The 72,089-nt window shown below is 33.9% G+C and overlaps 5 protein-coding genes across 5 annotated transcripts; 1 reads left to right on the top strand and 4 right to left on the bottom strand.

The window, feature by feature from the left end:
• The first annotated feature begins 1,518 nt into the window (after nt 1-1,518).
• LOC140809434 (probable protein phosphatase 2C 63) lies at nt 1,519-4,096 on the top strand. Its single transcript, XM_073167055.1, has 4 exons — nt 1,519-1,853; nt 2,212-2,585; nt 3,131-3,367; nt 3,564-4,096. The coding sequence occupies exons 1-4, from the start codon at nt 1,607-1,609 to the stop codon at nt 3,861-3,863; spliced, it is 1,158 nt and encodes a 385-aa protein (XP_073023156.1). The 5' UTR covers nt 1,519-1,606; the 3' UTR covers nt 3,864-4,096.
• Nucleotides 4,097-21,760: 17,664 nt separating this feature from the next.
• On the bottom strand, nt 21,761-24,343 carry LOC140809116 (uncharacterized). The gene is made up of 3 exons (XM_073166601.1): nt 23,522-24,343; nt 22,619-22,966; nt 21,761-22,516 (listed from the first exon to the last, which is right to left on the bottom strand). Exons 1-3 carry the CDS (start codon nt 23,972-23,974, stop codon nt 21,893-21,895), a joined length of 1,425 nt encoding a protein of 474 aa, XP_073022702.1. The 5' UTR covers nt 23,975-24,343; the 3' UTR covers nt 21,761-21,892.
• Nucleotides 24,344-39,762: 15,419 nt separating this feature from the next.
• LOC140810711 (pumilio domain-containing protein C6G9.14-like) lies at nt 39,763-42,195 on the bottom strand. The gene is made up of 5 exons (XM_073168591.1): nt 40,951-42,195; nt 40,689-40,851; nt 40,442-40,608; nt 40,098-40,356; nt 39,763-39,997 (listed from the first exon to the last, which is right to left on the bottom strand). Exons 1-5 carry the CDS (start codon nt 42,192-42,194, stop codon nt 39,881-39,883), a joined length of 1,950 nt encoding a protein of 649 aa, XP_073024692.1. The 5' UTR covers nt 42,195; the 3' UTR covers nt 39,763-39,880.
• A 13,498-nt stretch (nt 42,196-55,693) lies between these two features.
• On the bottom strand, nt 55,694-58,031 carry LOC140810158 (probable indole-3-acetic acid-amido synthetase GH3.1). Its single transcript, XM_073168004.1, has 3 exons — nt 57,585-58,031; nt 57,382-57,483; nt 55,694-57,270 (listed from the first exon to the last, which is right to left on the bottom strand). The coding sequence occupies exons 1-3, from the start codon at nt 57,902-57,904 to the stop codon at nt 55,872-55,874; spliced, it is 1,821 nt and encodes a 606-aa protein (XP_073024105.1). The 5' UTR covers nt 57,905-58,031; the 3' UTR covers nt 55,694-55,871.
• Nucleotides 58,032-69,521: 11,490 nt separating this feature from the next.
• Nucleotides 69,522-70,074, bottom strand: LOC140809149 (uncharacterized). The gene is made up of 2 exons (XM_073166643.1): nt 69,723-70,074; nt 69,522-69,607 (listed from the first exon to the last, which is right to left on the bottom strand). Exons 1-2 carry the CDS (start codon nt 70,072-70,074, stop codon nt 69,522-69,524), a joined length of 438 nt encoding a protein of 145 aa, XP_073022744.1.
• Between the last annotated feature and the right edge of the window lie 2,015 nt (nt 70,075-72,089).

Genomic DNA, 72,089 nt, shown 5'->3' with positions numbered 1-72,089 from the left:
CATACAATAAACGTTAATTCAAAATTTTCTACGGTTGTTTCTCCTTTAAACGGTGAAATTTTAATTTACGGTTGTTTTTTTCTGAACAGTGAAATTTTAATCTTTGAATAATGAACATATAATATCAATTTTCATTAATATACGAGAGACTCACGTGATCTAACGACGTATGAACATAATTGTTCCTTATCCATTTATACACATCATAGTTATTATCAATACTCTTTTATGTTCAAGTCAAGATTCAGCAAGTCTCAATATGAATTATGAACCAATTCGTTCCTTTTTCCAAAACGTGTTTTGAGGGTTATCGTGAAAAATGCACTTTTACCATCTTTATTGGTGACGTTGACCAGATATTAATATTAATATTAATATTAAATTAAAAAAAATCGATAAATAATTTCATATTCTTTTAGATAGAGATTGCAATAGAGCGGGACGACGCGGAAAGGCGGGATTTGCCATCCTCGCCCCTAAACCTACCTCAAAAATGATAATGGGGCTGGGCTTGCGACGGGGATGGAAATTCTCCGAACCCGAATTTATTATTACAATTATTATTATTATTATTTGGGCATGTTCAAGGGTGAATAATATCTATATTCACATCCCGAATTGTTTCGGAGATTCAAAAAAATCATGGAACCCAAAATTTAGTATTCAAACATGTCCCGTTTCGAACTTTCACCGCAAGGTCTCGAACTCGCGAGGAAAATTGCCAATCCCTACCTTTAAAGTATTCATAATATATACGTAGTGATGGAATTCAAACTTTTTGATTCTTTGGAAAATTCGCATTAATCCACACTTTCGGCAAGAATATGGATATTGTGTTGTAAGTAATATACTAATATCTACAAGAAATCAACCTTTGTAAGAAAGCTTCAACATTATGTAAAAAGCTTTAAAAAAAAATTGCAGCATATAATAATTTTATATCCATAATTTATAAATAAGAACTTTATGATAAGATTGAAAGCTATAATCATAACTTTAAAAGCCTTTCACTTTAATGCATATTTCAATTATTTTTGACATATAATTTAATCATTTTTATAAGAATTTCTAACAAGACAAAAACTTGTGTGAGACGATCTCACGTGTCGTATTTTGTGAGACAGATCTCTTATTTGGGTCATCCATGAAAAAGTATTATTTTTTATTATGAATATCAGTAGGGTTGACCGTCTCACAAATAAAGATTCGTGAGACCGTCTTACAAGAGACATACTTTTCTAATGATTAATTAGAATAATTTATTACACATGACATTCTTTGTTATTTAAAAATTTATGATACGATCTTCATATATAAATATAGATATAAATTATAAAAAAAATTATACAAACACGCAACCGGGTCAAAAAGTGACTTATATAGACATAAAGAGACTATATTGGTAAAAATAAAGAATACAGAGGATTATAAAGAGAGCTCAAAGAGAAATCGCGTAGCGCAAGATTTTTTTCTCCCTTGTTCTTTACGCGGTTCCCACCCCTTTATATACCCACCATCGAAACAATTTCCAGCCCCACAAGTTAACTCAAGAAGTGTACAATTCTTTAACTCGTACGCATCGAATTCTTCGCGAACCTTAAAAGGAATGTTGCGATCCTGCTGTTTCCGGTGTTTGGGGTGGCGAAACACCGATGGTTTGATGTGGCATCTGGACCTGAAGCCGCACGCCTCTGGCGACTTCTCGATTGCCGTGGTGCAGGCGAATTCGAGTCTGGAGGATCAGAGCCAGGTGTTTACGTCGCCGTCCGCCACCTACGTCGGAGTCTACGATGGCCATGGTGGGCCGGAGGCTTCCCGCTTCGTCAATCGCCACCTCTTCCCTTATCTCCACAGTAAATTCTTTATCTGAATTCTGTTTTGTTATTGTTGTTTTTGTTGATTTAAGATATGGGTTTTTGTTTCTTTCTTTCCTTGTTATTGCATGTCAACATTCTGGTTCAATGAGGATTTATTTTTATTTTTTTTAAAATGCTTTATTGTAAATTTACTTGACTTCGATTTTTTCTAGAGTGTGTGTTTATTTTTTATTTTTTGGTTCTTATTGTTTTGATGGAAAATTATGTTGGTATTTGATTGTATTGTGTATAAAAGGTTTTGGACTTGTGATTGAATTTGCCGTGCAAGATGATAAGTTGAAAACGAAGTTGTTTATTTTACTCTCCGTTCTGTTTGTTTTTGGATATTTTGTAGAATTTGCCTCGGAGCAAGGGGGATTGTCAGCAGATGTAATAAAGAAGGCTTTTAACGCAACCGAGGAAGATTTTACTCGCTTAGTTAAGCGATCATTGCCACTCAAGCCGCAGATTGCTTCGGTGGGATCTTGTTGCCTTGTTGGTGCCATTTCAGATGGTGAATTATATGTTGCAAACTTGGGAGATTCAAGAGCTGTTCTTGGTAGGAGGGGATTCGATGGAGAGCATAATTCGGTTGTTGCAGAACGATTGTCGACCGATCATAATGTGTCTTGTGAGAATGTGAGAAGAGAGGTCGAAGCTTCTCATCCCGATGATTCATCTATTGTTGTTTATTACCGAGGAGTTTGGAGAATCAAGGGTATAATTCAGGTAATCCTTACATCTACTGATATCATTGAAGTTGCCCTTAAAAATGGTATCGTGTCTATCAAATCGTTAGGATGCACCAGTGGCAGGTCGGCTTCATATAGACTATCCCGAGTTCTTGGACTCTCCTGATGTACACCCTAACAGCAGCCGCCTTCTCGTAGCCTACAGGGAGTATAAAGGATTAATTGTTGGAATGTAGAATCTGGATTTGACCAAGTCTTTAATGTGTTCAATGATAGCTTTGGACTTTCTCATCACATTGTTCGAGTCAAATCCCTTTCGAGAAAATCTAAAACAAGCTTTAGTTATATTAAGTGGATGAAAAATCTCAACCGAGCCGATATCGTGCCAATGGTTTTTGAGAATCCGCATCGACCCAAAATTGCTCGTGTTTAAAGGGATTTGTCTTGGCTACTCTTCCAAGAATCAAATACACTGTCTTGTTAGATGTACTTCATTTAATATTATTTCATATTTGATCTCATTTTTAGCACACTGTCTCATAAAAGCTAAAATGTTCCTATTGATTTTTATCCGTTCTCCAGGTGTCGAGATCTATTGGCGACATTTATTTGAAGAAACCGGAGTTTCACAGAGATCCAATTTTCCAACAATGTGGAACTCTTGTTCCCATGAAACGACCACTGTTGACTGCTGTACCTTCCATCTTGACGAGGAAGCTCAAACCACAAGATTTGTTCTTAATATTCGCCTCCGATGGTCTCTGGGAACATCTCACTGACGACGCGGCAGTTCAGTTAGTATCAAAATACCCAAGAACGGTAAGTATCACTCCAAACCATCGCATGGACACGTTTGATAGCTTTTTCCTTTCCGGTGGAATTCAATCAATTCATATTGAACATGAAATCTGAAATCTTCCATTCATTTTTTGCCATTGCTTTTTAAGTTTGTCATTGCATTGGATAAATGGAAAAACACTAAACGAGCGTGACTTGCTTTCACTTTATATCACAGGGCATCGCGAGAAGATTAGTGGCAGCTGCTATTGGAGAAGCCGCTAAGAAGAGAGAAATGAGATACAAAGATATCAAGAAAATCGAGAAAGGGGTCCGAAGGTATTTTCATGATGACATAACCGTTATCGTTATTTATCTCGATAATCACAAACCGTCCAATTCCAAGAACAAACGTAGTACCATCGACTGCACCACTGCCCCTGTCGATATCTTTTCTTACAATTCAGACGAAGCCAAGGAAAGTTCCGGTGACAAGTTTATTTCCAGCGAGGAGGCGCCATTGAGCATAACATATTGACAGTTTTACAAAAGAATTAGTTGATATTTGTATACAGGTTTGGTGTAGATAAAGTCATGAAGGCTAGGTAACCTTCGGAAAGAATGAATTTTGTAAAGTAGGTTCTAACTGAAGGTCAATTCTAGTTTTGTTCTTTGATTGACATTTATTGGCTTAGTTTTTGTTATCGGAGTGTTTCCGATTGTTTCAAATATTTGGTAAATCTCCTTATAAATCGTTTACTACTTTTCATATGTTCACAGTACATAGGCCTGGTCGCAGTCGATTTTGGTTCGAACTCGAGGTCGATCCTCGAGTTCGGCTTGAAAGATTTGAATATTTACAAAATAATATGAGTTTGAATTCGATTCGAATTTAATAAGTTCAAATACGAATTATTTACAAAATAATATGAGTTTGAATTCGATTCGAATTTAATAAGTTCAAATATGAATCAACTATTTTTCAACCCAAATCGAAAAGCCGGTGAATCGACTCGATTCGTTTACATCCCTAGACTGCAACCAATGTGGTACAAGAGATTTTGGGACTTGAGTCAAATTTTAAAAATTGAGTCTTCTGAATAATAAGCATGTTTTTTTATTAAGACAAACTCGTGTGAGACGGTTTCACGGGTCGTATTTTGTGAGACGGATCTTTTATTTTAGTCATCCAGAAAAAAATATTATTTTTTATGATAAGAGTATTATTTTTTATTGTGAATGTCGGTAGGGTTGACCCGTCTCATAGATAAAGATTCGTGAGACCGTCTCACAAGATACCTATTCTTTTATTAAAAGAAAAAAAAAAGCATGTTTTTTTTATTAATAATATTTTTTCAAAACATAACAACATACATCATCTTTATTCATATCGATAATAAGAAGTCAGTTAATATTTTTATCAAATTTCTCTTCGTTCTTGGATCATCAACAATCACAATAAACAAATTATCTTGATTCATTTATACATGTTAATTAGTTTCAATAATATTAACAATTTTTTTCCCATTCAATTTGTCCAATATTGGAGCTGGAATAATTTTATCATTTATTATTATTATTGCTATGATCATCCATTATAAGAACCGAAACCGTAACTATTAGTTCCAAAAAAAAAAAAGCATCCCATCGGGTCATGGGTTTATTCCGAGACACTGCCTGCACAAGTAAGATCGAATAAACTCGGGTCATGGTCGATGATTGGAATATCCCGAACAGTGACTGGATCTATATTAACCATTCTCTTCCTACCTGATCCGGCTCATTCGAGCTCGTATTCAGTTCCAGCTTTTGGGCTAGACCCGAACGGTAAAGACAAAAATTTTTGTGCGACGGTCTCACGGGTCATATTTTGTGAGATGAATATCTTATTTGGGTCATCCATGAAAAAATATCACTTTTTATGTTAATAATATTATTTTTAATTGTGAATATCGGTAAGGTTGACCCGTCTCACAGATAAATATTCGCGAGACCGTATCATAATAGACCTACTCAACTGTAAAAGGGATCGTGAAAGGCATTGTGCTTTTATTTTATTTTATTTATTTTCATTTAAACAAATAAAAGTTTCTATTTTCATAAATATATAGATATTTATATTTTCTCGATTAATTTTATTAAATATTGCTCAAAATTAAGTATTATCAAAAAACTAAATCAGTCTGTTGTACGAATCTGGAACAAGACAATTGATATTGGTAGGGTTTAGGGATGGCAATGGGTCGGGGCGGGGCGGGTTTGCCATTACCATCTCCATCCTCGAATTCCATCTCCACATCCATACCCGCCCCGATCCTCGCTTTTTCGGGTTCGGGGAATCCTCAAACCTGAAATTTCGGAGATCAACTTCCCATCTCCGTCTCCATCCCCGTTTCAAAAATATTAATATGACAAAACGACGACAAATTCGGAGATTTTCTCAAATCAAAAGTTATTATTATATATTATTATTAGAGACGATATTAATATTAATATCAATATCAATATTAATAATAATAAGATTATTAATATTTTAAAAAAATAATATGATTATTATATTATTAATATTAATAATACTATTATTTTATTATTGATATTATTTTCGAGGCGGGTTCGAGGATTTTGGGAATGAGGATAGTAATCCCATACTCACCCCGAATTACATCGGGGATTTAAAAAAATCCACTAAACCGAACCCAAACCCGAAAAAATCAGGGATCCCCATCCCCCTTTCGGGTTTTCCTCGTGGGCTCCAAACCCGTGGGGAAAGTTGCCATCCCTAGTAGGGTTTACCAATACATGTGGGCCCTTCAGTTGCAAATAATGCCCAATGTCGGACCAAGATTGTCACCATAGAGCTGTTGGGCTTGGGCTTCTTGTACATATCATGAAAAATAATGGCCCAAATTAATACTATGATCCAACTCTTTTTTCTTTTCCTTTTTTTATTAAAAAAATCTTAGTACTTTTAGTAGAGTGAAATCATATTTATATGTAACATACGAATTTACCCATAATTTTTTCACTATAATTTAACTTCCTTAAATATAGAGTGAACCGTCTTACAACATACATGCATGATCACACACACATCATTATAAAGATCAATCGTGGCTCCGAGGAGAGCGCCTCGATCGTTCGAATATAAGATGTTATTGTTGGTTCGAGCTACTCATATGCACACAAACAAGAAGCATACATGTCTTTCTTCGTCGAGACTAGGTTAGTGTTTCGTGTCTTGAATCAAGTGAAGCCCCTAGACCTGCATATTTTCCTAGGGAACACTCCATGTATTGGAGATCCAATGTTCTTCCTTCGTCCACCCTCGTATTATAAAAAAGTTGTGCATAAGATATAATATGTTTTGAAATGGGACACATACCCATGCCTTCATTCATGAATGGACATAAATACAGTCCTTGTTTGCCCCACCTTTTTTCCACAATTATTAAATATAAAGTCCCGACCCCTCAATATTTTGTCTTTTTTACAATAATATATCATCTTTACTATTTTATAAAGAGTGAGATATCTATAGCAACTGTTTTGATATGTTAAAATAAATTTACAACTTGGTTGTATGGCTGATGATTATAGGGATGAGCATTCGGTTAATTCGGTTATCGACCGAACCGAATTAGCTATAATCGAACCCAACCAAAATATTTAGTCATAACCGAACCGACCGAATTAATTTTCATAATCGATGAAAACCGAACCGAATTAAAATCGGTTAATTCGGTCACCAATCGGTTAATTCGATCGGTGACCAAATTAACCGATTAGTTTTAAAAAAATTGTGATTTAACTTTAATTATATATGTAATTTTTTTTAACACCACACTTTATACAAATGCATAAAAACATAAAGTCACACACATCACAAATGTATAGGTTTTATTTGAACACAATTAATACATAATATATCGATTTTAAAATTTAAAATTAAAATATTTATAAAAATTGATAAATAAAAAAATTTATTAAATAATAATATTTATTAGATCGGTTAATTCGGTTAACCGATTTCAAAATCTTGAAAACCGTAACCGAATCGATTTAACCGATATAACCGATTTTTTTAAATTTGAAAACCGAATTTCCGAAATAACCTAACCGAATTTCCGAATTGACTCGGTTCGATCGATTAATTCGGTTTTACCGAAATCTTACTCACCCCTACTGATGAAATGAGTTCGTTTACATCATATAATTAATGGTAAAAACTTATGTGAAACAGTCTCATGGGTCATATTTTGTGAGACAGATCTTGTGGGGACCCGGACGCTAATTCATTCCTTAATTGTCTTTAGGAATAAATAATCACGTGTAATAAACATGGTCTAATTTTTTTTTTTAAATACACAGCGGAAACATGATGTAATTAAATTCAAATTACATATTAAACATAACGTACAATTATTGTATAATCTACAATAATCCGACTAGGTTCAACTACAAGTCAGTGCTGAATTCTAAGTTGCTTCAAAGCCCGGATCTCCACGCTATCTAGTCCAGCCTCGTTCTCTTCTTGACCCTGATCCTAGCCCACCTGTTGCCATGCACACATACAAACAAGACAACAGCCGGATAACTCCGGTGAGATATAAATATCCCAGTATAAATCATGTATACATGGAATCATATAAACAATATAAAAGCATATAACAGAAAATCATATCATATATCAAAATCATGACATGAATCAATAACAAGAATAAATCATATTCTAAACATGTACCAATATCAGGAACATAATTCAACATCCATCAATACCAATCGATATAACTGTCACTCCAACTCGTGACTCTACGTTTTAGACTAGACTCAATCCTAGCCTAGGGATCCCGGTTTCCAAATGTGGTGTTCCTATATCGAATTCCGTAATAGAAGAAATTCCAATTCTATTTACTCGATATAACCAAACATCCGGTGTCCTGACCTAACCGTCATGGACTATAGCTCCATCGCTAACCTCCGTTCTTGAGACATCGTGCAATGTGCCCGTGGCGATACCACCACTATCAGGCACTTCTGTCACAAGATTACTCGTCTAACATCTGTCATATATAATTCAAGAGAACAAGTATATCAATCAACTCAATGCAAATATCAATGCAATAAAGTAAAGTATGTGATTTAGGAAAACTCGAGTCAAACCTCACTCGAGTTGTGCAATCCCAACTCAACATTAATTTATACCTTTATCTTCTCGTTCAGAAGAAGAAGAAGAAGAAGAAGAAGAAGATATCCCGACTCTATCCCGGTCCATTCCCAATCTGGTAATAACAATACCGAACAGATATAATATCAATATTCAACTCAATTCAATACCTGTTCTGATTAATACTCAAATCAGTATATAATCTGATCCATATCTGAACAAGGTACAATCTAATCCATATTAACGATATCACGTTACAATCGAGATCATTACTGAATCTAATCAATCTAAATCAACTGATGTTTTGACGGCATAACAATACAATCTGAATAACCTCGTCAATCTGAACATCACAGATATAATACCTCAACTCATAATCGATATCAGTATTATTCATAATCTGAATAACAATACAACTCTGATATCAAATCTTAATCAATTTAACTCTAAAAATCATAACAATTGTATAACCAGTCTATTCTTTAATCTGACTTCAATTATACAATGTCTCTGTAGCAGAAACATCATATCTGATTCATATTCAATTCTGACAATATCATAATTTCAAATCATGTCTAAACGTAACAAAACTTACATCCAGTTGTAGTTGTCGTCGCTAGAAACACGATATCGAAGTCGGATTCAAAATCAGATGAACGGATCGTTCACAATCTCCAACTCTTCCCTCGGTTTCCTTTTTCCTTTCTCCTTCTTATTTCTTTCTCATTCTTGCTGATTAACGTCTGTATATACATATACATATATATATACTTCATGCATGGCTAGAAACGTGGCTTCTCCAAAATTTGCCACAAAACCACTCGCGCATATGCGCGCTTCATCTCGCGCATATGCGCCAAAGATTCTGGAGGTGTCGCGCATATGCGCGCCTTTTCTCGCGCATATGCGCGAGGGCTTCTGGACCCCTCGCGCATATGCGTGTGTTTTTTCGCGCATGTGCGCCGGTCGTTTCTTTTGAGATGTTCGGTTGAACATCTTGGCTTATAATGTAACGATGCCCGAATTCTTCATTCAAGTTCGTATAACCTCAATCATGTCAATTAATCAACGTATGATTACAGTAATTAAATCTCGGGCATTACAGATCTCTTACTTGAGTCATCAATAAAAAAAATATTACTTTCTATGCTAAAAGAATTACTTGTTATTGTGAATATCGGTAGGGTTGATGTGTATCACAGATAAAGATTCGTGAGACCATCTCACAAGAGACCAATTCATAATTAATAAGCAATTCAACAAGAATAATTTCCGTAGTTCGGTATTGAATTGCCTACCACGGAGAAACAACCACCTTTTATTTATCTCAAATAATCATATATTTGAAGAGGTCGTTTTCTTAAAAAATAAATTACTCGACCACGTTTATTCTACAATACAAGCTAATGCAAGACTCGAGAAATTACCACTAAGTTTCATCCCTTGATCTCTACTTTCTCTCTTGATCTCCATGTATATCTTGTTCTGTCTTTCTCTGGTGTGTGATATTATTATGAGGGGGAAAAAAAGTGTTCTCCAGGACCCCTTTCGGCATATATATGCAGCACCGATAGAACCAGTCGTCTTCTCTTCTAGCCAATATACCAACCACTGCCAACTATATCCAACCAATTCTTGATACACATCCAGCCAAGGGCGGAGCTAGGATCTTTTAATTTTTTAAAATTGAACAACTCAAGCTAATATCAAATTAATATGAAAGTATCCAAAAATTACGAATGAAAAGTTTAAAAAAATTGGGTAATCCGAGCTAAAGCGCGCCCGGGTCACAATGAAAGTGGCTCTACCACTGCTCGCTAGAAAGCCAACATTTGAGACACCCTTGCAACATATACGACTCATGAAGAAATCGTGTCTTGTATCAATCATGTCTTCTAACCGTCTGGATCAGAGGTGGGAATAAAATCGTTTGTTCGACTTTGTATAACATTATTTTCTATACAAATATGTATGTATGGGTACCACGATTTCAAATTTGGTTCGGATTAAAGCTCGAGGCCGAGTTCGACTCGAAAGCTTCGAACGAACTATTCGAGCTTTTTCTCAAAATAAGTATTCTAAAGGCTCAATATATATTTATTTAATATATAATACTATTATATTATATTAATAAAATATTAAAGATCGCGAGCATTCTCGAAAAAAATAATTTGAACTCAAATTCGGCTTGAAAAAAGTTCGAACATTTTTCGAATTGACTCGATTTGTTTAGACTACTAACTTGGAGGGCCCCAAATTAAAAGTCTTTGAAACATATATTTTAAAATAACAAGTCTTTTGTGAGACGATCTCACATTTTTTTTATTTCTGAAACGAGTTAACTATACTTATATTTACAATAAAAAGTAATATTTTTTTCATAGGTAACCCAAACAGAATATTTGTCACACAAAATTAACCTGTAAGATCATGAGTTTTTGTGATTTTGAAATCATTGATCACCATTAGTTGTTAAGAAATCTCATGGAAGATCCAAAATTATATTAAAATATAATTTTTTTGGAAGACAAAGTCCTTAACATTTGAAACTTTTTCGACAGCTGCCACTTCCTTCCGCTGGATTCTCAGATCTCTACCCTTTTATATATATATGTCTGTCACATGTTTTAAGTTATTATTTAATAACATGGAAACATAAATGCAATGTTTTTTTCACAATTGAAAATGAAGACATGGTAAATAATTTAAGGTAAGAGCGGAAGCTTAAATAAACACTTAAAAAAATGGGAATAACAATAAAAAAAAATTACAGATTTTTTAAACTGAAAATTTTGTATAAAATTATAATGGTGTTTTCAAGCATTAGTGGATCGGTTAGTTGACCAACGATGAAACATTGCATTCTAAAAGAGAAATGATTATAATACGTCACTCATGGTATTAGTGTTTGTTTGAGTTTAGTTAGGAGTTTTTTATCCTGAAAACTAAAATAACTAAACGAGATATATATATTATACAAAGTTTTTTTTTGATTAATTTTTAAAAATGTCGGTGCACTGTCATTAATGAAGAATTATAATTTGAGATAATATGTTTGGCACATGGTTCTAACCTTGGTTATTAATAGAATTAGGACGATGGTTTTATTGAGAAATATAGATTAGGGAGGATAATTGAAAATTACAGCAATAAGTCGACATAGAATCAAACACATAGCCAACCTAATTCCTAAGCAACGAGGTTGCAGATGACATTAATTATTATTTTACAAAGGAGCTAGTGACATTATATATTTTTTCCATAAATCTGTGGCTTTCCTAATTATAAATAAACTGGTATTTAAATTAAATTTATTTTCTAATTAAAATATAAATTTTTCTTTCTAAATTTTATACCACATTTTAAATTTATAATATGTAGATGAGAAATGTAGAGTTAATATATATATATATATATATATATATATATATATATATATATATATATACATATATATATATATATATATATTATTTATAATATGTAGATGAGGATCTGGATATGGTTGCTTGTTTCTTGCTTTTCTAAGAGAAGGGTTTTTCCAAGAAAGACAAAATATAAGTCACTGATCGACATGTCGTAACATCTACAGCCCAATCCGCATAATAAATGTTGGAAATTTGAATAAAAATTACATATCTTGAATGTGGGAGTGCTTTGAGTTGGTTGTGGCTCATTATTGTGGAGTATCTTTTGACTTTCCACATTCTTGAGTTACTTGAAAACTTGTGGCTCTTCATATTCTTGAGTTAATGGGAAGATTAATTGAGTTAATTAATCTTGCATGACTCTTGGTATGTTTTTTGGGGGTTTATAAATAGTGTGCTCATTTCCCCATTTCAAAGTGCACGAAAATCTTTTCTCTTTCAAGTATTCTCTTGCATTTCATATTGTTAGCTTTTCTTTTGGCCTCCGTTAAATCTCGGTGATAAAGTAAAGGTACGCTTTCAGTTCGTCGTAGTAGTGTCTCGTGCTAAGTCAATGCTGGTTGTTCCGTTGTATCCTGGGAAACAGACGTCCAAGTTCATCCTCGAAGCACATCCCGGAGGGGACGAATCTGTTTTAAGGACACTGTATTTTCATACAGGCCTCGGTTTGTTTTATTTTAAGCATTGTGCTACTGTTTTGTTCATACTACTAGTTCGTTGGTTTTAGTATACCTTTCTGTTTATTCCATACATTTTGTATAACAATCTTAAAACATATTACTCATTACGTGTTGTTTCAGATATGGCTACTGAAACCAACGTGCAAAGGGAAACTGGTCATGTTGTCCCTCCTCAAGTTGTCCCTCATGGTACCCCACGTGCTGCTGCGGTTACTGTTCCAGCAAGTCACGGTGAAAAACCTGAGAAGTTTACTGGTGTGGACTTCAAAAGGTGGCAGCAGAAGATGCTGTTTTACTTGACGATGCTGAACCTGGCTAGATTCCTCACAGAGGATACTCCTAAACTCAACGAGGGTGAGGGAGATGTTGAATCTGTTAGTGCGGTTGAGGCATGGAATCATTCTGATTTCTTGTGCCGAAACTATGTACTAAACGGATTGGCAGATTCGCTCTACAACGTGTTTTGCGAAAAGAAAACGGCTAAAGAGCTGTGGGAATCCCTTGACAGAAAGTACAAAACCGAGGATGCCGGGGCCAAGAAGTTTCTTGTTGGTCGCTTTCTGGACTTTAAAATGGTGGATTCAAAGCCGGTTATAAGCCAAGTTCAAGAACTCCAAGTGATTCTTCACGAGATTCACGGTGAGGGGATGACTTTGAGCGAATCATTCCAAGTGGCTGCTATTGTTGAGAAGCTACCACCAGCTTGGAAGGATTTCAAGAACTACTTGAAGCACAAGCGAAAGGAGATGAATGTTGAAGAGCTCATTGTTCGACTTCGCATCGAGGAAGACAACAAGAGTTCGGAAAGACGATTATTTTCTCCTGTTGCCGCTAAGGCAAATGTTGTCGAGCATGGCCAAAGCTCGAAAAAGAGAACATTTTCCTCCTCCAGCAAAAGGTTGAACATGGGACCCAAAGGAGGCGTGTCAAAGAAAAAGTTCTCCGGAAAATGCTACAACTGTGATGGTATGGGTCACAAGGCATCTGAATGTAAGAAGCCGTAGAGAAACCGAGAGGCGAATGTGGTAGAGAACATTGCTCATGAGGTTTCCAACATGAATCTCTGTGCTGTAATATCAGAGGTTAATCTGGTGGGTTCGAACACCAGGGAGTGGTGGATCGACACTGGTGCCACTCGCCATGTTTGCTCCGATAAGGAGATGTTTGCTACTCTTGAGGAATCTGAGAATGGGGAAAAGATGTTCATGGGAAATTCCGCCACTTCTGAAATCAAGGGTCAAGGGAAAGTTGTTCTGAAGATGACATCTGGAAAAGAACTGACTCTAAACAATGTGCTGTATGTACCGGACATTCGCAAGAACTTGGTGTCCGGGTCGCTTCTTAACAAGCATGGTTTCCGCATTGTCTTTGAGTCAGATAAGGTGGTTTTGTCAAAGAGTAGAATGTTTGTTGGCAAAGGTTATGTTTGTAATGGTTTATTCAAACTAAATGTAATGGCTATTAAGCCCGTGATGAATAAAGTTAACACTTTTGCTTACTTGCTTGAGTCTTCTTGTTTATGGCATGGTAGACTTGGACACGTTAATTATGATATAATTCGTAGATTAATTAACATGAAAAGCATTCCTGCATTCCAAATTGACAAACAACACAAATGTGAAACTTGTGTTGAGGCAAAACTAACGAGATCATCTTTTCGAACTATTGAAAGAAATAGTGAACCACTTGATCTAATTCATAGTGATGTATGTGATTTAAAAGGTGTACAAACTCGTGGTGGAAATAAATACTTCATCAATTTTGTTGACGATAGCACAAAATTTTGTTATGTATATCTCCTCAAAAGTAAGGATGAAGCTATTGACAAATTTGTCCAATATAAGAGTGAAGTTGAAAACCAACTTAGCAAGAAAATTAAGGTGCTAAGAAGTGATCGTGGAGGTGAATATGAATCACCATTTGCTGAGTTTTGTGCTCAACACGGTATTAAACACGAAAGAACTGCACCTTATTCTCCTCAGCAAAATGGCATTGCAGAGAGAAAGAATCGCACATTGAAAGAAATGATGAATGCGTTGCTATTAAGTTCTGGTTTACCACAGAACATGTGGGGGGAAGCTGTTCTAACAGCAAATTATCTTTTAAATAAGGTGCCCCGAAAGAAGCTAGATAAAAGCCCATACGAGTTATGGAAAGGTAGAAGTCCTTCTTACCAATACTTGCGAGTGTGGGGGTGTCTTGCCAAGGTAGCAGTACCCACTCCAAAGAAGGTAAAGATAGGACCGAAAACTGTTGATTGCATTTTCATTGGATATGCTCAAAACAGTAGCACTTATCGTTTTCTTGTACACGAATCTCAAATACCTGATATTCACAAGAATACGATAATGGAATCAAGAAATGCTTCGTTCTTTGAACACATGTTTCCATGCAAATCTAAGGAAGAACCAAGTTCATCCAAAAGATTATATGAAACAATTGATGAAGAACAAGAGCTTCATCAAGACATTGAACCTAGACGTAGCAAGAGAGCTGGGACTGAGAAATCCTTTGGTCCGGACTTCATCACTTTCATGATGGAAAGTGAACCTCAAAGCTTCAAGGAAGCAATTAGTTCATCTGAGGGACCTCTATGGAAAGAGGCTATCAATTCCGAAATGGAATCCATTTTACAAAACCATACGTGTGAATTAGTAAATCTTCCTCCGGGAAGCAAACCACTAGGCTGTAAATGGGTTTTCAAAAAGAAAATGAAATCAGATGGAACCATAGATAAGTATAAAGCCAGATTGGTAATTAAAGGTTACCATCAACGTGAAGGGCTTGATTACTTTGACACATATTCTCCTGTATCGAGAATTACCTCTATTCGTGTGATACTTGCGATTGCCGCCTTGCAGAATCTTGAAGTACACCAAATGGACGTAAAGACTGCTTTTCTAAATGGAGATTTAGAAGAGGAAATTTACATAGAACAACCTGAGGGATTTTCTGCGACCGTGCAAGAAAATAAGGTATGTAAACTGGTGAAGTCTCTGTATGGCTTAAAACAAGCACCAAAGCAATGGCACGAAAAATTTGATAAAGCCATGATGGAAAGTGGATTTAAATTCAGTGAATGTGACAAATGTGTATACATAAAAAACACTGAAAATGGATATATCATTTTATGTCTTTACGTAGATGACATACTTATCATTGGTAGTAATGATAAGATGATTAAATCCACAAAGAAATTATTGAACTCAAGATTTGACATGAAAGATTTGGGCTTAGCCGATGTAATCCTTGGAATTAAAATCCATAGAACATCAGAAGGGATAGTCCTAAGTCAGTCATATTATGTTGACAAAATACTTGAGAAATTCAATAACGATGACTCTGCATTGGCTAGAACCCCGATAGATACCAGTCAGCATCTATCAAAGAATCGAGGTGAGAATATGTCTCAATTAGAATACTCTCGAGTCATTGGAAGTCTGATGTACTTGATGAGTTGTACAAGACCAGACATAGCCTATGCAGTGAGCAAATTGAGTAGATTCACGAGTAATCCAGGAGTTGAACACTGGAAAGCAATTATCAGATTGCTAAGATACTTAAGGTACATTCGTGATCATGGGCTGCACTATACCAGATATCCTGCTGTTATCGAAGGATACAGTGATGCAAATTGGATATCTGATATGAAAGACTCAAAATCTACAAGTGGATTTGTATTCACTTTAGGAGGTGCAGCAATTGCGTGGAAATCTTCTAAACAAACTGTAATAGCCAGATCCACGATGGAATCTGAGTTTATAGCTCTTGACAAGTGTGGTGAAGAGGCTGAATGGCTGCGTCATTTTTTAGAAGATGTTCCAGAATGGGAAAAACCAGTACCGGCTATATGCATACATTGTGATAGCCAATCTGCAATAGGAAGGGCACAAAATACAATGTATTATGGTAAGTCTAGGCATATACGTCGTAGACACAATACCATTAGACAACTACTCTCAACTGGAGTTATCTCTATTGACTACATAAAGTCAAAGGATAATATAGCGGATCCGCTAACCAAAGGGTTAAACAGAGAGTTAGTTGCGAAAATGTCAAGGGGAATGGGGCTCAAGCCTATAGAATAAATTGGTGCGAAGGAAAACCCAACCTACGCTGGCTGGAGATCCCAAGAACTAGGTTCAATGGGACAACCTAATCGCATTAATTTGGAGAATCACTGTGGGTCCCTAGTCCATTCCTATTATGAAACAGTGAATGTTGAGGATAAGCTTACGGCTTTTAATGATTCTGATGAGAAGAATATAGAATCACCTATGTGAGAGAGAAGTGGGGCCGCTTCGAAGGAATTGCAAGGCTCAATTCTAGACCCTCTCGCAGAACCAGGCGTGTGTTCATGGCCAAAACGAACACAATCATGAGAACTGAATAGTATCAGGGAGAGTCTAGTGTGAAATATATCTTAATTTACGTAAACGGCAGAACAGTTCAAGGACATCATGTCTACTGGTCAGCTAGTAAAGCAAATATATTTCATGAGGGAAGGTTCAAAGGAAAACACCTACCTATCCTATGCAGGATTCAACTGTAGAACTTTGTCACCGAGATGTATATCAATTTTCATTCATGTGGGGGATTGTTGGAAATTTGAATAAAAATTACATGTCTTGAATGTGGGAGTGCCTTGAGTTGGTTGTGGCTCATTATTGTGGAGTGTCTTTTGACTTTCCACATTCTTGAGTTACTTGAAAACTTGTGGCTCTTCATATTCTTGAGTTAATGGGAAGATTAATTGAGTTAATTAATCTTGCATGACTCTTGGTATGTTTTTTGGGGGTTTATAAATAGTGTGCTCATTTCTCCATTTCAAAGTGCATGAAAATCTTTTCTCTTTTAAGTATTCTCTTGCATTTCATATTGTTAGCTTTTCTTTTGGCCTCCGTTAAATCTCGGTGATAAAGTAAAGATACGCTTTCAGTTCGTCGTAGTAGTATCTCGTGCTAAGTCACTGCTGATTGTTCCGTTGTATCCTGGGAAACAGACGTCCAAGTTCATCCTCGAAGCACATCCCGGAGGGGACGAATCTATTTTAAGGACACTGTATTTTCATACAGGCCTCGGTTTGTTTTATTTTAAGCATTGTGCTACTGTTTTGTTCATACTACTAGTTCGTTGGTTTTAGTATACCTTTCTGTTTATTCCATACATTTTGTATAACAATAAAAACCAACCAAATTCAAATCATTTTTAGAAGGAAAAAAGAGTCATTGTCCACGTTAATTCTTCAAGAATCCGAGTAAAAGATTAATTAAATCAAGATGAGGCCACTAGGCTGTTGCATAAATTGGCTTAAGTGTATTAATTGTAAAACAAATTGATGTCCTTGCGATTGTTAGGTAAACCAACTTCCCTACTAGTCGTCGATAATGTGTCGCGTTTTTTAGTAAATCTCCCTTGTTAAAGGTAATCTTCAAGGATTGTTCCATAGGAAGTTTTTTGGTTTTGCGCCAAGTAACCCAGCTTTTTGAATCATCGACATATAACAAAATCACTGTGAAGGAGTTTCCATGCATCTTGGTAAAAAGAGAATGATCAGCCTACGATTGTTGGAAGCCCAATTTATGACGTCAGACAGAAACTTATGAATATAAGAATCTATGAAGTCGACATACAAGTGACTCCCCCTGTCGACGAAAACCTAGATAAGAGTGCATGTACACTTCCTCGGTGAGATCTCCATGTAAAAAGGCATTTTGAACTATGTTTAGGTATTATATATGTTATATGTATGATTTTCAGCTATGTTCCGTTTTCTGCCTATTTCTTGTCGCGACCCTTGTTACGACATGTTTTTGTGACATGGTTACTTCGAATCTTCATAATAATGTGTGTGTGTATTATAAATTATGTTGTTTCTGTGTTCAGTTAGTCCTCACCTATAAATTATGTTGTTTCTGTGTTCAGTTAGTCCTCACTTGTTGAGTATTTTCAAAATATTCAACTCTTACACTCCTTCTCCAGATGAGAATGAAGAACAAGTCGAACACGAAAAACTAGAGCAATTTTGGAGATGGTGATGTAACCTCGTTCAATGAATAATTTTTTTCCTTTATGCAATTTTTTTATTATCATTGTACGCTTTTGTGTTTGTTTTAATCGTTTGTAAAGACGGTATTCTATTTTGTGAAGTAGACTGATTATTTGATTTACTACGAGATTTATTGGTTTATGATTATGTAATTGTGAAACAATGTCGGATGTCTCTCGGTCCAGTTCACAGAGCTTGACATGTTTAACACGATCGACAATGGCTTTTGACTGTTTTTTCGTAGAGTTTTATCAGCACTTTACGTTTAATCTCGTTTTTAAACAACTGCTAAAATGCAAATTGGAATTTGCTAATTGGAATTTGCTAATTGGACATTGAGTTTGGTAGCGTGAACGACCCCTACACATTGAATGATTCAAGAAAATTGTAGTAACTTCATATTTTGGTCCAAACAGAGGAGGTCGTCTCATTTCCGAGGCACAATTTGTAAGTGTGTGATTTTCCCACCAAATCATATGCTCCAATTAAGTCCCCCTATTCGATTTATTTTCTTGAGGACAGGACCACCTTTTGATTGAATTATATGCATTAATGCACTAGAATTGAGTGAGGTTCAACTTCTTTTGCAGAGGCCATTTATTGAGAGGATGTCAATCCATCGAGATTTCTCGTTAGATTGAGCCGTATCTTTCCAAGCCAATTCCCATTGTTATTTCCACAATAAGGAAGTAAAATCGGGCACGAGTCGTACTTGTATTGGTTATGGTCAACTGCCAAGAGAAAGTAATGACCAACAAGATTTTGTATCAAGCTAGTTGGAATTTAGTAAAAGTTGATCAGTCTCACAGTATTCCAAACGAAAAGAACGAGCAATACTCGTGTAAGATTAAGTGCGAAACACGAGTAAAACACAACAGTTTGATCAAATGCATCGAAACGTCTCGATGTCTACACTGAATAATTTCGTATAGCCTAGGAGGAAAATTTAATTGGGCAAGGTTCACTTATTGGATCAAAAACGTAGGGGAGGAAGAATATTCATGAATAATGTTCCAAGGTTAAATAATATAAGTGGTACCAAAGATGGCTAATGCCAATGTGTTTGGTTATTTAATTTTTTTTTATTATTTTATGACAATTAATGGTTTTGAAGGTTGGTCTCCTCATTTACTCACCAGTCAATCAATGCTCTAGCATCTTTACTAACACACAAATTAGTGTACCTTACCCTAAAAAGAATAATAAAGACTGCCCCTCTCAATGGGGAATTTTGACTTTTCAAGCCACCCTTCGTTACGTGGAAGCTTCCCTGTTACACATTCCATCAAATCAATTCATCACATATATTTTTTTTTAAAAAAAATATTTATAAGTTAAATTTATCATATATTTGAATAGGTATATTGTGAGAAGGTTTCAAGAATATTTATCTGTGATACGGATCAACTCTATAGATATTTACAATAAAAAGTAATACTCTTAGCATAAAAGTAATACTTTTTCATGAATGATCCAAATAAAATATCTGTATCATAAAATACGACCTGTTAGATCATCTCACACAAATTTTTGCATATATATTTATATTAACATCGATGAACTGATATATATTTATTTGATGTATGTTTTTTTTTTATTTTTGTCACATTTAATAATTGAATATCACATCATTGATACTGACATAAATTTGTATGATAAATAAATGTTTAACATATCAAAACTATATATATATTTTAAAAAACATGCTTACCACACCCACGTCATTTTTTAATTAAGTATGTCTCTTACAAATGATTTCACGAATCTTTATCTGTGAGACGGATCAACTCTACCGATATTCACGATAAAAATTAATACTCTTAATATAAAAAATAATATTTTTTCATAGATAACCAAAATAAATGATCTGTCTCACAAAATACGACATATAAAACCATCTCACACTCTTGCTCAATTTCATTTGGTTCAACATTTATTTTTATTTTTCACAAATTTTTAAATTTTTCTGTATTCTCGTTTCCAATTAATAGGTATGCCAACGTAATCGAATGCTGTAGTTTTCGATAATATTAAAAAAGATAATATCAGATTGAAAAATATACATAGTAAAGTTAGCAAACTGACCTAAGAAGAATATTATATAAAGCAAAAAAAGTGGGAATGACTCAGAGAAAACACATGGGGTTTGAACAAACTTTTACTAGCAACTCGTGCTTTGATGTAATGATCAAATTCTCAAAAACACGCTTTTGCCCGAAAATCGAGGCTAACCCGGCCGGATCCATATTCCCTTGCTTTCATCCAGCTGCATACAACCAACAGTTTCCTAAGGGACTTTCACCGGTTCATTCCACAGTACATTAGGAAATAAAGTTGCAAATCACCACATAGAAGAGATGTTGCCCACTCCACTAAAGCACCCAACTCGGAGTTTACATTTACAAGCAGGAACTTCCTGCCTGCCATAGGTATTTACCAAGAACTCGGAGCTTACAATAACTAGCAGGAACTTCCAGCCTGCATTAGAATTGATGCGGAACGGGCACGACCCGCTTCACCAAGAACTCGAAACCACAATTCTAGGAATTATCAGATTCGGAAAATATGAACCGTGGACCAAGGAAAATTAAATAATATTACAGAAACCAAATTCAAAAAAATGGGACACAATTTCCAGTTTACAATATCCTTTTCTCCAGCAAGCCAAAACAAGCAGAAGAAAATAGTAGTCAAGAAACAAGACTAGAGGGAATTTCATCCTCTTTCTCGTCAACAACCCACCCACTGTCAAATAGTAAACACACAATAACATACTACAAATTATAAAACAAAGGCACGAGAATTCAAATGAACCAGCGGTATTCCCTTCTAACCCTGCTAAGCCTTGTGCTTTTAGACAGACAAAAAAGTTAGTAAATGAACCATGAAGAAGGTCAACGGTATTGCCGAAACTAATATTAAAGCTTCACCACCTTCTTCCAACCTTAACTGAGAGGTAAAGTGAAAAAAAAAAAAAAATAACCCCCATTTGCTCCATCTGTTACCAGGAAGAATGAAATCCAGACCCTTCAGTCGGATTCCGATCAAAGTGTAAAGATTCATATTTGGCGTGTTAGAAACCTATGAATGATTAACCACTATCATGCAGACTAATGGAGGAAAAACGACTTCCATTAATATTACTTGAGAAAGTAAACCTAACTCGTTGCTTCTATTGTGTTATTGAGACTCGAAACTGCCTACTAACCAGTATGAACATTTGCCACAAATTGGACTTCCTATAGGTCAGATTTCCAATTTCCAGACTAAGTTATCCACACTGCTATCTCGAGCATTCTCCAGGGCAGCAACTTTTGCTCTGTGTGATGCGAGGTTGATAGTCGACTTACCCCTTTCTTCTTGAGGCAGTTCACAATCTTCATTAATAGAACCTGATCTCAAATCAGCTGGAGGAATGAAACAGTCTACTGACAGACCCGGAACGTTAAAGGCAACCTCTTCAATTGTCCATGCTTCTTCCATCCTGGTTTTTGTATGGCTCATTGCCAGCTCTCCAAATCGAAAAAGGGTAACAACAGAGCGTCCAGAATGAGCTATCATGATCCCTTCAACAGGTCGATAATCATCTAGAAATGAATTAATGGTTGTCTCCCAGTATACAACATCACCTCCATTAGATTGGATTCGTGTGAGATGTGAATCCTCCATGTGAACAAGAAGCCCCGTCTTTTGGCTGAAGTATCCAAATAGGACATGCCGTATGATTTCTGCAGGCCCTTCACTCCTCGCCCTCAATGTCAGAGGATCAGCAGAAAGCTTTAGAATGAAACAATCTTCCCCGTTGATGTTCTTCTCCCCAATGCAAATGGCATCGGCAAACATACTTGCAGTAGTTCCTGGATCGAGACCCTGAATAGTTGAATGAGAAAAAAACACGAAACATCAGATGCCTGATCCATATAAAAACCCATTAAAACCGGGCAATATAAGAAAGCCTGCTTCTAATTTAACCTGAAGAGCGCGTCGCAAGGGCCGAACTGGACCCTTGGCTGTGTGTGCACCAAGCCATGGTGTATGCCTCCACACTAGCTTCCCATTGCAGCCGGCGTGAACTTTACTTCCCCCAACCGCAAGCTCTACATACCACATGTCTGGATTCATCTGCCACAGGACAAAACCACCAGACTCGGCAGCTCTTGCAGCATTTCTGTTCTTCACTACCTTTGTAGCGGTTTCAAATTCTGAAGCTACCATCTTCAGTTTTCCCATGGCATACGCATTCTTGATGGAATTCTGCACTTTTAGCCCCCCAGATGCAGCAGTATACTGTTGTAAAATGTATTGAGCAGATGACGTTTCCTACAAAATTCAAAAGAACGGTTGAGACAAAGTACAAAGCACTTATCCTAAAAATACAAGATAAAGATGAAGTCAAAGACTGGTTCATTGAGCAAAGAAAATGACACACAAGGGCATCCCAAATTTTCTATGCTTAGCAGAGTCAAGATTTTGGCTCCATTTTAATAGTCCAATAAAACACTCACCGTCAATAAATCTACATCTCAAATTCGAAAACAAGAAAAAATAGTACCGAATACATATAAGTATTTTCAACCCAGAAACAGAGATCAGAAAATCTACAAAATATTTCACCAAATCCCAACTCTAAATCAGTTCTTTGACCAAACAAAGGAAAGCACCTAAAAAAGATGCATACCCCGCACTCTTAGACTAGCCTTTATGCATGTATGCAGAAAATACTTTCACTAATTTCTAATCTGAGATCCACCAAAATCAATTTCTAAAAGCAAAATGCAAATATTTGAGGAACCGAGAATCGAGCAAAGGCAAAATAGCAATAAACTAATACTACTAAGTATATATATGAATGTATGTATAGATGGGAATACATACAATGGGAGTGTCCTTAATACTGAGAAGAGGAAAAGGGTCACTGGTGCTAACGTGCACCGGCGCGAGTGGTGCCCCCATCACTCCAAGCAGAAGCCTTAGATCGGACCTTTTGCTCCCATACCCATTCTCATTCACGGCCATTGACGGGGTCCGAGTCAGCTGCCCGCGGACCCATTGCCCGAGACCCGACCCAACCCTCTTCGACTCCCCGACTTCCCCTTCCTCCGCAAGCGGGCCCTCCATCAATGGAGTCAGCGTCTCTCCGACCGGCCTCAGGCTACACGATCTCGAAATCCACGGATCAGAGTTGCTCGTACTCACCTTCTTTCTCCGGAGAAAACCGGAAATCGGTGACGCGCTCCTGGAAGGGCTCTTCGAGCGAGACCTCGCCGGAGACAACCCGCGTACGACCTCCTCCTTCAACGCCGAGAAAAACCCTTGTTTCCTGTCCATTGTAGAGCCAAATACTGCAACCCAAACTCGCTCACAACTTCCCAAAACGCCCAACGGTTTACACCCCTCCCCAACCCTACAAAACGAAACAAGGATTACATGACAGACCCACCATTTGCACAAGAATATATCTTTTTTTTCCCGTAAAAATACGAGGAAATCTTGGGTGCTGCAGAACGACAGAGCGTGAGTATATTTTCAGTTAGATAAATGGGGAGGCGATGAGTCAAGCTGCGAGGAAAATAAGGAGAAGGAAGTGGCGGTGCTTAAGAAAGAGAGGGAGAGTGGTGAGAGCAGCAGCTTAACAGTGTGAAAGCGACCGATGGGGATAGAGAATGAGAGAGAAGAGTGCTGCTGCTTTGTGATAGTGGGGAGTGTGAATATCACGCGCAAGGTGAAAAGCAACATTGTAACGTGCCCAATTGTTTATCTTTCATGCACTAGTACAACATTGATTGTGCGTACATAATATATATATATATATATATATATTTATTTATTTATAAAAATTTTTACAATTAATTTGATTAGTATTTCAATAAAAATCAAAATATAATTATGAAAAATAGTGAATGATTATACTGTAATTTTGATATATAAATTAAAAAAATAAAAAAAAATATCTTTAAGATTTATCTAATAAATTTTCCTTTCACATTTGGTGTGTTGATTTTAGATTAGATGTTCATTTAGTTTGTTGATTCGAGAGAGTTTTGTAAATGTTAGAGGCAAAAACTTGTGTTACACGGTCTCACGGATCGTATTTGTGAGACGGATCTCTTATTTGGGTTATCCATGAAAAAGTATTAATTTTTATGCTAAGAGTATTACTTTTTATTGTGAATATCGGTAGGGTTGACCCATCTCACATATTAAGATCCGTGAAACGGTTTCACATGAGACTCACTCAATGCTAAAAATCGAAGAAAGTGGTGGGAAGGTTGAGAATTGTGAGCGAAATCATTTGTTAAAAAATATCAGATGTAGAGGGATATTTTTAAGGGTATAAAAGGAAAATTTTGGTTGAAATTCACCATGACACTAAAAACAATTTATATATGTTTTTTTAGACTTAATAAATTAGTAAAAGATAATTATACAAATATGAATTTTTAAAATATATCGATAAATCTCTTGTTACGTAATATTTTTGTCGTTTTAATAAAAATTATTATTTAAACTAATAAAATAACATGATTTTTTCGAACTGTTTAACACCCCAAAAAACCATTTTGTCAATTCATCCATGTGATATTGGTTATAGTATATCGTTTACGATAATTGTACAATTCCAAAATTTTAATTATATAAAATAAATGATTATATTTCAATTAAATGTGAAAGATAACATAATTTGATATAATACTCGTTATTTCGATTCTGTTTGTGGTTTGAACAGATTTGAATTTAAATTCGTTTTTTAAAACTTTTTGGTTAAGAAAACATAATGATGTAACTTTTGGGGTAATTAAACTAATAAAGTAAATTTTTGATAGATTATATGACATGTATTTATGAATATTTACTCTCTTTTTGGGTAATATTAGTATTTTTAGACTTGTCTGTTATTTTAGTATTTGAAAATTAGTTTTATCTTATCAACTAAATTTAGATTAATTTGTTATAACAACTTATTCTCGTTCCTATATTTATGTCTTCCATATACTTGTAATTCATATATAAAGTGTACACATGAGATGAAATAAAATTTAATTCCATTTTGCTCTCATCGTTTTCACATGGCATCGGAGCAAATTAACCATATCTCATATAATTCCTTTATTCAATTCCATACTTTTCCATTGTTTCTTCACTATGGCTAGCAAAGATACATCTCCAAACTCTTCAGCACTTATCAAAACCGATCTTTACGCTATTCATCACTCTGACAGCCCTTCAACTGTTCTTGTTACTCTTTTATTGACTGGAGACAATTATGGTTCATGGAGTCGTGCGGTAACGATGGCACTTCGTGTAAAAACAAGTTTGGCTTTGTTGATAGATCTCTTACAGTGCCACAAGAAAGGATGATTTTTCCAACTGGGAACGGTGTAACGACTAAGTTGGGAGTTGGATTCTTAACTCCGTTTCACCATAGATACGTCCAAGTATCTTGTATGCTGAAACTGCAGCTCAGATTTGGATGGATCTCAAGGATCGTTTTTCTCAATCAAATTCTCCTAAGATCAATCAATTGAAACAATTAATCTCCAATCTCAAACAAGATGGTATATATGTTTCCTTACGTCTCACACAACTCAAATCTATGTGAGATGAACTTAGTTCCATTATTTCTATTACTCCATGTATTTGAGGCAATACTAAAAATATCCTTGATCAACAAAATCAAGATCGTGCCATAGAGTTTCTTCAAGGCATGCATGATCGTTTTTCAGCTATTCGGAGTCAATTCTTCTAATGGAGCCTTTCCCTTCAATTCTGCATATCTATAATTTGATCTGTCAAGAACAAAAACAACAAGAGATTAATATACGAACTACTCCTAATGTTGATTCAGCAGCACTTCAAGCGTATAAGTCGCTTTCTCGATCTTCGATAAAACGCCAACGCCCTTTTTGTGAGCATTGCAACAAGTATGGTCATACTCTTGCCACATGCTATCAGATTCATGGCTTTCCCAATACACAAGTTAAGAAATCAGCAACCTCCGCTGGCTTTGCAGATACGCAGATGAAGAAGACATAGCCATGTTCCGCTAATTTTGCTAGCCAACTAACGTCTGAACAATACAATAAACTTCTTGCACTTCTCGCCAAGGACGAATCCGGTGGTTCATCAATACATATATGTACATCTCTTTCTTTTTTTTCTTCATATCATAAGGTCAACAACAGTTTATCGGTTCAATTACCCGATGGTTTTCAAGCGCATGTGACACACATAGACATGGTTACTTGTTTGTCATCACTAACTCTCATCAATGTTTTCCACGTTCCATCATTTACATTCAATTTACTCTCTATCTCACAATTAACCAAGTCCACAAATTGTGATGTAATTTTTTCTTCTTCTGCATGTATATTTCAGGACCGAGCAACGGAGAAGACGATTGGTCGAGGTAGTGCTCGTAATGGCCTTTTCTATTTAGATACAGACTTAACTTTAAATTATGCCTTTTCTTTCAAGCAATTTAATAAATTCTACCCATGGCATTCTCGCCTGGGTCATCCATCTAGGTCTCATTTTGATTTTATTGTTAAGAATTCTCCAAGTATTTTTGCTAATAAATAACTTATTTGTGATGTTTGTCTGCGTGCTAAACAGTCACAACTCCTTTTTTCTCGAAGTACGTCTCGTTCTTCTCATTGTTTTGAATTAATTCGTGTTGACATTTGGGGTCCTCTTTCTATACCTTCTCATAATGGATCTCGTTTTATTATTACTGTCGACTATGAACTTGGATTTATTTATTAAAGCATAAATCTGAAACTTTTAATATGTTAATTCATTTTTTAAATCAAATTAATTGTCAATTCGATAAGAAACTTTCTCGCATGAATTTTCTGACAATGGGGGAATTTTCCTTCCTCAACTTCAAACTATTCGCTCAGACAATGGTTCTGAATTTTTTTTCTAAACAAATGCTCACTTGGTTTCTTGACAATGGTATTATTCACCGACATAGTTGTGTTGGAACCCCCAACATAATGACATTGTAGAACGTAAACATTGACATTTACTTGATGTTGCCCGCACTTAACGATTTCAAGTGAACTTGCCTATTTCTTCTTGGGTTGACTGTATTCTCACAGCTGCTTTCCTCATTAACAAACTTCCAATTCCAGTCCTTCAATATAATCACCTCATTAAGTCTTACTTGGGGACTGTTCCGCCATACTCATTTCTTCGTGTTTCTAGATGTTTATGTTATGCAAAAAAATATGAATATTTGCCATAAATTTGATGAGCGGGACAGGCCTGGAATCTTTGTTGGCTGCCCATATGGTCAAACTAGGTATCGCATATATGATTTCAAGCTCGTCAAATTTACGTTTCTCGTGATGTCGTATTCCTTTAATCAACTTTCATGTATCACGATCTCCCATCTCCTTCATCAAAAAATTCAATCTCCATCACCACAATCAATGATAATGAATCCTTTGATTATAACATATTTTCGATTAATACATCTCTTAATGTTTCTTCTAGTTATCCAATCCATCATAATGTAGTTGATCACTCTAATGTTTCTTCAATGGACATTCCAACATCTTCTCCGGTTGATAGCTCTAACAATTCCCTTCTGAAGGATTCTTCTCCTATAACCAATAACCATCATCATAGAATCCGACGCCCCTCACCCATTTGAAAGATTACATTTGCAATCATATTTCTATCTCAACCGATTTCCCGCTTGCAAATTATTTTTCCTCAACTCATATCTTTCATCTTACTTTTCCAAAGTTGATAATTAGAGTCATTAAGGCTAATCATATTGCTTGTGCATACCTCCATCTTTTGTGAATGCTATCAACGAATAATCGTCAAAGCCTGAACACAAAAGAACCAATTCCCTAATACTGTCTAGAAATCATTTTTTGATGTGGAAGTTCAGACTAAGCTGCAACTCCAGAGCATACGAGGACTTCCTATAGTATTTGAGAACCTCACTCTGATGCCAATTGTTGAAATATTAGGGAAATAAATGAGGTAACATCGCAACAGAATATCATAAGTGATATCAACAATAAATAAGAAGAATACAATATTTATAGTGGTTCACCCCAATATTGGGCTACGTCCACTTTGAACCTCTCAAGGAGATCACTTATTTATTAATAACAAAGAAGACAAGAGAATTGAAAATACAAAGTATTTTACTCAGTACACTCTGATTTTAACAATCACTTTCTCTCCACAAATCATATTCTTTACAAGGATAAACATTCCTTAAGAAATCTCATATTAAACCATTTATCTCACTTCTACACTTATGATTGTAGATGAGAAGATTTTGTGTTTTGGAGTGAAATTTTAAAAATAAATTTTTTGTTTACATAATCAAACCTAATAATTTTTTACTAATCAACACACGTGTTTATAATTCAAAAATTGTATTCTTTGAATTCAAATTTAGGTTTCTTTGAATTCAAAATTTTCATGCTTCATTACTTAGCACAAATAACACGCTTATATATATATATATATATATATATATATATATATATATATATATATATATATATTTTACGCATGTATATATGAGCGAAAAATATTAAACAAAGTGTAGCGAATAACTTTGTCCCATGAAAAAAAAAAAGCTAAGAACACAAACAAAAACATAATTTTCAACAAACATCATTTTCTAGTTGCAAATGAAAAAGGACAAGTTTTGGTTAGGCAACTTCTTGATTTCATTGAGTGGACAACGAAAGATGGATTTTTTTAGTAAACAATTTGATTTGCTTCTTCCAAGGGTTTCGGTTATGTAAAGACTACACACCATGTGAAGAAAGAATATGATAACGCTCATTTCTTTGTTTTACCGTTCTCCCGACACATGAACTCTCAGCACATGTCAAAACAAATTAACCAACTTACAACTCATAAGAATCATATTATATATTATTTTTGTAACAACATGTGTATGTAGGACCGAACGCTTGTCGTTTTACCAAAAACTATATATGGTGATAATTGTGCAACTCAAATCTTTTAAATCACACATCAGCTCAAGCACCATGGTTTGATCGCTCTACCAAACAAGGACAATTATTGCACCCAACAATCTTCCTCCCAATAATTGAACTCCTTGCAATCAATGGTAATCGAACCCATGACCTTGGCTCTGATCCCAATTGTTGGACCGAGCGTTTGTCGCTTTACCAAAAGCTATAGCCGGTGGTAATGTTGCAACTCAAATCTTTTAAACCACACATCATATCAAGCATCATGGTTTGATCGCTCTACCAAACAATGACAATTATTGCACCCAATAGTATAGCAGTTCAAAAACCAAATTTCAATTATTTTTTGATAATGTTCGTAATATTTTCCTCCGTGTTTTTTTTTTATCAAAAGTAAAATTATTCTAAAAGTACTTTTATACAAGAAATGTCCCTATTCACCAAATTTGATGGAAGTGAAATTGCCAAAACTTTAGTTAGTTAAAAGAGAACAAAAGACTAGACGAGTCATGCTTTTATTTTGTGTGGGTAATTTGGTTCAATAATTCAAACATAATAATGGGCGTAGTACATTATTAGAACATGTTCCACCGTTTGTATTTTTGTTGTTGTCTGAAATGTTAGAAGATGAGCTTTTTTCGGTGCAATTTGCATATAAATATTTAAAATAAATTAATATATACATATATATTTTAATTTTTTTTATCTGTTTTTATAACACATTATACAAAATATTCAGAGTGATACAGATTAAAATCACGAGTTTAACACCTTGGGCTTGTAGTATGCATAACATAAACTAATTAATTTAAATTAATTTTTTTATGATCATAATATTTTGTAATATATATTTTATATATATTTAATTTTAATTAGTTCGACTTATTGAGTAGGTCTTTTGTGAGACAGTCTTACGAATCTTTATCTGTGAGACGAGTCAACCCTACCGATATTCACAAAAAAAAGTAATACTCTTAGCATAAAAAGTAATACTTTTTCATGGATGACCAAATAAGATATTCGTCTCACAAAATAAGACCTATGAGACCGTATTACACAAGTTTTTGCCTGAATTATTTATGATAAACTGGTTCTGAGATCTATTTCTTGGACAAAATATCTTTAATTTAAACCCATACTATCTCTGATTTTCAACCATATAACATGAGTAACCGCACTAAATAAAGAAGTTGATTTATGATGTCCTAACATATCTCGAATAATAATATACGATGAATTATAGTTTATCTTATATCAAGATATCAAGTCTAAGACGATGTTTCGAGTTTCACTTCCAGTTGTAATAAAACTTTCTCCAACTAAAAAAAGTATACAAGCAACAATATTAAAATATATATAACCATTATTTGAAAATAAATTTTTAATATGAAAATCTACAATCAATAATAAAATTAGTGAAATCTATTATTTTTTAACTATGTTTCCACGTGCGACAATAATTAAATTGGTTAATATATGTTTTTTACAAGTTGTTTTCGGGAATTTGGCCCACAAATCCTATCATCCCAACAAAAAAATCTATCGGCTAATTTGTTTAGTCAATCGCTTCATTAGTTTGTGGTGCGAAAATTGGTGATGTGATCACTCATTTGTGTTGCCCTTTATTTAATTAATTTTTTTAAGTATATGGATTATATTTTTTTTTATTAAAATCATATATAAATTATTAATGTGATTTACTTTCCTCACTCCCATAATACAGTCTCACAGGTTTACAAATATGAGACGTCGATCAGATTCGTACTTCTCATAAAAGATAATATTTTTAGCATAAAATGTAATAGTTTTTCTTGACTTGAGTCGATTCGGAGATTCGTCTCATAAAACTAACAATTAATTAATTTCCAAAATAATGAAAAAGTGAAACAAATATTCTTATTTGATCTCTCATTTGTTGAAAATTAATCTTGAAAATATTTTCGTTTGTCTTGAATTGAGTTCAAATATATTATGTAAGATCGAATGTTTGTCGTTTTACCAAAAACTATAGTTGGTGGTAACAGTGCTACTCAAATATTTTAAACTGTATATACAGTAGCTCAAGTACAACGGTTTAATCGCTCTTCCAATATGGATAATTATTGTACCAAGCAACACCTCTCTCAATAATTGCACTTTTTGTAATCAATATATGTGACCTTCACTCTGATATCAATTATAAGACCAAACACTTGTCATTATTTTAAAAAGCTATATTTGATGGTAACAATGCAATTCAAATCTTTTAAATCGTTTAGTAATTCAAATATCACAATTTTCTTTTTCTTCCAAAAAACATGTATATATATATATATCATTGCAATCGATAAATTAGATAAAACATTAAAATAATAAGCATTTGAAATCTGAATTATTGACCATCAACCTTCTTGCTAGGCGGTCACTGCTGGTAGGTTTGGTGTCGTTTTCAATTAAATGGTTGATTCAATTTGTGTTTGTTGATTCTAATGTAAAGCATGTTGATAAAATTCTTGGCAAAAACTTAGTGACACTATCTCACAGATCGTATTTTGTGAGACGAATCTTTTATTTGGGTCATCCATAAAAAAAATATTACTTTTTATGATAAGAGTATTACTTTTTACTGTGAACATCGGTAGAGTTGACTCGTCCCATAGATAAAGACTCGTTTGACCGTCTCACAAGAGACTTACTCAAAATTCTTTTGTAACAGTGATTATGATTATGGTACAATTATCATCCTAAGATTTAATGTTAGGTGATAATTTATACATTTTGACGGTCGGTAATAAAATTTGGCCACAAATTTTATGTATTGATCACTCGAGGTGAAATTAGAGAATTCCCCACAAGCCCGCATGGGCTTAGCTCAGTTGGTCAGCAGCAGTAAATCTTGGAGCAATGACCAGGGATCGAGTCTCGCAAGCGGCAGTGTGGGAGTTAAATTCCCTCCAATGAGGGGGAGCTCCTTGTGCGCGGCGTAGCATAAGGTCTAGCTGCTGCTGGTTGCCTGAGTCACCATGATTTACCTCCTCTCACATTCCTATCGGGCCGGGGGGTGAAGGACGCCTAAGATGAACGATTTCACTTTTGGAGCAGAGAATTCCCCACAATCAATAGTAACTTTTGGTGTCCAAAGAATTGAAAGAGACGCTTCCTAAAAAAGCCCAAAGGGATAGGAAATGAAAGTACTACTTTTATAATCTTTATTTTATCTTTTTGACATAAGTAGGTGACTTGTCTGTTGAATGGAACTAATAAAGAAGAAGCACTATATGTAATTACGACGGGATCGCCTTTTAAAATAATATTTTTTTATGTTTCACTCTATATATGGATCAAGTCGACATTTCTCATTATCAATATCGATCTTTAATACCATACTCAATCTAATAATAATAAAGAAAACTGAACAAGTAACCTTATGTTGTTTGAGGTATCCGGTTTTTTTCGAACTTTTCGCTCAGACCAAAAATATCTTAGGTAGACAAAATTATACTCGAATTCAAATTATGTAATGGTTACACATTATCAATCATTTTATTAATTGCAGAAATTTTTTTTAAAACATATTATATTTTCACATTTCTCTTAAATTTCTATATATAAAAAAAGAGTGATTTATTTTACCAGTTGGATACTTATTGGATTACTGGGCCTCTTTAAAAGATTGAAAGCCCAACCCATATTTCCACACTATAATGGGCATCAGACCCAAAGACAGACCCTAAAAAAATATAATAAAAAACTAAAAGCTTAAATAATATTAATTCCTCATATGGTACATTCAAGTTTAGGAGGATGAAATCTTATTTTAATGTTTCAATATTAATATACCATTCAAATAATAATAATAATAATAATAATAATAATAATAATAATAATTGTGAAAGTCCAATAATTATTCATGTTGGGTAAAGTCATTGAACTATGACGCTTGGACTGTTATGCAGTTTAAAATATTTGAGTTGTACTAGTACCACAAATTATAAAATTTGGTAAAGCGACGGACGATCGATCCTACAATTGTTATTAGATCTTAAATCATTAGTTTGACTGCCATTGATCGTAACGATTGCAATTATTGAGAAGAAGATTGTTGAGATATAATAATTGTCTTTATTGGATAGAGTAATCAAATTATTAAGTTTGAGTTGTTATTCAATTTAAAATATTTTATTTGTACAATTACCACAAACTATAACATTTGGTGAAACGGCAAACACTTAGTCCAACAACAACAACAATGGCTGAGAAATATATTTGTAAAAATTGGATTAAAATATAAAAAATAATTTAGCACAATCTTCAGAATCGAATAAATGATACTAAATTTAAAACTGTAAACTCAAAGTTTGAGTTATAATGGAATGGTGAAAAAACATAAGGTAGTACAAAGTTGGTTATAACTAAATTTTAATAAAGAAATGAGGTATCAAAAAATATATTTATATTATACGACAAAAAAATTTCTTTCAGATATTGATTAAATAGTTTAATTTTTTTTTTAGATGGTTTAACATTATACATGTTAGATCAGTCAGTTTGATCTACATATATAATGAAAAATTATATTTTTGATATAAAAAATATTATATTTTATAAGTCGAGTCGAGTCGAGTTTAAAGATATGTCTTTTAAAATTGATATATTAAAGACTTTTTGTATAAATGGTTAATTATAAATGAAAAATGAATTTATATATTAATATAAAAATAATAGTTTTTTGTTACTGAAATTAAAGATATTATCATTTAAAATTAAATAAAAAGTATTTCAAAAACATAGGAGTGGCCTCAACCCTTTGGTGATTTATTGGGCATTGATTGATGTGCCAAAATGTCAGATGCACAAAAATCTTGCACGTGTAACGTTGACCAAATGTCTCGATATGATATTTTTACAAACAAACTTATCTCCTATATTAAAATAATTTTAAAATTATACATTTTTTTTTAAAATTTTTTTATGGGGTTCGGGAATTGTAATTCTCTGCGATAAAAGCCACAAACATGCCGTTTTGGTTATTGTATGATTTAAAAAAAAAAAAATCAATTTTTACATTTTTACTTTACAAAGTCCCAGCAAATTTGTATTTTAATATTGACAAAAACTTGTGTAAGATGGTTTCATGAGTCGTATTTTGTGAGACTGTCTCTTATTTGGATCATCCATGAAAAAATATTACTTTTTATGCTAAGAGTATTATTTTTTTATTGTGAATATCGATAGGATTGACTCGTCTCACACATAAAGATTAGTGAGACCGCTTCACAAGAGACATATTCTTTAATATTTTTATGTTATAATATTTATAATTTGATAATTTTATTTAAACTAATCATGGGTTTTGTATTTCATGTTTTAAAAAATAGTTTTTTTTTTCCCAAAAATATTGTTGGTCTGTTTTAACAGGAAAGCTAGAAACATGATATTTGAACTACCATATTAAAATTATTAGTTATAAATTTTGATATATTGATCGGCTTTGGATCTTAAAGGTAGATATATGCATCCATAACTACAAAAATTCGAATAGAGCGTCGATTTTTTTCGAGTTTCTCGAATATAATATAAATTTACAAAACTTAATAATAATGCGTAAAACAATTTACAAATTGTTGATAAATTGTGGACTACCACACTTGGTAATTTATGCTTGAAATTTACAAAGTTTAAAATATGTTCCTCCTTTTTAAGCAGTGAAAAAAAAATTAACTTACATATAGTTTTTTTTAATATATTTGTGAAACAAACCTTCAAATATGTTTCCAAATATGATCTCGACTCCACGTTTCAATTTTCGTTCTATAAGTTAAGTTATTTTGCATTTTAACTCTTTTAACTTCTCAACGTTTGAGTTTCAACTAATAACTTGGATTTTTTGTTATTTTTTTGCCCGAAACAACTAAATCCATTGGATATTGCTTATTACGCATAAATACTCTCCTTAGTGACTCATGTGAAAAATAAATTTTATATTACAGACATTAAATATACATAAACAAAAATAATGAGAAACGATAAACTTATTTCCTTTCATTTTGAAGTATTGAAGGTCATTTTGTTTTATTTTTTCATTTATTTTTTATCAGATGATTTTAATATGAATAATACGAGCTTAATTCTCGTCACATGTACCAAATAAATCATAGTTGAAAGATTTAATAGTTTCAAGAAATCGAATTTAGGTGAAAATTACATTTCCCACTCTGAGTTTGATATATGAGAAATAGGTGAAAATAAAATCAACATTCTCGTTTCTTTTGAAATTATAATTGATATGTCCCGAGAATACACACGAAGAACCGAATTAATTTTCAAACTATTGTTTTATTTATATTTATATGAATGGTAATATATAATACAATAATGATCATAATCATAATAATAACTAGTAAAAGATGCACATGTAAGCGTTATTATTATTTTTAATTTAATTAAATAATATTAAACAATTAATATAAAATTATTTTTAATTTAGAAGAGTTGTTCGATCTAAAAGACGAATTTTTGTTTAAATTTGTTTCTATGTAAAATATAGAGTGATTTGAGGAAGTTTTTAATAGGGTAAGAAGAATAATTATGAAAATAAATATTTTGGTATCCTGTAAGGATCTGAAATTTAATAATATAGTAGTAGATAAATGAATATTTAATATTTAAAATAAAAAATAAATAAATAAAAAATGATAATTATAATAACATTAATAAAATAAATAGAAAAATGATGATCATGAGCATTATCATCTTCCTTCCATTCCAAAGCCCATAACACATTCCGTACCAAAAAGGGCATTACGGTCCAATATCATATGTTTTCGAGTAGGTTCTGAAATATTCTGATATCCCTTGGAGAGGCCCGGGTCATGGGTATTAGGTGATCTCGATCATGGATCAAGTTATGATAATTTTTGGATCAATCCGATAAGTAGTCGGGCAAATAAATGCCCGAGACATCAGCTCTCGGGCTGCGAGAAGCTAGGCTTCCAGACGAGTTCCGAGTGATTGTTTCTTACCTGGGTTACCTCGATAATAACTTTCGAGTGCACAAGTATGAGATACCTTATCTTGGTAATCATTAGTGTCAGAATCGCATAGATTTGACAAGACAAAATGGACAGTTTGGCATGTTAGAAAAGTAGGGTATGAGCAATCATCTTGTCATTATTAGTAAGTGGGCACTGAAAACCATGTAATTATTGACTTTCTTTCTATAAATACCATATTTGTTTAGAAATTAATGCATTCATTCACATATATATCTTTGACATCATTTATTCTCTAAATTTTGATACATTATTGGCACAACATTTCTTTTGTTACGTTGGTTTTCATTATTCAAGACTCACTTTAACATCGGAGTGGCCACGCAAGATATCATTTCGACACCCATTCACACGGTGATCTTTGTGTTTGCATATTAGCACAACCTTTTTCAGACAAAAATCTCTGGTTTAGACACGTCTCGATGCGCTCTCATCTCTCATCATTTGCATAACTCTCTTACATCTATTTTTATCCTGTCACATCATATTCCTAATATTGTTCATGATCCAACCAAACATTGAATCTCTAGCTTCTATAAATACCAATGCGCGCTTTATCACATATATTCAATACAACAGAGGCGCCATGAAAATTTCCTCCTGCTTTCTCTGCTTCCTTCTTCTCTGCGCTCTTCTGTTAAGCAACTCTTTCATCGAACCCACCATGGCCAAGATTAGTAAGTCTCCATTAATATATATATAAGGGTGAAATTTATGAATTATATATGGTGTTAATGATTCGGTTTGCATGGTGCAGACGCAGTTAATTGCCAACAGAGCTGCGGGTTGCGGTGCTCGAAGGCGGGGTTGAAGGACCGGTGCCTGAAATATTGCGGGATCTGCTGTGCGAAATGCAAGTGCGTGCCGTCGGGTACTTACGGGAACAAGCACCAGTGCCCTTGTTACAGGGACTACCGTAGCTCCAAGGGCAAGCCCAAGTGCCCTTGATTGATTTATTATCTCCATTAATCCCTCTGTTGTCTTGGAACCGTTGTTGTTGTTGAATAAAAGGCTACAATTCTCTATCATATCTATAATGTATTATTAAATTTGAGATACTTAGACTAACTAACTTTTGGTATCATGGTCTGTTTTAATAATTATACATATTAATACAATATTAAAATTATAATGTAAGTTACATGTAGTTCAGATGACGTAGTTTCTGTTTCTTAGGCATTAAGTTAAAGTTATAGGTTCAATTTTTATTCGGGTCATTTTTTTATTCTTTTATTTTTCTATTTATTTTTTAATTTATATGTCAAAATTGCAGTATGTTCTCTCATTATTTCTTATAATTATATTTTGAAACTCATTTAAAAATAAACCAAATGAATTATAAAAAAAAAATATTATACAAGCACGCAACGCATGCGTCGGTATACTAGTGAATATATGATTTCTCGGTATAACATAGTCGGGACAACGTCGTCTATCTTTGCTCCATGTTTACAGGTTTTTTTCTCTCCGGTTAGTCCCTGATCTTGTCTCTCACATGACAAATGATCGCTACGGACTCGACCAGAAAAAATCATCGCCATTACTAAAACATCATAAACTAGTGGATTCGCTGCAAAATTGGTCACGCGATTGTCATGCACTCAAATCTGTTAGTTTCCAACGTTTCCATAAAATGCAAGATTTTCTTATGTCAAATTTTAGTTTATAAGTTTAGGGACCATTTTGGCATGTAAGAAACTAAGTTTCCTACACTATAGGTAGGAAAATGTATATTATCCATTTGTGTATTAATTTTTTTTTGGGTGTTTGTGTAGATATATTTAATATATTCACGAAATTTCTTCTTTTTTTTTTTTGTGTGTGTGGATAGTTGAGTATATAAATGAAGAAGGAATGCAGCATAATGTGATACCTAGAATAGACAAAAACTTATGTGAGACGATCTCATGGTTCTGTGAGACGGATATCTTATTTGAGTCATATACGAAAAAGTATTACTTTTTATTGTGAATATCGGTAAGATTAATATGTCTCACATATAAAAATTCGTAAAAACGTATCACAAGAGATCTACTCGTGGATCTCTCAATGTGACTTATGAAGGGTTTCAAATTTTCTACATCTATCTATACATATTTGGATTTTGCAATTGTATTCTACAAAATATAGGTTCTCAGTTTTGATTAAAATGGTTCTGAGCTCTTCTCTATTTTTTATTATTTTATTTTATATTATATTAAATTTATATTATATTAAAATTTATAACAATTAAAACCTTTTCAGTTGCTTCCTTCAATAGTTCAACGGTTCAACTTAATTTTTGAGTCTAAAATGAATTTAAAAGTGTGTTTAATTTGGTTGGATAACTTGAGACCGAGATTTAGCTCCAATGGTCTCACTTTGTTTCTCCGTAATGACTCAGGTTCGAGTCCTCTCACCTCCTATAATAAATTTTTTAAAAAAAAAATTTGGTTGGAGAACTTTTAAACATTTATCTAATCCAAACATAAAAAACGTTTTAAATTTTTCAATAAAATCATTTTTAAAAGTTAAGTTTATTTTAAGTTACAAGTTCTTTATCCAAACTCGCTCTTGAGCTCTAAGCAAAAAAATATGAAAAAAAATTTAAGATAAGTAACTTCAGTAAATCCCACTGTTTTAATGTCTTGTTTCTTGATGTTAGAAAAATAATCTTGGCAAAATTTTTTTAATTTAAACTAACATAACTCAAATGTATATATTCGTGGAGGATTAGTTTTCAAAAACTAGAGAAATTTTAAAATAATTTCCCCTTGTTTCAGTATGTTATTAACTGGTTTTTACTCTTCCTTTTACCAGAATTTATTCAATATTTTCCCATAAATTCTATAGTAAAAATTGCCAAGGACTTTTAGATATAATAATCAAGTAGGTGCACATGGAAATTCTATCAGCATCAACTAAATAAAATAAATATAAATATTTAAGAGAGGAGGTCTAGCTTTACGAGGATGGGACAGTAATTAAGACACAAACTACAAACTAAACCTATTCAATCCATAACTCAAACAGTGGTGCCTCAAACATGACAAAAAAGACAATTTCAAAACAAGCCTCAAACATGACAAAAAATACCATAAAATCTTCGAAACGACATCTCAAAACACACATGCACACACAAAAACATAAGTATCCAAAAACAAAGAACACAAAAAGACAAACAGTCGTGGTCATATTCATAGCTGGGACGGGTTCAGGAGCAGAAAGGAATCCATATTTCTCGATAATCAGATGGAATGCCTTGTTTTCACCTTGTTTAGCAGAACATTTTTTCCATAGAGATGGTTATGCAAGTCATCGAAGTGTTGCAAAATCAGATTATTCAAAGTCTTGCGAGTGGCTCCCTGCAAGATAGGATAACACCATATTAACCTTAAATTATGTTCTTTTCGAGATCGTAAAGAAACAAACAGAGACTAGCATAGTTTACAGAGGTTGTAGTACCGTGGCGTATCTCTTGGCAGATTGTACAACATAGTTGCCATAAGGATCCAGCACGACATTCAAGAAACTGGGGCTGCTAGTGATCTCGTTGATGATTTGAGGCGCATATATTTCTTGAGATACTTTCATCAATCTCTCCACTACATTGCTTCCATACTTGTCCATCGAGAGGGAAACGAAATTCCCTCTCAGTCCAGCTACCATACCTTTGATCACATTTGGAATCTCGAGTCCTATGACATGCTGCACTACATAATTCCTGAAACCCGAAATTTTTGAATTTTATACAACAAATTTCCAAGTCGGATATGCGAAGGAATCGCGCGCATGTGTGTAATACGTACCCAAATTGATTTTTAGACAGTTCATGTATATTTGATACTATTTCTGCGAGAATATGCAGTTGGCTTTCCAGTGGACTGTCTTTTGTTATGAAGACTTGCAGGAGGCAGCATCCGCTTCGGTTGGTCGCAATTTGGAAACAATTATCAGCTATCACATTGAGTATTTTCTGTGAAAATCAAAGATACTGCTATTAGATATGGTAGATTAATTTGTGATTAAAATAAGATGAAGTCAAGCAACAAATACCTCAGTTTCTTCAGCAGGGAAGATACTTATGCAATGCTGAATAACCCCAGAACCGATATGGTTGTTCACGAGCCGAATGGTGATGTGTTCGAAGATGGATAGCATATGGGATACAAGCTCTGGTGCCACGAGACACTGGACAAACTTCTGCATAGATTGAGATCTGCAAAGAAACACGAAAATCCGGGACTCGAATTATCATGTTTGAGGTGTTGCTTAAAGTTAAAGTTTACATATATTGTAGGAGTGATTTGAAATATACCCTTCAGGGTCGAGGCAGACAGCAATGAGTAACTCTTCATCCGCAGTCATCAAAGAAACCAACTGTGACACCTGCTCTTCATCGCAGACTTCAAAGAGCTTTTGAATCACACTGTTACCGAACCGATCACACATCAATGTATGTATGCGATCTTTCAGCTCAGAAAAGATCATCAGGACGTCCTCCGGTCTCCCTTCATCAAGTTTTTGGCGCAATAATCGGCAACCGTGTTGATCCATTGCTTCCAAAAACACTCCGCCCTTCAAATCTTCCACAGAAGAACAAGTAACACTTTGGGTGGAACCATGGCCATAACCATTGCGAGGAGAGGGGATCGATGATGCCAAGCTACTCGAGTTAACCCCGGTTATGGAAATTGGCACGTGCTTCGAAAAGTTGAACCCGTTTCGAGGTTTATAGCCGTTGATATTCATCCCTCGATTATATGAATTAACACCTCCCAAAATATTCTTAATTCTATTGGAATCTCTATTTACCCAATATGAATCGGGAATCAGAAAACGATCTTCGAAATCCGGATAGACTTGGGGTAGCTTGAACCCCTCTGCAGCAGCAGAAGCCCGCAGTGCCTGCAGATCTCCTAAGGATAACGGTGGTGGTATTTCATTCCCACGAAGCCAATTAAGTGACGAACTGTTTAGACCTTCGTGGGCGGCCCGGCCATAAACGGACAGTGGCTCCGATAAACCTGGTTGTTCACGACCCTCCAAGAATTTGAGTCGGGCGAATTCGGCTTCCAGGGAAAATTCGACAGGAAAACTAGGGCTTACACGACCACAATCAGTCAAAGGGGGACCCCGAAAGCTTTCGCCGCCGGGGAAGAAAGGATCCCGTCTGGGCTGTCGAAGGAGGTTGTTTCTTGCAGGAACAGGCTGTGAATAGATGGCACCGTTATCACTCGGTGCAAGATTCTGACGCCTGTAGTAATCGGGGTAGAAAACATCCGGCTGAAGAGGGTGGTTTCTTGCGGCTGGGCCAGTGGTGCGAGACGGCGGAAGATGGTTCTCCGGCATGTTCCCGGAGGGAACAAGCCCTGCGCCGACACTCTCCCTCAGTGCGCTACTTCGGGACCAATACTCCCTAGGGTAGAAAGGCTCGATTTCTGGGTGAAGATGTCTGTTCCCGGTGGTCGAAACAGCAGGCGACGGTGGCTGATGACGGCTTTCTTGCATTGTTAAATCAGGGAAGTACTGAAGAGAGTTGAACAAATTCTCCGTCGACATACCATCCATAGATTCACTCGACCCGATTCCTTTCCAGAAGAGAGAATAAACTGGGATGCAATTATGATCCTATATGAGAATTCTAAGGTAATCGGAGGAATAAAACGATTTTGATAAAAGATTTTGATAAAAGATTTGATTGTTTCCAGATGGTAAGTGTTTCCATATCTTGGGCTTTAGTTTGAAAAAGAAGAGATTGTGTTTATCTCATGCATGCAACAATAAGATTTTTATTCTAGGAAAGATTCTGAAAATAACCATTTTTTATCTATTAATTTTCCTATTTGTATTTTGCTTAACCAGGCTTTCGAAGTTTGATTTTGGTACATTAACTTTGATTTTTTTCTTATCGTTTATGTTTTCTTCTTTCAAAATTTTAGCATATAATTTGGCATTATAATAATATAAATCTATCATTAATATAAATTTCATTAGTTGTGATTTGCAAGATCACCCTTGTCACTTATTAACCTTTCTCAAAAGATTGGAGTTATGATAAAATTTCATCTATCGTTATGAATTTGAAGCAATAATCTTATCATGATAATTATGTCCATCATCCTGGTTAAAACTTTGATAATAGTTATATTTGGTTTCTAATACGATTAAATTTTAATTCACATAATCTATATTTATATACTTGCAAAAATTTTTGTGAGATGGTCTTACAGATCTTATTTTATGAGATAAATATCTTATTTGGATCATTCATGAAAAATTATTACTTTTTATTCTAAGAGTATTACTTTTAATTGTGAATATCGGTAGGATTAACATGTCTCACAGATAAAAAGATTCGTGAGACAGTCTCACAAAAGACCTACACATACTTTATATAAAGGTTGAGGAGGTAGAGATGTCAATGGGCAGGTATGGGGCGGGTTTGACTAAACCCAAAACCCTCCTCATGAAAAAACTTTGACACATTACCCGCCCCACCCCGGTTAAATATTCTTCATACCCACCCCACCTCGAATACGAAACGAGACCGGGTAGATCCGTGAGACCCGTGAGACCCGATTTTTTTAAAATAAAAAAGTAATATTTCTCTCACATGACTAAATTATGAATCAGACAAGCCTCTAAATACAACATTGTGGAAAATTAATTCATGTTTTCGACCACACTTGATAATAACAAACAAAGTATTTTCATGACATAAAAAATTATATAAAAAAAAGAGTTGATAGCTCTACAAAAAAATCTTGACATCTCCAAAAATAAGTAATAACATAATTTAAACAGATCAATATAAAATCAGTGAGTAGGCAATATTTAAGTCTACTAAGATGAGCACCAACTATTCTTCCACTATTGCTAAAAGCAGATTCAAATTAAACAACTGACATAGGAATAGCTAAGATCGTTATGATTGAGCTGAGGTACTAAAAGAATGAAAATTAATAAAACTAAAACCTGAAAATATTTATATCTACATATATGGGACGGGTATTATAGAACCCATGACCCACCCTATATTCGGACGGGTCTGAAAATTAGCCCCGAGACCCACCCCATTACCCATTTAGTATGCCTAAACCCACTCCATATACACGGGTCTATTGCGGGGTTGGGTAAAACCCGGACCCATTGACATCCCTATGAGGAGGTATTTAATTATCTGAATTTGTGATACCGATTAGTTTTTACGAAAATACCTTATTCATTTATGAGTAGGTCTCATGTGAGACCGTCTCACGGATCTCAATCTGTGAGACGGGTCAACCCTACCCATATTCACAATAAAAAGTAGTACTTTTAGCATAAAAAGCAATACTATTTCATGGATTACCCAAATAAAGATCCGTCTCACAAAATTTGACCCGTGAGACCGTCTCACACGAGTTTTTGCCTTCATTTATATAAGTAAAGTTTTTGATATAATTTACTCCTAACTAAAATATGTTATCTATTTTAAAAATTCAAAAATTCACATATAATTTCTAAAAATCACAAATTCAATATAATTGCATTATCTTTATCCAAATTATAATTAAAAACTATAATAAATTTTTTGAATTAACTCGATCTATTAATGAACATGTTCACATACGTAGTATTCATTATTTTACACACGCAACGCGTGTTTGTCATTCGTTAGTATTGTATCCTCCTCATAACACTATTATTTTTTTTTAGGGAAAACAGATTTTCAAAATTGAAGTTTTATCCTTTTCATTTTATTTTGTAATTTTGGTCCTTTTTTATTATGTGGTACTGGTTTAATGTTGTGTGTTTCGGAATGGACAATGACATAGCACTCAGATGTGTAGAGTGTTAAGCTAGAATTTCTGATGAAAAAAATAAATTTCTTTGGTTATTGATAGACAATATGTAATCAGGACTATATTATACATTTTTTGTGGATATTTATATTATAATTACTATATTATTAAAGTTGACGGGCTTTGAATAATTAACTTTAGTATCATGATAAAAAAAATTTATAAACAAAAAATATTCATCTATTCAAATTATTAAAAAATCAATTTCTTTAATGCAAATATCATAAAAACATAGTGAAAAAATTTCTAAGGAAGGTGCACTAATATATATATATATATATATATATATATATATATATCTATATATATATATATATGAGGGTTGTACCCTGAAGGGTGCAGGGTAACAGCTGTGCAGCGCCCAGTGGAGCGATAACGTACAAAGCGACGGTTTCGAGATTCTGTCGCTCCTGGGTTTACCATAATCGTCGCTACCGCGACGGTTTCTAAACAAATTTTTTTTTAAAAAAAAAACTGCCAGAGGGGCACTCACATGGAAAGGTGTTAAAGGTTTACACCCATCTGGTGCTCTTAGGAGTGATTTGTATCCATATAGACAAATTGAGATCAATCATGCAAAATTTCAAGATGTGCAGGGTATTTGAAGGTAAATCTTGTGTTTGAAAAATCAAACACTGAAGCTGTTGGATATAAAATCCGGTTTCGGTTGGTGTCCTATAAATCTTTAACAGCCGATAGAAAAAGTAGATTTACAAATTTACCGAACAATGAAACACCTTGCACATCTTGGAAATTTTGCCTTCTGTTGTTTGATCTCAATTTATCTACAGTATGGATACAAAATCACTTTCATAAGAGCACCCACAATGGGGTGTTAACACGCCTCTCTATTGTGAGTGGGCGTTGGTGTGGGGAGTTCAATTCTTTGAACGCCCTGGGTCAGTTTTTTTTTAAAAAAATTGGACAATTAGCGACGGTTTATTACAAACCGTTGCTAGTAGCGACGGAGTTGAAAAACCGTCGCTAATGACGACAGAGTTATAAAACCGTCGCTAAACGTGGCGCCCAGCTGGCTCAGGCGCCCATGTTACCCTGCACCCCTGGGGTGCAGGGTAACAACCCTCTATATATATATATATATATATATATATATATATATATATATATATATAATATTTGTATTAAATATAGATAGTTTTTAAAATTGATTTCTTTTAATATTTGTATTAAATATAGATAGTTTTTAAAATTGATTTTCTTTTAATATATGTCAAAAAAAGTGAATATCATCAACATCGTCGTTGTCGTCATTATTTTGTCAACAATTATTAGGCAGTGTTTATATATGTCATTTTTAATACTTAATTAATTTTTAAAAAATCAAATTTTCCCAGTTTCGGTGGGTCATACATGAGGTCCACGAATTTAAAGATTGTAATATATATTTCAAATACAATACGATTTAATCTCCACACACACGATACACAAAGGAAAGTCAATCAGCCATCAAAAGTATTCGAGTTGACAAGTAGACGAGTGTTTGGTCAATTATTAGAGCTTGTTCAATGTGGTTTGTTTAGTTAAAGTAGTTTAATTTGCATGCTATTTCGTTAGTTTGGTGCATAAATTATTCTTATAAATTTCTGTTAATTGTCTCACATCGGTCGGATAATAAAATACCTGAAATTTGCATATATAGACTTGGACAATCATCCCCCTCTAGCTAGTTTTCGGGGTTGAGTTAAGACAAGTTTCAATCTTAGCATGATATCAAAGCCAAGGTTCCACCGTTATGTGTTTGAGTGCTAATAGTTTGGCCACTCATTCTGCCCGTAGTTGGTTCATTTGTAAACTTCATGCTCCAGATGTTCGTTCCTGAACATGAGGGTGTGTGTTAGTTGTCTCACATCGGTTGAATAAAATATCTGGGAGTTGCATATATGTACTTGGACAATCTTCCTCTCTTGAGCTACTTTTTGAGTAGAGTTAGGTCGAGGTCTCAATCTTAACATGGTATCATAGCTCGAGTTCCACCGTTATGTGTTAGACTGCCCATAGTTGGGCCACTCCTTCTGCCCACAGTTGGGTCATTTGTAAACTCCACGTTCTAAATGTTCATTCTGAGTGTGAGGGGGTGTGTTAGTTGGCCTACATCTGTTGAATAAAATACCTGGAAATTACATATATGGACTTGGACAATCCTATCCCATTGAGCTAGTTTTTATGGTTGAGTTAAATTCAAGTTCCAATCTTAACAATTTCAATAATAGAAAAAAATAATGCGACAACCCGTAATCATTTCATAAGATATTAAGTTAACCGTGATGGGGTATACATGTGTGCGTGTGTATATAATCAGGATTGACCATATAATTCAGAGTGTGAGACAGCAAGTCACTAACAAATAATTGGCGAGCTTCTCTATCAAAACAAAGCTAACGTGGAACGAATTTTATCATAAAAATCAGAGAATATCTTGTCGTCAACATGCTTCGAAATTAATTAGAACTCGTGCACTCATACCCGATTGATGATCGATAAAATCGAGCTTATTGAAGCTTCAGTTATACCTCAAATTTCGTAAATGAGATACTCACAATATGTATTAAAATACTGGATATTCGAATAGACAACATAAATTCATCAAGTATTTGTATTTCAATGAAAAATACATTTGGATGACATATTAATCTCATTTAATATTTTTTGTTAAAAAACCAAATTCCCAAATAAGTATGCAAATTTTAAAGTACTTAGTTTTACTTGAGAAGTGCTTAATTTGAGTTCGCAAATACTTGATTTCGTAAATGGGATACTCACGATATGTATTAAAATATTGAATATTCGAATAAGCAACGTAAGTTCTCCAAGTGTTGGTATTTTCATGAAATATGCATGTATTTGGATGAGAAGTACCTAATTTGAGTTTGCAAATGCTCGATTTGGTACAACAGATACTCATAATATTTAATAGAGTATTGGATATTCAAATATGCAACGTAAGTTTACCAAGTGTTGGTTTTCCATGGAAGATTCGTTTGGATGACATATTTATCTCGTTTAATATATTTTCTGTAAAAAAAATCTTAAATAAGCATGAAAATTTTAAAAACTTAGTTTTACTTGAGAAGTACATAATTTCATATTTTAAATACTTGATTTAGTACATGAGATACTCATAATATGTAATAGAATATTGGATATTCGAATATGCAACGTAAATTCACCAAGTGTTGGTATTTCTGTGGAAAATGCATTTGGATGACATATTTATCTCATTTAATATTTTTTTGTAAAAAAAAAAAAACCAAATTCTCAAATAAGCATGAATATTTAAATGTACTTAATTTTACTTGAGAAGTACCTAATTTCATATTGCAAATACTTGATTTGGTACACGAGATACTCATAATATGTAATAGACTACTGAATATTCGAATATGCAACGTAAGTTCACCAAGTATTGGTCTTTCCATGGAAGATGCATTTGGAATACATATTCATCTTATTTAATATTTTTTTGGTAAAAAATATTCTCAAATAAGTATGAAAATTTTAAAGTATTTACTTTTACCTGAGAAGTATCTAATTTGAGTTTGCAAATATTTGATTTCGTAAATAAGATACTCACAATATGTATTAAAATACTGGATATTCGAATATGCAATATTTCCATGAAAAATTCATTAGGATACTTATTCATGTCATTTAAATAAATAAACATAGTTCATTGTTCATCATGGACTAATTGAAAGATACATTATGAACATAGTTCGTAAATGAGCTTGAAATTTGCACTTTAAGTATAGCTATCGATTCTAAGATTAAATATTTATAAAATACCCATCAATATTAATTTACAATACTTTTGATATTCATTGAATGACTTATTTGACAATTATACTTATTTGACATAATACTTATTAGTAATCATTCATTATATGTATCAATATTCTTTCATTATACCTATTATCAAATTTGAGTTTTAGAAGGGTAAAATCAATTATCAGTGGAATCTAATTATGTAATACTTGTAACAATTTAGGTATCACATCTTTATTTCACGGATCTCATCATCAAAGACCACTCAATATGGACTTCAAATTATATATTTTGACATTATCAAATAATCGAATTTGAGTATTTAAATAGTAAAATCAAGTATTTGTGGATTCGTATTAGGTATTATTTGTATTAATTTAGGTATCACATTTTTACTTCACGAATGTCATCATCAAAGACCACTCAATATTAACTTCAAACTATATAATTTGACATCCTCGAATAGTCGGATATAAGAATTTAGGGAGTAAAATCAAGTATTTGCGAACTCGCATTATTAGATACTCTTTGTACCAATTTAGCTACCATATTTTAATTTCACCAATTTAGATACTCTTCGTATCAATGTATCTTCCATGGAAAGACCAATACTTGGTATCAATGTATCTTCGTATCAATGTATCAATGTATCTTCCATGGAAAGACCAATTTAGATACTCTTCGTATCAATGTATCTTCGTATCCAGTATTTTAATACATATTGTGAGTATCTTATTCAAGATATAAAGTATTTGTAAACTCAAATTAGATACTTCTAAAATAAAACTAAGTATTTTAAAATTTCAATACTTAGTTGAGAATTTATTTTTGTTTTTACAAAAAAAAAATTTAAATGAGATGAATATGTCATCCAAATGCATCTTCCAAGGAACAGTAAACACTTGGTGAGCTTACGTTCTATATTCGAATATCCAGTATTCTATTACATATTATGAGTATCTCATATCAAATATTTTTAATCTCAAATTAGGCACTTCTCAAATAAAAATATGTATTTTAGAATTTTCATGCTTAGTTGGGAATTTGTTTTTTCTTTTACATTTTTTTAAAATGAGATGAATATGCCATCCAAATACTTATTATATGGAAATATCAATACTTGATGAACTTACGTTGACTATTCGAATATCCAGTATTTTAATACATATTGTGAGTATCTCATTTACGAAATCAAGTATTTGCAAACTCAAATTAGGTACTTCTCAAGTAAAAATAAGTACTTTAAAATTTTCATGCTTAGTTGAAAATTTATTTTTTTATAAAAAAATATATTAAATGAGATGAATATGTCATCCAAATGTATATTCCATAAAAATACCAACACTTGGTGAACTTACATTGCTTATTCGAATATCTAGTATTTTAGTACATATTGTGAGTATCTCATTTACGAAATCAAGTATTTGCTCAAATTAAGTACTTCTCATTTAGGGAGTAAAATTAAGTATTGGTAGACTCGAATAAATACTTTTTGTACTAATTTAGGTATCACATTTTAATTTCAAAAATGACACATCAAAAGTCACTCAATATTACTTGAAACTATATTATTTTATATCCCAAAATAATCAAATTTGAGTATTTAAAAGATAAAATCAAATATATGTGAAATCAAATTAAGTACTATTTGTACCAATTTAGGTAGCACATTTTTTATTTACAAATATTATCATCAAAGAACATTCAGTGTTATCTTCAAACTATATATTTTTACATACTCAATCGAATTTGAGTATTTAAACGGTAAAATCAAGTATTTGTGGACTCGAATTATGTATTATTTGTATTAATTTAAGTATCATATTTTTACTTCACGAATATTATCATCGGTGTCAATTAATATTAACTTCAAATTATATTTAGGCATCCTCAAATTATTGTATACGAGTATTTACGAGGTAAAATCATGTATTTATAGAATCTAATTAGGTACTCTTTGTGCCAATTTAAGTATCACATTTTAACTTCACAAATGACACCATAAAAAGTCACTTAATATTACTTGAAACTTAAGTATTTTATTACACATTTGAAGTATTCAAATAGCCAAATCAAATATTTGAAACCCCAAAATAAGTACTTTTTCTAATTCAACAATGAGTGAGAAACTATGTTTTTTAAAAAATTAGATGACATGAATAAGTAATCTTAATGCATTTTCAATGAAAAGAACAACAATTATTGAATTTATTGTGATAGCTCGAAGATTCAGTATTTTCTTACACATTTGGATTATTCAAATAGTCAAATCAAGCATTTGAAACTCCAAAATAGGTATTTTGTAGGTCAAAATAAATACTTAATTTTATTTCAAGATGAGTGATGACCTATGTTTTTTATAAAAAAAATAAAAAATAATGCATTTTTCATGAAAAGACTAACAATTACAAAATTTATGGTGAATGCTCGAAAATATATTATTTTCTTATATATTTGGAGTATTCAAATAGCGAAATCAAGTATCTGAAATCCTATAGTAGGTACTTTATATATCAAAATAAGTATTTACTTTTATTCCATGATAATTGAGAAACAAATTTTTTACAAAATTATATTTTAAATGGAGAATATATATGTAATTTTTGTGACTAAAATAATATATTTATTTAAATAATAAAGGGTAAAAATGTAAATTTTGTTTTGTGAGGAGTTAAAACTAAAAACATAGATTTGTCAGGTACTGATTTCAAAAAAATTATGACTAGGTACTGATTCTTAATTGAAAAATGGGCAGATGCATTTTTTTGGAATTTACCGTTGTTTTAAAAATAAATTTATATTTAGACAATTGTTTTATAAAATTTTTTTTTAGAGTTGATAAAATATATGGTTATTCTAGAAATATTAAAAAATACCTCCCAAATTTTCTTTTAAAAGTATATTTGGATAATAATTTTTTTAAAATAATTTACAAAAATCTTTTCCAAACACATATTATAAGTTTTTTTCGTTTATATAACACTAAAAACGTTTTTAAAGTGCTTGTCCAAACAAAGTCTTTAAGGATAATCTCATGTATTCTTAAAATCGATGATATTTCATAATATTTAGTCTTTTAAATTAGGTCATTAGGAGTGATAATGGTCATTCGTAATGATGCAATGATACGAATTCATTTCGAAAAATCATCGATGACTTATTGTTCATCTGACGTCAGAATTCTAAATTTGAGCTGAGATATCATGTTCGATACTTGATTTTAATACACACACCTCTCAGCTAAAAAAATAATCTTATCCATATAGACAGAAGCACAGGATGGATACCAAAATTGATTCCATAATTTGCTTGTCTCGACTCTCTATATATTGTGAAAAATATTATCATGCTTGACATTAAGACCCTACCAAAATTATCGCGTTTATTAATTAAGTATATGTTAATGGGAATTCGCTATTTAATTTTGTGAGAATTTTTATTTTATAATTATTTGGATTTGGTCTTTTAAATTTGAGTAGGTCCTTCGGATCTCACGAATCTTTATCTGTGAGACATGTTAACCCCACTGATATTCACAATAAAAAGTAATACTCTTAGCATAAAAAAATAATATTTTTTCATGGATGACCCAAAATAAAAGATTTGTTTCACAAAATACGACTCGTGAGACAATCTCACACAAATTTTTGCCTTTAAATTTTTGAAAATTAATTTGAGCAGATCCCTCCCATAGAGGGCTGTGTTTATGACTTTCAGTTTCAAGATCGTCCAACACTTACAAATATGTGGTTTTTTTAGGGATATAAATGAACCAAACCGTTGCGAGCTATTCGAAGCTCGGCTCGATAAAAAGCTCGTTTGAGTTTGTTTGTTAATCATATCAAACCAAGCTCAAACTCGATTTTGAGCTCGAAAATTTAATCAAACCAAGCTTAAGCCTAAGAATATTCGGCTCGTGAGCTCGTAAACATGTTTGATAATAGGCTCGCGAGCTCGAACTCGACTCGTTTAGGTGGCTCGTACTCGAGATCGAGCTCGGCTCGTTTAGGTGGCTCACAAATATGATTTTGGAATGTTCAATAATATACTGATTTATGTTTTTTAGCTCTTATTTGTGTCGTTTTGATTATTTATGAATGAATTTACATTTCTATGTCTGATTTAAAATTAGTTTATAGATATATTTAATTTTTAACAAGCTCGATTCAAACTCAAACTCGAGCTCAATTTTATGCTTATCGAGCTCGAAAACGAGACGAGCTCAAGCCAGGCTTGTTAAACATGCTAAAAGAGCTATTTATGAATCAAGCTCGAGCCTGGCTTGATTAACATGCTAAACGAGCTTTTAACGAGCCGAGCTCGAGCTTTTCTCGAGCTCAGTAATTTCAATACAAAACGAGCTCGAGCCTGATAATAGAAGCACGAATCGAGCTCAAGCTCGAGCCTCAAATAGTCTTAAACAAACCAAGCTCAAGCCTGATACTGTTTGGTTTGGTTTAGATCGTTTACATCCTTATTTTTTTTACGTTGAACATTTAAAAAAACAATTAAAAAGATCCTAAACCAAAAAATAAATGTGTTGTTTAATTTTCACGTGGTTATTGACATAATATTATCCAATTTTCAGCACTAGTAATCGAAAATTGTTGTGTGGATATACTTGGAAAATGTCAGTTTTTCCTAACTTATTCGTCCTCTATAAATTTAATCACTTCTTAAAAACATAATCTGTGTCCAATACATCGACTACTAACTTATATATTATGATATAAGTAGATGGTGGAAACTGAGGGACTTGCAGTGGTCCAAGATCCAACGCTTTTCTCAAGGTCAATCCTACTGTCGAAGTCGTGCAAAGCTGTTGTTCACTGTCCATAAGTTTCAAGCACCGACAGAACCGAAAGCATTCCTTCTCTCAAACAAAGAGAGGAGGACAATGCAACTTATTTATTAAGTTCCTATTTTATTATTATTTTGTTTAAAAAAACTTAACACAGTGTGTTATAGAGTCAAAGACTTGCCTATCATCATCATCATCATCATCATATATATATATATATATATGTATATATATATTTAAAAATTGCACCACCCCACGAGTTTAAGTTGCAAAAGCAATTATTGCCGTTGGACAAGTTCAATTGATTTGAGAAAAGTTATTTAATTTTGTTTCTATTATTTTAATTAGTGGAATACACTGTCTTATCTATTTCCATTTCACATGGTATGTTGGATGCACGATTTGTAAAACATGCGTGCGTGTGATTTTGTCACTATTTTCGGTCCACTGAACTCCAACTTTTTGTTGGTAGCTGAAAATTCATATACAAGTTATTGACGCACAAAGAAATCAAGAAAGAAAAATTAGAACGATATAAATATCTACACATTGAAATGGAAAACAATATTTAAATCAGAAATATCAGAATCCCTTCGTCCAACAATATACAAAATTTTAATATACTCCCACACGTAGAAAGAAAAGTAGGGATACTTATCCCGAGTCTAGTGCCAGTGACACGATTTGTTTAACATGGATGATGGAAATAATCTCCACTTCTTGATAATATGACCACATAGTGTTTTTTTTCTCTTTTTGTATGACTCATCACTCAACAATTCCTCATGTTCAGCAACTTTCGCAACCAACTCAAAAAAATCTTTGAAGTCAACGTCTTGAAATTTCTTCCTCAATTCGAAATTCAGATTTTTTTGCACCATCGAATTCGATCTCATGTAAGAACTCTACAGATACTCCTTTCTTTTGACTGATTCTGAATAAGTCGGCAATTCATACCTCTGGTTCGATAATGTAGAATTGAGTGTGAAACTTTCTTTCCATCGCTAAATTCATGGGGAGTGAGGCATACCAAGTAAATTCGGTTACTGTTAGGGAATTTGGAAATAATCGCAATTTTAACTGTTGAAGTTTTCCATGTTGGCCAACTCCCCATACTAGATAATAAATCTAGCTATTTTTTCTATTCTGGATTGGATGTCCTCCCCAGCGTATAAGCTGAATTTATGAACTTTATAACCCCTGAGATAAGATTTATTCACTTCTATGTAATTTGAATAGGGCTTGTGGAACTCTGGGGGGCCTATTTGTTCAAGGCCGACCTATATAACTCTTTAACCGTTTTCCTAACCATCTCTGGATCAATTACGTGGATGTTATGAGATAGAATAGATGTTGATAAAAATGTTTCCACGAGTTTGGAAACTTACAATGAAACCAACATTACATTATGAGAAACCACACCCACTCCTTGATAATGCATGTATGTCATGTCATCATAAGTTCACGTTGTACACTTGAATAACAAGTTGTTTTGAACTCTAGGCGGCGAGGATCACCAGCCTTTGAATTTCATACTCCTTGGTCAAGTTCAATGAATTGGTTGCTTCTCTGGTTATTTTTTTTCACTCATTTATGCTCTTTATGGGTTGACTGATTTGGTTTAACATGGACTGTCTTCAAGCAATTATCATATATCACTTTAGACACTGCTTGTGATATTTCTTCTATTTTCATTGGAGTCAACTCTTCCACCAAACTATTTGAAATGTGAGCATATACCTCTAGAATACAACCTGGATGCAATTCCAACTCCCTGATCAGTTGTTCAACAACAACTTGTTCTGTTGATGGGACTTGAATATCTTACTGGTTTGTAGAGACTCTACATCCGCTTGATTGACGTTTTTTTTCCTTCTCGACCGTATATTTGGGTCCCACTGGGCGTGAAAAAAATTGTTTGCACAATATTTATGTGATGTGGGCGTGCTAGGGGTAGTAATGCACCAATATGTATGAAAATAATAAAATATCTAATTTCTAAATTTCAAACGAGAATGAATTCATAACTTGATATTTGTTCTAATCTTCTAAGTAAACAAAAATGCATAAACGAAGAAAATTAAAGAAAAACTACCGAAAATTGAGAGATAAACTCACGACATGATTTATATTTTCAATAAAATGTACAAATTTTCAAAATATAATTAACATATAACAAAAGAATGATTCTGAAATCTGAAAGAAAGTGACTTGAACTACTGAAATCTGAAATGAGAGCTACGAAAACACTTGATTAAGGCTGTGAAATTTGTACAGAGAGTTTGTTAGAATTTGTGCAATGTGTGTTTTATTTTTCCCTTTTGTCGATTAGTTCTTTTCTCTGCAAACTGCTGGATGTTTTTTTCGCTCTTCCCACGAATCAAAATTTGTCCAATTTTTTTCCACGATCTCTTTCCATATGAATTTTTCTGAACTAGTCAAACACTTTAAATTGATGTGCTTCTTTTAATTTGATTGTCAATATAAATTTATGGAGTTGGAAAATTAATCGGACTTAGACAACTAACAAGATTTGCACCATTTTAACCCAAACATAGGACAACAGAAATTGGGAAATAACCAACCGATCACATAATAAGTAGATGAGTAATTACTTTGAAGAAACTACAAAAAGAAGAAAAAGACCAATTCACTGAACAAAGCCATATTCATACGATGTACGACATCCTTTTCACAGGTTAAGTGAACCAAACACAAGCCTAACTTTTAGACGTCGCTTTCTACTTTACATTGTACCTGATTACATAAATAACAAAACTGAAATTAAACAACAAAATAAGGAACCTTTCACTGACTTTTCTTGGTCGGACGTCGTTCTGGGGTCCAATGGGGCAATGATGGGCTGAAATGTGTTGACACTACTCTTGAGTCTAGGAGTTCCATTATTGGTGTGAAAGTCACACACCTTGGCACCTTGTATTGGTTTATGGAAGCTCCCCTGGAAATGGCATAGTCCATCAGCTCCTCGAAGGTCCCGTTTTTCACGACTCGGATCTCGAGCGGGCCGATGGAGTTGTCGGCTACACGGCACTGGCGGTACACGGAGTTTAGTGACTCCTCCATGGCTAGGCAGCATCGGCGCAGGACGTGGTCCGTGGGGGAGTTGGCTGAGTCCTTTGCTAGCAACTCCCAATATATCACGTAATGTCCCGGGATCGAGTTTGTGTCCGCATAGCTCGTGTACTCAACCACGGACGTGTTGAATTCACGCAACAGCTGCGATGCGTTAGCCACGGCAGATTGAAGCTCGGCCTCGTCGGTCTTGTCCGAGTCGATGCTGAGTAGCACATTCTTTCGCCTCACGAAGTAGAATTGTGGGGCGGAGTTGTGGAAACCGGTCACACGGAGGATGTCGCCTACTCGGTATCGGTATAGGCCGGCGTAGGTGGTGATCACCAGTTCATATTCCTTGCCAATTTCTAGATCGGCAAGGTCTACAAGTTTGGGAGGCGAGGAGCCAAGGGAGGAACTGGTCGGGTTCGAGCTCAGCTCGTTCGGCAAGAACTCGAAGTAGGCCATGTTCGGCATGATGGTGTAGGAAACTTCCGACGGATTGCTCATGGGATTGAGATTGAGCCCGAAATAACACTCGGAAGACGCGTACATTGTGCAGGCCTTGGGCAATCCGCCGCTGTAGTAATCTAGAGTTGGGATATATTGAGCCATCGCGCCGGTAACAATCACATCAAGATACTTGGTATTTGGCCAAATCCTGGCAATAATCCTTTCCCAATTATCCTCGCCGCACTCCTTGCAAATAAAGTCAGCCAAAGATGGGTCGGGTCTCAGGATCCGGGCCATGCATTCACTGATCGAAGCGTCTGTCACTTTCGGGTTGAGAGTCCCCGTTCTGATATCCCTAGCCAATTGCTGCCAGTTCAGCTGGAGGAACCGGATGGCCCTGATAAGCCCTGACGCGAACACCGCACCGACACGGAGGACTTGCTCCCTCTCGTAAAGGCCGCAAAGCATTTGAGTGTACATGCTTTGAAACGAGTCGGGGCAAAGGATGGCCTCGTTCGGACTCGTGTACACGTTGTACGGGTCGTAGGACCGTCTCTTGAATTGTTCGCTTTTGTAGTAGCTGGTGAGTACGGGTCGCGCCACAAGCCCGCCGGGAGTCTTGGTCTCAGATTTTATGAACAAGAAATACAATCCTTTCCCTTTGTCCAGTTCCCGAACGTAACTGTTCCATACAAGTCACCAAAACCCATTATCATAAAACGAGATTTCGAGCCAATTAATTTTGATGTCAAATAAAAAAAAATCTTTTTTAGGAAAAGATTATTGTACTTACAGGTTCATAACAGGCATGAGAAGACTGTAAAGAAGCTGGCGACGATCCAGTTCTTCTTGAATTGTGGGCATGAGTTTTCTTTCACCAGCTGAAGTTCCCGAGCTGAAAAACAATAAAAAGAAAAATTCAGTTTCTTCGTCAAAAGTTGCACAACTCGACTTCAGCAGTTATAATCACAGCCTATAGTTGATAATAACAACTACCTGGTGAGGAATTCAGAGATGGGGTGAGCAGACAGAATCGGAGAGCGATCGCCATCAGCAATTCTTTGAATCAGCGGCTGGAGATCCTCATACGTAACCACCGGGACCTTCGATTTGAAAGTCTCCCGATCGATGGCTCCCCCGAGCTTGTACCCGTTCAGATACTCAGTGTGGGCATTTCGGGCCAGGATTTCGGCCAAGACATTCTCCTGGACTGAATCTGCATTTCGGGTCATTTCCTCGATGAACTGAAGGGCTTTGGCGTCCTTCTCACAGGCCGGAGGGCCTAGCGGAGATGACAAGATCAAATCAACCGCCATTTCTACTAGCAGATTAAGAAATTTTCCTGGTTGTTGAAGAAATTTTGTTATTTGTTTAATGTTTGGGAGAGAGTAGGGAGAAGGATGATGGAGGAATATTTGGAAGAAGGTGGTGAGAATTGGACGGGGCGTTTGGGGTATATATAGTGGCGGAAAGGAGAGAGGCTTGGAGTGACACGTCACTTGCCATGTAAGGAGTGTTCTAAATACTTCGAATTTCTTGTCATGTTGGGGAGTAAATGGAATTATGGAAATACTATATTTCTTTATATTTAAATTTTTTTATTATAATTGTGATTGGTTTTGTATTATAATGTATAAATGAGTTGATATATTAGGATATGAATGAATTTTATATAAAGTATGCATGGAAATGTTTATCCAATAATATATCTTATTATATTGTAATGCATGTCCACTAGTTTCAAATAGGAGTTGGTCTCATGTGAGATCGTCTCACGGATCTTAATCTGTGAGATATGTCAACTCTACCCATATTCCCAATAAAAAGTGATACTCTTAGCATAAAAAATAATATTTTTTAATGGATGGCCCAAATAAGATATTTTTCTCACAAATATGACCCCGTAAGACCGTCCCACACAATTTTTTGCCTTCAAATATATGTGAAAATGGTTTATAATAAATTTTAGCAAATTTTTATCGTATATTTAATTAATCATTTTCTTAAAATTATGACAAATATAACGTACAATTACGTTCTTCAAGTATAGTTGTTGGGAGAAATAATATTTAAGATGAATAAATTAAATGAGATATTTAAAATACACTTAAACTAATTTAATATTGAGTATGTATTGTCAGATGATCTCACATATTTTTATTAGTAAGTCAGATCAAACTTGGTCATATTTATAATTTCTTTTTATATCCAAAATTAATCCGTAAAATCGCTCAGCTAAACTTGTGTGTTTAATATTAAGACTACTCTCCTTGTCTGACGCGCGAAGAGGGGCAATGTCGTAAATATTGTGACGTAGGGTTAAGGAAGGGGGGACGAGGTGGGGCCCCGACACGTCCGAAATTCTGTGCAGCGGGGTGCAGGTGGGACCATGGGGCCACGTCATCGTCCCGAGTCAGGGTATAGGCATGGACTGTGGCTGGCGTCAGCCAACCAAGCGGCTTATTTCCGGTAAAGATGTTGGTCCACGACAGCGACTGGGTGGAGTTGGGGTCGGCAGATTGCACTGTTGCAAACAAGCTACATGACATGGGGGAGTCTCATACACCACGTAACGCACAGCATATATTGCTTCATGTGCATGGAGAAAGATTTTATTTTAAAAATATATATATATTTGGTGTTCAAAATGAAATAAAATCGCTGCTTTAAGGGATACGACGGTCGACGTGAGTGGTTTCGTCCCGGATAATAATTGGATCTATTGAGAGAGTGATTGAAATATGATATTCCAGCTCTTGTATGATATAAAAAATTTGAACTACGACGTTTGCATTCAGGGGCGGAGTCAGGATTCGTGAGTAATTGGGGTTGGTTCCATCATGTATTTGACAGTATTAGTTTTGATCGAATTTTTTAAAATCGAATTGACTGAACTTTTTTTAGACAAACTTTATTATGAATATCTAAGAAATCAAATCGAAAAATCAATTATTTCGGCCAGTAACACAATTAACCGAAATTTTATAATTTTTTTTTAATAATCGTGTTTTAAATAAAAGAAATCCAATATAACTTGATATTTTTTATTTTATTTATTCCCTGAGTTTCTAATTGATGTTTGCTCGTTATTTGTTGACATGTAATCTTTTGGTTCAAAAATAATTTGACAATTTTTATTTTCTTCATTCCCTGAGTTATTTAACTAGAAATATTCAATATTCCCAAAAATTTACAACAACAAATTATTTTTCAAATTTCATACTCAATTTTCGATTATTATAAATAGAAAAATCACAAAACAAGCTCAAAAATAATTGCTCATCAATAATCATCATACATTTTAATCAACTGATTATTATTCTAAAAATATGCCACAATAGATTTTTATGGTAAAAATTTAAACTCCAAAATTCATATGCATCATAAGACAATATTATTGCAACTCAAATAATCACAACTAAATATTTAACATAATTTTAGAGTCGTCGAATTTTTATCTCAAAGTCTCATAATTTCAAAACATACGCAATAAATCAACCAATATACAGTAATAAATTATGATTTATGAGAGTTGTTTTATTTTTAGTTTTTAAATATGAGACTAAAAAATAAAAAAAATAAAACTGATAAATTTTTTCTACTTTTAATATGGGGCTGAAAATAATTTAAAATTTTAAAATACTACTTTTTTTCAAAATAAAAAAAAATAGGTGGGGCTGGAGCCCACCCTAGCCCAAGGGTGGCTCCGCCTTGCATTAAATATGTGGTTCGGTAACATGACGGAAATGCTACCATAGATATCGAACCAAAATTTTAGTACATGTTCGGCTTTTATGAGCTGCAATTGTGGGAAAGCATGAATAGGTAGTTCGAATGGTTAAGCCACTTCAACTGTTACCCTCACCTTATTCCCCACCTCATAAAAGAGAGGACGAGTTCCTTTCTTAACTTGTCTCCAGTACGGGGAGGTTATGTGAGTGAGCAATAGCTAGGTGTCGAGGAAGCGTGTATTCGAGTCGAGTCTGCAAAAAAAAAAAAGTTATGAAAATCATCTAAATTTGGTGTTTATTCATTGTTTTATGGTTTAAAATATCTGAGTTACTTTAATATTTGTGGATATTATCTCATAGCATTGACAAGTCCACAAGCAGATGTTGCGGTTTGAAAGGATAAACGGTTGGAAGGGGCAGTTGCTGGTATACATGGACTGCGGAAGGTTTTTTTTAATCCTTTTGTAATTCTTCAGTTTTGTTTTCTTACTGTTGTAAAGCACTCAAGAACGAGGAGTATATCTCTTGGTGTTTAAAACTCTTCTACGAGTATATTGAGTGGAGTGCTGCGAGATTGATTTATATGTTTGTAATTCCACCACTAAGGTGTTTATCATCTGAATAAAGAAGGAATCAGGTGCTGCTTGTCCGTGGATGTAGACATATTGTCGAACCACGTTAAATCTTGGTGTACTTTGATCGCATTTCTTATTCATTTGATCTTGTTCATAATCGGTTCTGTGTGATCTTGGATATTGAGACGAATTAATTCAATAAAGATCGAGATTGAATTATAACAATATTATAGTATATATTTTGGGTAAAAAGCAACCACTCAATTCTATAGATATTTTGATTAGGAAATGCATCTATTTTGGCTCCATGTAATATTTGAAATCGGTCTGCTGTTGACTAAAATATTGGTTCAAACGTAGATATTAAGTAAATATGTGTTCTAAAATTCATATCTAAGATATGATTAACTGGGGACAACTCAAGCAGGGATGAAGGGGAGGCTATGTTTCCTTCGATCCGAAAATTTTAATTTTTATTAATAATTTTTCGAAGCTTAAGTTGTAGTTACGTTTACATTATTGGGGTAAATTTAACTAACCATGCCAAATTTAAGATGCAATTACTCGAGTTCGTCTTGGTGACGATATATCGACCCTGATTAGTTTATTTCGACTTGATTAAAGTGGTAATAATTAACCAATTAAGATAAACACAAGATATTAAATACTACACATTTCCTCCCGGACAATGCCTATATATGATAGAACAAGGGATACTGTTTTCATCCATTTGTGCTATTTTCCAAAACCCTAAACGTAGGGCATATCCTTTTGTTTACAACCACAACTACTTGCATTAATTATGTAGATACATCCATTTTAATCAACTTATTATATATATAAAATTATTATATATATATATATATATATATATATATATATATATAATTTTGATACGATGAGCGATCATCATGAGTATTTATATGAGCACTGAATGAAGTGACGTCCTCCTATTGAATGTGCAAGGCGTCACCTCATCAGTGCTCACATATGTATCCATATTGACTGACAAATTGTTTCAATGTTCTGCTGACGTTAATACGATAAATTATGTTGTTTATTTAACACAATTGAGATTATTAGAATATATATAATTCAATATGTTGAGGAATGGTTATCTAACTATTATATAATCAAAACTACTAAGTCAAACGAAAATATGTTTCTCCAACAGAAAATAAATTATAATACATGATGCTTTAATTAAAATTTTGGATCTGGTTATACTTACAAAATTAAATCCTGCTTGTCTATATTCACAATATATCTACAAATCCAAATTGAGATTATGGCTCTTATTTGATTTTTTTAAAATTCATAATCTAGGGGTGTGGGCTCGAACTCGAACATGATGGAATGGATTATTGTCTCGCATCTCTCGGTTTTCTAGTATATTAGTTATAATATTTGATAAAACGACAAACGCTTGATCAAACTATTTTTTTTAAGAAAATATAAAATTTTATTCAAAATATAAATATTTCATCATTTTTTTGTCGAAGAGGCATAAGTCAATTCTATACACTGGCCTAATTTCTCAACCTGAAATAACATAAACATTAATGTTTCATTTGGATCAATTATTATATTTAGGTAAATCTCAAATCGATCGTATTCTTTTGGCCTAAAAAGAACAATTAATTTCAAATCCATAGATTATAAATTCTTTTATTAAATTCAAATCAACTTATCGAAAGTGCAATCTAAATATTTCGACTTGTAACTTTTTGTAATATGTTTTTTCTTTTTAAAAAAAAATCAATGATGGATTGAAGCTATGAATATTTGATCTAATATAATTTAAATATGGTTCCATCTTTGAGATTATGTGTTTTTGTGAACAAGAGGAGAGTCTTGATTCAAAATAAAACAAAAAAGGTAAAATAAAAATAAAAAAACAACCCAAAAACATTACTATAAACATTTTTTAATTACAATTGCAGCTTAAACCTTTTTTTAACATATATTTTTTCTTCATAATAATTTTTTTTTTTCAAATATATTTGTTCTGCTTTCACTTATTTTAGTTCAATAGCTTTTATTTTTTTTATTTTAAAAAATTTTATTTTATTTTATTTTTATTTTGTGTTTTAAAAGTTTTTTTTCTAATTATTTTAAGAATCATTAGATTTTATTTAATTATTTATGACATTATGAAAAAATATATCGATTAATTCTCTAAAGGAGTACCTCTCGCTAAGTAAATAATATGACACACATGTTGTGTGTGTGAGTCTCATTATTTTGTGTTTAATTAATAATCCACACGAGAAACTTGCTCTGTAACAAATATTTTTAATACATCTCACAAAATTGACTCGTAAGATGATCCCACGTGAATTGTTGTGATTAATAAATTATCTGAAATTTGGAATATAACTTTTGTTTATGTACAAATTGCGTACTAATCAAGACCTGATTATTTTATTTAACAACCGTCTTAATAATGCAACCTAGGGAACAAAATTACCACATGTATGTATATATTATTTTAGTTATCCAACGAAATTTTTTTAATTTAATTATACTTAAACATCTGTTGCATAAAGTTCCAAAACCAACATTAACGAAGTCACATTACACCTAGTAAAATAGAGTAGGTCTCTTGTGAGACGGTATCACGAATCTTTATATGTGAGACAGATCAACTCTACCGATATTCACAATAAAAAGTAATATTCTTAGCGTAAAAAATAATATTTTTTCATGGATGACCCAAATAAGATATCTGTCTCACAAAATATGATCCGTGCGACCGTCTCACACAAGTTTTTGCCAGTAAAATATGGCTTCTCCACCTCGAAAACGACAATAAATTATCAAGGGCACGTTCTTTAAAAAAATCGTATACAATTTATTTTAAAATTTTCAGTTATCAATGGTGCTTACAAGTTTTTTTTTTTTTTTTGTAAAATAAAATAAAATAAAACCGTGTATAAGTTTTTCCATAGCTTTGTAAGTTATGAGATACTTATATATTGGTAACAAAAGTATTTAATACTGCTACAATGAAGATAAAAAGCATAAGCCTTTTCAGTCAATGATACAAATGCATCGAGTATATCAAATATGACCGTTGAAATAATCGTTATAGATGTTAGTGATCGAGAACATGAAACTGACACATTGACATTATTTAAGAATACACAAAGTTTTTATACACGTGAAATCGTCTTTAAAGAGACATACTCTAAAACTTGTACACTTTGATCAACATTATCATCACAACAATCAATGGATATATGTATCATCACATTGGATAATTGCTTGACTTCTTACGTTTGAGTCTTCGGGGATTATCACGAATACATGTTGCGTGAACAAATAAAAAGTAGCGACGTTTATCACATAAGGACCACAAATGGGAAGATAACAGAAGGGCTTTATTTGTATGGAGGAACGATCAAAATGTGTAGCACCTTTGCTGCGCAGCTAATATTTTTTATAATTGATATCAGAATTAAAGTCATGTTAGATCAAGAATTCGGTACATTTTGATGTTTAACAAAATAATATTGTGGCAAAACTGATTAAGAGAAATTGATACATCTGGTACACTTAAATAAAAGTGATATTGCTTTACCAAACATCAGAATCAGTTTACAACATACCTCTAAATTGATGTCTACATCAAACAGTCTGAACAAACTGATCACAACAATGTATGAGTCAAGATTGATAATAACAGTGTACGAACAGTCAAAAAAGCGTTGACATGGACTAAACCGCCAACAAACATTTTTGATTGAACGTATCTATTTTTGAGAGTATAAATAGAAGAGGAGTTGACTTCAGGAATAATTCACCATTCTCTGATATGATTAAGTATTCAAAGTCTTTGATAAACCTGAGCAAAACCGAATCAGTTCTGCACACCCTTAAAAGAATTTTATTTGATCATTTAATGATCATTTCGTGCTAAGTTGGTATCATTTTGTATTACTTGTGTATAACAGTTTTTAGACCGTCTATTAATCAATATGAGATACCAGAGTTTTAGTTTGACAGTATTATAATGTAAAAACAATTAGCACAACAGCATGATTCATTTGAGGGAGATTGTCAAGCTCAATGCTTATATCATCTACGTACAAAAAAAAACTCGTATGAAACCATCTCATTGTTTAATTTTGTGAGACAAATCTCATATCTCACTCGACTCATGAAAAAATAATATTTTTTATGTCAAAAATATTAATTTTTACTTCACGTATAGATTGAATCGAACTTTCTCACGGATAAGTTTGAAAATATCTTATCCAAGTGTGCATTTAATGCTTGGTGTTCTAACATAATTAATTAGGCTTTATTTGGCTTGAATTTTTTCAATGATTTTCCCTAATTTCAAAGTAAACTCATTTGTTTGAAATAGTGACTTCTAATTGTAGATATCGCGTGTTGTTCAGGAAAATTTAAAATTATCCTCTATTCTTGTTTGGTCTTTTTTTTATTTAATATTTTAAATTCAATTTGCAAAAAATCATTTAAAAATTTATTTGATTGGGGAAATATTTCGAAGTTGTCCTAGAAAATAAAAATAAAAATATTATAACAACGTATCCCTTAATGCACGTAATATATAGTATATACTTTCTTGATCGTACCAAACACTATTGAACATGGGAGAAAACTTCCCGTGGAAAATGTGCTTCACTATTCTCACACCAAAACTTTCAGTTCAGTACAATGTATATACCTACTCTCTAATGCTACTAACTACTAACTGACAAGTAATTAACCAACTCTAATTATCCAATCAAACAATCTAACTAACTAACTAAAAATATTAACTGAAAATATTAAGCTGGATGCTAATACGCCCCCTCAAGATGGACGAAAAATATCTTGGATGGACATCTTGGACATGAGCGTGGATAAAGAGGAAGATGGAAGTGGTTTTGTAAACATATCGGCGAGTTGTAAGTGCGAACGTATCGGAAGAAGTTTAATGAGTCCAGCAACAATCTTTTCACGTATAAAATGGAAATCAATCTCGATGTGTTTAGTACGTTCGTGAAATGTCGGATTGTTGGCAATATGGATGGCAGCTTGATTATCGCAGAAAATGGTGGCTGGAAGAGAAATATGAATTTGAAAGTCCTTCAACAACTGCAATATCCATACTAACTCACTAGTAGTGCCGGCCAAGGCTCTATACTCTGCTTCAGCAGATGAGCGTGAGGTAGTGGTTTGCTTCTTGGCCTTCCAGGATATAAGAGAATCACCAAGAAATATACAAAAGCCTGTGACAGAGCGACGAGTGCCAGGGCAGGACGCCCAATCAGCATCAGAAAAGGCTATGAGTTGAAGCGATGACACAGCTGGAAAATGAATGCCTTGGCCAGGGGAAGACTTGAGGTATCTGAGAAGGTGATGGGCAGCTGTCAAGTGGGCAGAGCGAGGATGAGCAACGAATTGACTGAGCTTATGAACAGCATATGTAATATCGGGTCGTGAGATGGTGAGATACAAAAGGCGACCAATTAGACGCCTATATACAGAAGCATCCTCAAGAGAAACCCCATCATCGGCAGCTAAGTTGTGTGTTGGATCCATGGGAGTATTGGTTGGCTTTCCAGCAAGAAAACCTGTGTCTTCCAATAGTTGTAACGTATATTGACGTTGACAAAGAGAAATTCCAGCCTTTGATCGAGCAATTTCCAGGCCGAGGAAGTACTTCAGGGGCCCCAAATCTTTCAACTTAAATTGAGTCTTGAGAAATGCTTTAAGAGAATCAATATCCTTTTGAGAGGGTCCGACAATGATAATATCGTCGACATACACCAATAATGCAATAAATGATGACGCTGCGCCTTTGGTGAACAATGTGTAATCAGATTTTGACTGAGTGAATCCAAAACCAAGGAGGGAATGAGAAAACTTGGAGTACCATTGGCGAGACGCTTGTTTGAGTCCGTATAAGGACTTATGCAATTGGCAAACCAAATGCTTTGACGAAGACCTTGAAGCAGACGCTTTTGAATATCCTAGGGGCAGATCCATGTAGACCTCTTCAAACAAATCGCCATTTAGAAAGGCATTATTGACGTCTAATTGAACTAAAAACCAGTTGTTGGCAGCAGCAAGGGCGAGGAGGATCTTTACCGTAGCAAGTTTTGCAACCGGTGAGAAAGTTTCGAAGAAGTCCACGCCTTCTTGTTGAGTGTATCCCTTAGCCACTAGTCGAGCTTTATAGCGATCAACTGAGCCATCTGATGCGTATTTGATTTTATAAACCCAACGACACCCAATTGTATGCTTTCCTTGAGGTAAAGGGACGACAGACCACGTGTGATTTTCTTCCAATGCTGAAATCTCATCCTTCATAGCGTCTCTCCAGTGAGAGTATTTGACAGCTTCATGATAAAATGTTGGCTCGAATTGTGTGGAGACATTAAGTACAAAGGCCTTGTGTTGTGGAGATAGGACATCATATGATAGGTGGTCACTTAAAGGATATAGTGTTGTATCCTTAGATGCTGAATTTGCTGTCAGTAAGTTACAATGATAGTCCCGAAGATAGGATGGAGGCTGAGGAATTCTGGAAGATGATCTTCGAAATGATACTTCAGTTTGTATGGGTTGAGGAACTCTGGAAGATGAGGTGGATACCTCTTCAACTGCAGGAGGAGTGGACTCCTCACTAAATATCAAACTCGGCACATGATCATCCAAAGAGGGAGTAACTTCAACCGCTGGTGTGGGCAGCACAAGATCATGAAATACATCCATTATTGGTTCTGATGTATGAACCGAATGAAAGGGAAATAAATTTTCATGAAATACCACGTCCCGTGACACAAATATCTCTGAATTATGTATATCATACATCTTATAACCCTTCATGCCAGGAGGATAGCCCAGAAAAACACACATTCTTGCTCGCGGTTGAAATTTGTGTCTAGAAACCGGGAGTGTGGAAGCAAACCCCAAACAACCAAACACTTTGAGTGTTGAGTAATTAAAAGAGGTTTTGTACAGAAGCTCAAAAGGTGTTTTATTCTTGAGCCAAGGTGAAGGAGTTCTATTAATTAAGAAAGCCGCTGTTAGAACACATTCTCCCCAAAATCGGATAGGGACTTTTGACTGAAAGTACAGCGACCTGGCAACATTTAATAAATGCTGATGTTTTCTTTCTACTACAGAGTTCTGCTCTGGTCGCTGGACACAAGAAAATTGGTGCATCATTCCTTTCTCACGTATTAAATCTGTGAATGCTAGCTCTTGGGCATTATCAGTTCTAATAGCCTTGATCTTGCTATTAAATTGTGTTTCTACCATATTATAAAAACGTGAGAAGCAGTGTGATGCATCAGACTTGCATCGAATAAGAAAAACCCAAGTGAAACGTGTGCAATCATCTACAAGAGTAAGAAAATATCTTTGATTATGCACGGTGGGTGTATTAAAAGGTCCCCATATATCGCAATGTACCAAATCAAAAGGAGATGAAGACATATTATGATTTGAAGTAAAAGAAAGTCGTTTTTGTTTAGCTAAAGGACAGACACAACATGGATCATTATTTTCCATAGTAATCTTTTGACAATGAATTTGATCTTGCAGGCACTTCAGAACCCTTTCGGAGGGATGTCCAAGGCGATTGTGCCACATTTGAACTGAAATTGTGTTTGCTGGAAATTCTGGGGGAATGACTGTTTCAAGAACATAGAGATTACCCACACTTCTACCCTTGCCAATCGTCATCTTGAGACGGGGATCGTAAATCATAAACTGATCCTGGGAAAAACTTATAACCATCTCAGTATTGGCAACAAAGTATCCCACAGAAAACAAATTGAACTTAAATTCTGGAACAAATAAAACATCTCGAAGAACCAAGCTGTCATTTATCTTGACATCCCCACATGACTTGACGCTAACTTGTGTATGATTTGGCAACGTGACAACTGAGTTTTGCATAGGTCTCAAAAGAATAAAATCTTTGATGTTTGAACATATGTGGCGTGAGGCTCCCGAGTCAATTATCCAACAAGATGAAGATAATAAGGAATGTGGTGTAGATGTAGATAAACATGTACCTGAAGAATGCGATGACCCAGACTCATCCTGTGTCTTAGTGATGGCGGAAGATATATGGTTGGCAAACATATTCATGAGTTGACTATACTGATTCTTATCTAGGCTTTGGAAGAACTGTCCACTATTGTTTCCAACATCATTAGTCACAGCATCAGGTAGGCTTGATTTATTTGAAACTTGATTGACTGAGCTAGCTTGATTCGGAAATTGGATACGAGGTTTCGACTTGAAACCTGGCGGATAGCCATGAATTTTGTAACATGTATCCACAGTGTGTCCATTCATGTTGCAAACGGAGCAAAACGGACGCTCTCTCGGGTAATTCCTTGAGTTTAAACGAGGCCTACCAGAAGTATTGGGCTGGCCTCGGGGTGTAGATCCTACGATTCTAGATGAGAACTTTACAGCTTCAGTCTTAGCTGTAAAGGCCATGCCATCAGTTGGCTCAGTGGGTGAGCATTGCGAACCAAGTTGACGATGTCTCTCCTCTTGAATTATCATGGAGAACGTCTTGTTGATCGAAGGCAGAGGGTCAATTAATAAGATCTGACTCCTAACTTGAGAAAATGACTCATTGAGCCCCATCAAAAATGCGAGTACGTAATCCATTTGATGATGTGTTTCAAGTTTCCTAATTCCTTCACAGCAGCTCCCACAGACACATTGAGGCCTGAAATTATTGAGCTCTTCCCATATAGTTTTAAGTTTTGTAAAATACGTGCTTACCGACATTTGCCCTTGGCGATGATTGATCAATTCACGCCTCAGTTGGAAGATCCTCGGACCGTTGCTTTGTTGAAATCGTTCCTTGAGATCTTGCCAAATATCCAAAGCTGAATCTGTGAAAATTATACTCGCGGATATTTCTTTTGACACCGAATTAAGTATCCACGATGCAACAATACCATTGTTGCGTTTCCATGAGACTAAGAGCACTGGATCATCTGGTTTGGGAATTGATCCATCGACAAAACCTATCTTGTTCTTCACAGATAAAGCTATAGTCATAGCACGATGCCAAGATGTAAAGTTGTCTCCGGTTAACAATTGAGATACAAGAACGAGCCATGGGCTGTCGGAGTGGTGTATGTAATAGGGATTCATAGAATCTTCAGATGCAGTGGTCACTGGTGCCATTGCTGAAATCAGACGAAGAAATCGGCCAGATTATAATCTTCAATTTGAGAGATCCGACGAAGAAAAACTCCGATGAAGAATCCCGGAGCTTGCTAGCAGCGAATTTGAGTGAGCGCAATTAGCTCTGATACCATATTGAACATGGGAGAAAACTTCCCGTGGAAAATGTGCTTCACTATTCTCATACCAAAACTTTCAGTTCAGTACAATGTATATACCTACTCTCTAATGCTACTAACTACTAACTGACAAGTAATTAACCAACTCTAATTATCCAATCAAACAATCTAACTAACTAACTAAAAATATTAACTGAAAATATTAAGCTGGATGCTAATAAACACTTCCTTATTTTGGCAGACAATTTCAAGATTATACTCTATTTTCAGTTCATAAGTTTACAAGTCAAAAGGTAATTGTCGATTTTAGGTAGTGTTTGGTTGGGCTTTTTATTAAATATCTAAAAATCATCATCATTATGATTTTAAAATAAGCTTAAATTAATATGCCTATACGAAATTATATTATTTTATTTTAGAATTTTATAAAACGAAAATGATTTTAAAAGGGCCTTCATCGAATTAACATATGCCTATATGAAGTTATTTAATTTTTTTTGCTGAATATTTAAACTTTTAGTTCAAGTAGGAAACTGTATATAAGTTTTAATTTTAAAAAAGAAAAAACAGATAAAAAAAGAATTAATTCTTTATTCCGTTGAAATTTTGCTCCACAAATAATTTAGATTGATTATTAATGTCATATTTTCTTGAAAATTTAAAAATAAATGTATACACAACAAATATCTTTTTATCCGTTTGCCTTTTTTTAAAAAATAATTTCTACCTATTAAATATCTTATGAAAAGTATTACATAAGAAGTTGACAGATAATTTAGTAATCTGGAAAAGAAAACAATAAAATCTGAAGGAAATTGATTGTTGAATTATATTTTGGGACCGCATGTATATATTTTTAGATTAATCAAAAATCCAAGTTGAACAGTTAGGATTGTGTCACTTTCATGACCACCACAACAAGAAAAATGGCATATGATTAATCAAAAAATCCGTTGTCGTAGCCTTTTAAAAACTGTTGTAACTCAGGGTGTTGTTGAAAGTCCGTTCAACGACAACGGTTTTTACCTGTTGTGGTAGGTAGCATTTGCGACGGTATATTAAAACCGTCGCTAAATCCATTAGCGACAGTTTTATTCAAAGTGTCGCTAAAATTAGCGACGGTCAGCCTAAAATCACCGTCGCTAAAATTAGCGACGGTCTGCATTTTAATCAAGAATTCCGTCGCTAATTTGTTTCGAAAAATAAAAAAAATTTAATAATTTAATAAATCTAAAAGAAACTAACAATTGAAACTAAAATCGTGTAAAAGAGAAAATTTTAAGTGTAAAAGAGAAAAATTTTAAGTGTAAGAGAGAAAAATTTTAAGTGTTGTGTGAAGTGATAAAATTGTATATGAGAGAAAAATTTTAGTGTTGTGAAGGAGTGAGAAAAATTTTAAGTGTGGTGTGAAGGGATGAAATTGTGTAAAAGAGAAAAATTTTAAGTGTTGTGTGAAGGGATGAAATTGTGTAAAAGAGAAAAATTTTAAGTGTTGTGTGAAGTGATAAAATCGTGTATGAGAGAAAAATTTTAAGTGCTGTGTGAAGGGATGAAATTGTGTAAGAGAGAAAAATTTTAAGTGTTGTGAAGGAAAATGGATTGGAATAGGGGTATTTATAGTGAGTTGGCGACGGTGTTAGTTTAAACCGTCGCGAATTTTAAATTAGCGACGGTTTTGATGAGATTTTCGCCGTATTTTGCGACGGATTAAATTAAACCGCTGCTAAAGTTAGCGACGGGTTTTGAAATATTGTCGCATGTTTTAATTTGACGACAGTTTGGCTTTAAACCGTCGCTAAATATAGCGACGGTTTGTTCAAAACAGTCGCTAAATGTAGCGACGGATGTCACTAAACTGTCGCTAAAATTTAGCAGGCGACGGTTTGACTTTAAACC

Source organism: Primulina eburnea, chromosome 13, assembly GCF_022965805.1.
Source record: "Primulina eburnea isolate SZY01 chromosome 13, ASM2296580v1, whole genome shotgun sequence".
Taxonomy (NCBI): Eukaryota; Viridiplantae; Streptophyta; class Magnoliopsida; order Lamiales; family Gesneriaceae; genus Primulina; species Primulina eburnea.
Note: the sequence above shows the minus strand (reverse complement) of the source record. Positions and strands in the feature narration are given on the sequence as shown.

Excerpts from the sequence above, each read along its gene's own strand:
- LOC140809434 (XM_073167055.1), top strand. The coding sequence starts at position 1,607 with ATGTTGCGATCCTGCTGTTTCCGGTGTTTGGGGTGGCGAAACACCGAT. Across the intron at positions 1,854-2,211 it reads CCTCTTCCCTTATCTCCACA|AATTTGCCTCGGAGCAAGGG; the intron begins GTAAATTCTTTA and ends GATATTTTGTAG. Across the intron at positions 2,586-3,130 it reads GAATCAAGGGTATAATTCAG|GTGTCGAGATCTATTGGCGA; the intron begins GTAATCCTTACA and ends TCCGTTCTCCAG.
- LOC140809116 (XM_073166601.1), bottom strand. The coding sequence starts at position 23,974 with ATGGACAGGAAACAAGGGTTTTTCTCGGCGTTGAAGGAGGAGGTCGTA. Across the intron at positions 22,967-23,521 it reads GTATTAAGGACACTCCCATT|GAAACGTCATCTGCTCAATA; the intron begins GTATGTATTCCC and ends TGAATTTTGTAG. Across the intron at positions 22,517-22,618 it reads CCTTGCGACGCGCTCTTCAG|GGTCTCGATCCAGGAACTAC; the intron begins GTTAAATTAGAA and ends TCAACTATTCAG.
- LOC140810711 (XM_073168591.1), bottom strand. The coding sequence starts at position 42,194 with ATGTCGACGGAGAATTTGTTCAACTCTCTTCAGTACTTCCCTGATTTA. Across the intron at positions 40,609-40,688 it reads TCCCTGCTGAAGAAACTGAG|AAAATACTCAATGTGATAGC; the intron begins GTATTTGTTGCT and ends TGATTTTCACAG. Across the intron at positions 40,357-40,441 it reads CTGTCTAAAAATCAATTTGG|GAATTATGTAGTGCAGCATG; the intron begins GTACGTATTACA and ends TTCGGGTTTCAG.
- LOC140810158 (XM_073168004.1), bottom strand. The coding sequence starts at position 57,904 with ATGGCGGTTGATTTGATCTTGTCATCTCCGCTAGGCCCTCCGGCCTGT. Across the intron at positions 57,484-57,584 it reads ATCTCTGAATTCCTCACCAG|CTCGGGAACTTCAGCTGGTG; the intron begins GTAGTTGTTATT and ends ATTGTTTTTCAG. Across the intron at positions 57,271-57,381 it reads CTCATGCCTGTTATGAACCT|TTACGTTCGGGAACTGGACA; the intron begins GTAAGTACAATA and ends TGTATGGAACAG.
- LOC140809149 (XM_073166643.1), bottom strand. The coding sequence starts at position 70,074 with ATGGCACCAGTGACCACTGCATCTGAAGATTCTATGAATCCCTATTAC. Across the intron at positions 69,608-69,722 it reads ACGATTTCAACAAAGCAACG|GCCTCAATGTGTCTGTGGGA; the intron begins GTCCGAGGATCT and ends CAATAATTTCAG.